Source organism: Schistocerca gregaria, chromosome 5 (assembly GCF_023897955.1).
Source record: "Schistocerca gregaria isolate iqSchGreg1 chromosome 5, iqSchGreg1.2, whole genome shotgun sequence".
NCBI lineage: Eukaryota > Metazoa > Arthropoda > Insecta > Orthoptera > Acrididae > Schistocerca > Schistocerca gregaria.
The window spans coordinates 24,341,282-24,413,044 of record NC_064924.1 but is presented as its reverse complement, the minus strand read 5'-3'; the positions used below and the strand labels follow the sequence as shown (position 1 = coordinate 24,413,044).

The following is a 71,763-nucleotide window of genomic DNA, read 5'->3' as shown; positions in this document are numbered from 1 at the left end:
CCCCTCATCTCCGGACAATCCAAGCCAAGGCACGCTCCCGACTCCGCCTCCTCAACCTCCTCTCTGGCCGCACATGGGGTCTGGACCCATCCACCGTCCTCCACACCTATAAATCCCTCATCCGTCCTATCCTTTGTTATGCCCATCCTGGATGATGCCCTCCTCCCCTCCAACTACCCCTTCTACCAACTTTGAGCCTTGCCTTCCCTCTCCTCTCCTTATCCTGTGGGCACCCTCTCTGCCTTCTCTCCCTCCCTCCTTCCCTCCCCTCCCCCTCTCCCTCGGCTTCCACACACCACCCCTACCTCTCCCATCCTCTCCCCATTGGCATCAATCCCTCCCCCATTCCCTCCTACCCTCGCCCCTTCCCTCTGGCAGGTCCCTGGCCTTACTCGTGTGACCAGTGCATCACCAACCGCCGGAAATTGCCGCCGCAGTGCTTATGTGTTTTGTCGTCCCGTTAATGCATCCGTGTCTCTTGTTCCATGCTCCATCGTTCACGTGCGCTACTTTGTATCTCTCCGTTATGTACTGTGTGAATCACTTTCAACTTGACCGCTCCACAGTGAACGGCTTCTGTTCTTGTACTCTGTTTGACTACTGTTTTTTAACCTCCATGTCTCTTTGTATCTCTCACTGCTTGTACTATGTTCATGTCTGTGGCCGAAGAGCGGCTCAGTTACGCGGCTGCTGGCCTACCTATATATGGGTATAAAATAACATTAAAGAAAAAAAAAAGGTACAGCATATTGTGGGACGGGGCCGTCTGAAATATATTTTATAGCTGTATTTCTCACGTATCTCAGAGCCTTTCGCAGTCGTCACCGTCGTCGTCGTCGTCGTCGTCGTCGACGCTTCTGCAGAAGTAGTAAATGGCCATCGTAGCAAATGGGGCGAGGGACGCCCTGCCTTCGATTCCGAATGCAGAAAGTGTGTGGTCTTGTTTCCCAGTCTATATTTGGTCGGTCTCGTAAGAGGTTGAATGTAACGAATGGATGGGAAAGAGCAAGGGTCAGCGGCTGTGTAGAACGAAAACACAATTCTTCAGGGGTGTGAGCGTTTCCAGGTGAGTCGTATATTAGTTATACTTCGTCGTCAGTGACCGTCTGGCGTAATGGATAAGGCATCGGACTTCGGATCCAAAGACTGCAGTTTCGAATCTGGTCAGTGTGGTGTTTTTCTAGTTCTGAAAAAGAAACATACCGTTTTAGTGTAGCACTTGAGCAGTACGAAACCGTGTGAATGTTGCTGTTGACCATTTTCTACTTGGAAATGCTCTTGAGCTTGAAACACGCACAACAAGACCGGTGTTAACTAGCGAAATGGTCGTTAGAGTGCCGTCGCCGCGAGTTTTGACAGGCACTTGCACTTCTAAAACAACGTCGGAAAGTAACTCGTTCGGCTTATGAGTCACATCAAGTATGTGTGTTAATTTTGACGAAACTAGCTCTGCAGGTTGTCATGCAATTATTTACCTCTCAGAAATGATTATGAAATAAAAGTGAACTACGTGACGAGTGTGACGTTAGAAAAACGTTAGGCAACATGAAGAGATTCTGTATGGGACCAATCAACCCAAACAAGTACTGTGTGACGTGCTAACCGGCACGTACTCACCAAGGCGGCACGGCTAGCTCAGTAGGTAGAGCATGAAGCTGTTAAATCTCATGGTCGAGGGTTCGGGCAACACGCTGGGCGGAATTGTGTTTTGTTCCGCTGCAGATGTAAATTACCGTTTTTCTGATTAACGTGTTGTAATGGAAATAGCAACTTTAAACTTTGCCTACGTCTCCGTCAGTCGCAAGGAAACTGTATTTGAAGGTGAAGGTGATTTTGTAGACATGTGTGAAAGACATGTTCTGATATGCAAGTGGTGTTGTTTGGAGAGCACATATGTTACGTGTCAGATGTGTAGCCAAGCAGTAATGGGGCGCCATAGCTGCAAATACTAGTCGGTAATATCTAGTGTCGTCAGATGAAGTCTGCTGATCCAGACGACCGTAAGTACTATCGCTAGGCCGCGCCTCTTTGGCTCAATGGCAGAGCACTTTTCTAGTAAACCAGGGGTCGTGACTTCGAATCTCACTGGATGCAGACGAATTTTGGAAATCAGTTTCGCGTCGTGGATGTATACCAAACAGTATCTGGAATGACGAACAATTAGCGACAGGCGTTTTATTAAGAATTACTCACAGACGTGATTGAGGCGAATGGCGCAGGTAAAGCATTTGCCAAAGCGGTACAGCATAAGGTGAGGCGAGGAAGTCTGAATTACATTTTATAGATGTATTTCTCACATATCTCAGAGCCTTCCGCGGTCGTCGTCGTCGTCGTCGCTTCTGCAGAAGTAGCAAATGGCCATCGTAGCAATTGCGGCGAGGGACGCCCTGCCTTCGATTCCGAATGCACAAAGTGTGTGGTCTTGTTTCCCAGTCTATTTTTGGTCGGTCTCGTAAGGGGTTGAATGTAACGCATGGGTGGGAAAGAGCAAGGGGCAGCGGCTGTGTAGAACGAAAACACTATTCCTCAGGGGTGTGAGCGTTTCGAGATGGGTGGTATATTAGTTATAATTCCTCGTCAGTGACCGTGTGGTCTAATGGATAAGGCGTCGGACTTCGGATCTGAAGATTGCAGGTTCGAATTCTGTCCTGGTCGTGTTTTTCCAGTTCTGAAAAAGAAACATACCGTTTTATTGTAGCACTTGAGCAGTACGAAACCGCGTGCATGTTGCTGTTGACTATTTTCTGCTAGGAAATGCACTTGAGCTTGAAACACACACAACAAGACCGGTGTTAACTAGCGAAATGGTCGGCAGAGTGCTGTCGCCCCGGTTTTTGACTGGCACTTGCACATCTAAAACAACTTCGGAAAGTAACTCGTTCGGCTTATGAGTCACATCAAGTATGTGTGTTAATTTTGACGAAACTAGCTCTGCAGGTTGTCATACAATTCTTTTACCTCTCAGAAATGATTATAAAATAAAAGTGAACTACGTGACGAGTGTGACGTTAGGAAAACATTAGGCAACATGGAGAGTTTCTGTATGGGACTAATCAACCCAAACGAGTACTGTGTGTGTGCTAACCGGCATGTATTCACCGAGGCAGCGCGGCTAGCTCAGTTGGTAGAGCATGAGGCTCTTAATGTCAGTGTCATGGGTTCGAGCCCCATGTTAGGCGGAACGGAATTTTGTTCCACTGCAGGTGTAAAATACCGTTTTTCTGATTAACGTGATGTAATGGAAATAGCAACTTTAAACTTTGCCTACGTCTCCGTCAGTCGCAAGGAAACTGTATTTGAAGGTGAAGCTGATTTTGTAGACATGTGTGAAAGACATGTTCTGAAATGCAAGTGGTGTTGTTTGGAGAGCACATCGGTTACATGTCAGATGTGTAGCCATGCAGTAATGGTTCGCCATAGCTGCAAATATTAGTCGGCAATATGAAGTGTTGTCAGCTGAAGTCTGGTGATCCAGACGACCGTAAGGACAAAGTACGCAAACCTACCGCTAGGCCGCGCCTCTTTGGCTCAGTGGCAGAGCATTGGTCTAGTAAACCAGGGGTCGTGACTTCGATCCTCACAGGATGCAGACGAATTTTGGAAATCAGTTGCGCCAGACTGGCATGAGGTCGGTCGCCTGACGGCGCGTTCGGCGCGGTCCACCTGTTGTCGGCGCGCCATAAGGCACAGAGGCTCGCACTGGGGCATATCGCTTCCAGATGGGCGTGTCGCGGCAGTCCTCACAGGGGAAATGATGCGTCTCTGATAGCCTCTCCTTCCCAAGTGGCTCTTTCCGCCTTCCCGTGGTGCCAGATGTCAAGCTCAGCATTCTGCCTTGCGACAAAAGGGAGAGCTGCGGCCCAACCCGATGCGAAAGCGAAGGTTGCGTGGCACAGGGGGAGCTGTGCCGAGGGACCGAACAACAGTCCCTCTCTGTTCGCAGGTCACAGACCAGCTGGTGCTCTGCATGCCGGTGACCTCGTTTGTCGGCGTGGGATCACGGCGCGTATCGGCAAGGGTGCTTCGCCGCGCCCCTGGGTAACCGGGGCGTGTTCTGCCAAACCCACGAGCTGGTGACATCGCCTGGGCTAGGTTAGATGGGCCCAGACCGCTGAACCACTGGGGGACCGACCCACCACTTGAGTAGGAGTGGGTCCTCGGCATTCAGGTGGAAACTCGGGCAAGTAGGTGGCGAAGGGCGAGGGGTGCATCACCCTCTCCGGAGTGTGGGGTGCAATTGCCGAGATGCGTCGTGTGAAATCGTCGACGACGAGACCTACGACGGGGACCAGTGCGCTGGCGACGGCGTGCTGAATCCAGCAGCTCTGCAGTGCTCTTGACCTAGGGGCGAGGTCGGTGGGTGAGCTGCAGAAGTCCCCCCCCCCCCCCCCCCCCCATGCCAGAGGAGCCGGTTGGGGGCAAGAGACGGGCTCCCATCTTTTTCTTCACTCGTCTATCAATATGGCTGATTCTAGTGCGTTCTCGAGGGCGTCGACAGCGACTGTTCCCACCTCACAGGAGGAAGGGGAACAAAAAGAGCTTAACACTTTAGAAAGACACACGAAAATTAACCAGATGTGGGACTCTAGTGTCAAGAATGGTAAAATAAGCCTGGCTGCAGTCCTGGCTATCAAAAATGAGCTCGCCGCCTGGGCCATTGCAAGTGCAAAGCTCGAGGGGCGACTCGAGGAATTAGAAAAAGAGAATAACAGACTTAGACAACAACCAACTAAAACCTGTGCTGCAGTGGCTGCACAAACAGTCACAAAACCTCAAACAACCAAAGAAGCAATTGCCAAAGTATCCAAAAGGCCGGACACGGCGGTCTTCTTAAGACCCCTTCCCGGTCAGACAATCAAGAAAGTGCAAGAATTATTTACCACAACCATAGACCCTGCTAAAGACAAAATCAAAATCAATAAAGTAAAGGCAACCAAAAATGTAGTAGTAGTGGACGTAGCAACGGAGGAAGACAGAGACAAAATTCTGAATAATACCAAGCTAAACACAATAATGAAATGTGAACCACCAAAAAAGCGGAACCTGCTGGTGATCCTTTATGACGTGCCGCTTGCATTGACAGAAACAGACATATACGAAACACTATACAATCAGAACTTTGATGATATGGAGTGGGAAAGTTTTAAAAACGAGTTTAAATTACGCTTCAGAACAGGGCCCCAGGAACGTGACGTTGTACATCACGTTGCCGAGGTCTCCGGAAAGATGTGGCGCAAAATCACTACAATGGGGAGAGTCTACATAGGTTTCCACGCAATAAACGTGCGAGATTACCTAGTAGTTCCCAGATGCCACAACTGTGGAGACTTAGATCACGTACACAAGCATTGTGAGAGGAAGCCGGCCTGCTCCAGGTGTGGGGCAGAAGACCATACGAGGAAGAACTGCAGCAAAGCTGCAACTTGCATACCATGCACAAAGAGAGGGAAAAAGACTTGCAACACAACTGGCAGAAAGTGCCCTACCTACAGGATGCTTGAGCAGAGACTCATAGCAAGAATTGATTATGGCTGAGTCCCTGAATGGGAACAGGAAGCCCAAAAGAAAGTCTCCTAGCAAGAGGCTGAGGGAATGCAATAACGGCCAATAAATTCAAAGAATTTATTCAGAAGATCACCAGGCCACAACAACACATGATTACAATGAAAGATGTTTGCACTCAAACACATCCTTGTGATCTGAGTGAAGCACCCTCCCCTCTGACTCAGGGACAAAGGACGATCAAAGAACAAGTACGACCACTCGGGCATCCTGTGGTAGGGACAGAAGAAACAAAAAAGCAAGTTCAAGTAAACATAATAATCAGCACAAGTGTACCCACTGAACGAGGGCTAGGAACAGATCCTGCTAGGATCTACCCCAACCTGGAGCACGCCTTACAGCTGTCTAGGCTTGAAGAGCCGGCCAACCTCACAACAGCCCTAAGGCATGTGGTGCGTGTTGGCCATCAATATGGCAGAGACATCACCTTCCCAGTGATGGAGGCTGTAGACAGAATACAGCTTAAGACAATGAATCTCCCTGCAGACCTCGGGGCCCTGCGAGACCTGGTTAAGAAAGTGTTTGAAAGGCGAAACGAAAAGTTCGACCTTAATGAATTATATAACCAATCTGTCATCACTAGCGGCAGAATAGCACACGACTGGCGCAAGAACTGGCCGGAATCTCACGTACATACATACTTTCCACGTGAGCCAATTAAGAGTGGGACAGATAAACACTCATAACAGTAAACTGGTCTTGCAGGAACTCCGGAAAGTGGTGGAGGAGATGAGTTTGGATGTATTCTGTATTCAGGAGCCATACTCCCGGGCTGGACGGATCCCATTCACCGCAGTTAATTGGCAACGAATTTCCAGTGGAGCAGAACCTAGAGCTGCAGTCATTATCATAAACAAGGCACTGAGAGTCACAATTCTATCACAATTCTCAGACGACCACTGCAACGTCGTGGAGCTTCATTCACCCACGGGTTTACTATACGTGGTGAACATGTACTTCCAGTACAGGAGACAAATTGATGAATTCCTGGAAAAGCTTGTCCAGATAGCCACTGCGTTGAGGGGTCAAAAAATTCTTGTGACCGCAGACATCAATGCTAAATCCCCCCTATGGTTCAGTGGTACTCAAGACGAAAGGGGAGAAAAAGCTGTCGACACAATCATGTCGTTACAACTAGTGGCTAACAAACAGGGAAATCCGCCCACCTACACGGGTGGGGGAGGACATGGTACGAACATTGAGGTTACCCTGGTAACGCCAAACTTGGCTACAAAAATATCGGATGGGACTGTTTGGAATCAAATTACTACCAGCGACCACAACATGATAACATTCACCATTGGCGACAGCGAGTGCCACTGCGACATGGGGTGGGAGAAGCAGCTCAACTGCAATAAAACCGATTGGGACCGCCTGGCGAGGGAGTGTAACATACCTATGTTACCGGAGGGTGATGTCAATGCAGAAGAGTATGCCAGAGAGATCACAAACGCGATAACCAGGGCAGTGAAGGCAGCTGTACCAACCAGGAGGAGGGCAGTCGCGGCCACCCCCTCACCATGGTCAGCCGAACTGGGGCAACTGCGCCAAGCAGTCAGGAGGGCGAGGAGGTATTACCAGCGGAGCGTCGTCTGGCATAAAAGCAGCGCTGGCTGCAGGCATACAGAGAAGCCAAAGAACAGTTCCAACAGGAACTTAAGGCTGTCAGGATAAGGAGCTGGGAGAACTATGTGCAGAGCCAATTGGCTACAGACCCATAGGGTTTGCCTTACAAAATAGTCAGAGAAAAATTAAAATCACCTATGGTGCTATCTACCGTCAGGGATGGGGACCGGATGACGGAAACCTGGCAGGAAACTGCGGAGGTCCTACTCCGTGCCCTGCTACCTGACGATATAGTGGAAGAGGACTCTGATGAACAGAAGAGAACAAGAAGAGAAAACCAACAGGTCTACGGAAACAACAGAGTGGTCTACCCCTTCTCTGAAGAAGAGGTAAGCTCTCAAATAAAAGCCTTTAAAAAAGGTAAAGCTCCTGGCCCAGACGGCATCACTGCGGAAATGATACAGTACCTCGCCCCTCATCTGGTGGCACCTCTCACTCAGCTGTACAATGAATGCCTACGGCAACAGACATTCCCCTCAATATGGAAGAAGGCGAATGTAGTAATCATCAAAAAAGGCCCAGATAAAGACCCCAAAGGAACCAAGTCATACAGACAAATATGTCTACAGGACTTGTTGGGCAAGCTTTTTCAGAGGTTGCTAGCTGACAGGCTGGCTGCACAACGCGTCGTGTGTGGGATGAGTGACAGACAATTCGGTTTTCGGACAGGGCAGTCGTCATCCGACGCAATCGCCCTGGCTGCGGATGTCTGTGACTCTGCCCCGCACAAGTATATAATCGGCATCATTGTGGACATCAGTGGCGCCTTTGATAACCTGTGGTGGCCTTCGCTCTTTTCCTGCTTGCGGGAAAAGGAATGCCCAGGGCCGTTATATGGTTGTCTCAGGAGCTATTGTGAAGGAAGGGAGGTCTGGCTATCGGCCCCTAGCGGCAAAGTTAGCAAGAATATCACCAAGGGGTGTCCTCAAGGATCCGTCCCAGGGCCACTCTTTCGGGATATAAACATGGAACCACTCCTAGAAGAACTGAAGAGCAGTGAAGACGTGCTATAGGTCATAGCCTACGCAGACGACCTCCTCCTGCTGGTCGGCGGCCGCAGCCGCGAAGAGTTGGAACCTAAAGTAGATAGAGCAATTGCAATACTAACCACTTGGTGCCACAAAACAAAAATGACTGTCGCGACAAATAAGTCAACTCACCTATTGCTCAAAGGCCAACTCACAAGAAACCCAACCATGAAAATAAATGGCCTACCAGTGCTCAGGCGCAAGGAGGCCTGGTATCTTGGTGTCATTGTCGATGAGAGATGGAACTATGCACCACACATTGAAATGGTTACACATAGATCTCTCACAGTATTAAACAACTTAATAGGCATAGGACATAAGAGATTTCACCTCCCACCTGAATTAATTAAATTATATCACAACAGCATCCTTACATCAATAGTAGGCTATGGGTCTGCGGTCTGGGCACACAGGCTCACGAGGGTCATGCACGCCGTGGCTGTAAGAAGAGTGCTGCGAAATGTGCTCCTGCGGTCAGTGGGCGCATACAGAACAACTCCTGGGGGGGCACTCTTATTACTCATGGGGATATGTCCACTGGACATAAAAATTAGGGAACAGGCCACCTGGTACTGGATAAAAAAGGACAGAAGAGAAAAAATTGTAGAAATCATGGGGGTACACGTTGGGGACAAAAGGGGTATTAGAACCAGAGGAATCGAACTGTGGCAGGAGCTCTGGGACAATGACGAGACTGGCCGCAGAACACACGAGCTGCATCCAAATATACAGGAACGCCTGAAACTCACATACTTCAATCCCACAAAAGGCATGCTGCACTTCCTTACAGGTCAAGGACCCTACCCGACGTATCTGTGACGGTTTGGGAAAAGGGCAACACCAGCGTGTGACTGTGGAGCAGTGCAGGGCACTCCAGACCATGTGGTGTATGAGTTTCCCCTCTTCGACGACGTTGCACACCACTTACGAGAACAATTGCCAAACAACAACACGTACCACCTGCTCAGGCACGAAAACACTTTTAACATAGTAAATAATCTAGCGGACTTAATCTCAGGTAAAGTCCTCAAAGAATATTTACAAATCAATCACTAATAATACCGAACTAGTCAAGTACACCCCCCTCAGTTCCGCCGGGACTTGGATTTGGCCAGCCGCCTCACCGCTGGAACCCGCCAAGTCTTCGGATTAGGTGGGGGGGTAGTACATCAATACCCGAACTAGACTACGCACCGACTATGACAATAGAGATAAGGTTAGTTATAGGTCAAAATAGGACACTGACGTAGTATAGAACTGCAGCGATATGTCTTCGGCCAGCCCAGTGCTAGGGGCACTAGCACTAGGACTAGATTAGTGGAAAAGGCCAACAATTAGGTTTATATCAACCTGGCACACTTGTAACGCTGCAGGTAGTGTAGTTTAAGTAATAACAATAACAAACATGCAAAAGTACTATTGTAACTAAAAGCAGAAAGACTAGGGTAACACCAAAATAACAATGTAGTGAGCATAGTAGACTAACCCCATAGTAGTAAAGAATTATTGTAGATACCTGTAGTGTTTTAAAAGTAGCTGTAGTTAGAAATTGTAAAAGTTAAAATTAGGAACTACTAATGTATTAGGTAGTAGGTTAAATAGTATCATTGTAATATTTGGTCATTAAATTTAAAAAAAAAGAATCAGTTGCGCGTCCTGGCCGTATATCAAACAGTATCTGGGATGACGAACAATTAGCGACAGGCGTTTTATTAAGAATTACTCTCAGATGTGATTAAGGCGAATGGCGCAGATAAAGCATTTGCCAAAGTGGTACAGCATAAGGTGAGGCGAGGAAGTCAGAATTACATTTTGTAGATGTATTTCTCACATATCTCAGAGCCTTTCGCGGTGGTCGGCGTCGTCGCCGCCGCTTCTGCAGTAGTAGTAAATGACCATCGTAGCAAATGCGGCGAGGGACGCCCTGCCTTCGATTCCGAATGCACAAAGTGTGTGGTCTTGTTTCCCAGTCTATATTTGGTCGGTCTCGTAAGAGGTTGAATGTAACGAATGGGTGGGAAAGAGAAAGGGGCAGCGGCTGTGTAGAACGAAAACACAATTCCTCAGGGGTAAGAGAGTTTCGAGATGAGTCGTATATTAGTTCCACTTGGTCGTCAGTGACCGTGTGGCGTAATGGATAAGGCGTCGGACTTCGGATCCGAAGATTGCGGGATCGAATCCTGTTACGACGATGTTTTTCCAGTTCTGAAAAAGAAACATACCGTTTTAGTGTAGGACTTGAGCAGTACGAAATCGTGTTAATGTTGCTGTTGACCAACCGGCACGTACTCACCGAGGCATCGCGGCTAGCTCAGTAGGTAGAGAATGAGGTGAGACGTCCTCTTAGAAAAATTATACAAGACTGTGCTTAAACTGACACACAATATTTTTAGCGCAACGCAATCTGATTTTCAAAAATCCCTACAGAAAAATAGCCCTGACTAACATTAACCTATAGGTTGGAAATGCTCACAAATTTGTGTTTTTACGTCGTTACAGACTTTTTGACATTTCGATTCGATTTTATGTGATTCAGTAGTTAAATCTTCACGTGTTTGTTCAAGGGTATGTTCCACAGAGTCTAACTTTTGAAGCTTTTGCTCCATTTCGCCTATCTTTTGCTGTGCTTGTCTCTGATTTTGTTCCATTGTGTCTAACTTTTGAAGCTTTTGCTGTGTTTGTCTCTGATTTTCTTCCATTGTGTCTAACTTTTGAACAATTTTGTCCCATTTATTTCTGATTTTGTTCAAGCGTTGTGTCTAACTTTCGTAGCCTTTGTCCCATTGTTCCATTAACTGTAATTACAGTGCACTGGTGTCTGAAACATGTTCCTCAGTTCTTTTCGGCAGTGCATTTGAACCGACAATATTCGCATTTTGAAAAGCAGAAAATGTGTCTTGATTTATTTGAGAAAACGGTGAGGACGCAAAATCTTAATCTACAGTATTTGCAAGATTGTGTCCTGTCATTTCGGAATCCTGAGGCGAGCTGTTGCCGACCGATCGATCGATAATGCTACCCTGTTCACTAATTGTTTCAGTGCCTACACCATTATTCGCGGCCCGCTCCATTTCCCTATGCACAATTACCAAATTACTAATTTGAACATTAGTTAATTCATTACATGGTGGCGTTAACACACTGCTTTCGTCTTCATTGTCATTTCTCAGTTTACTTTGGAGCCTAGTATTACGTTTTTCACACGCCATTATTGTCACAATATTTCACACGATAACACAGCAAAGCACCATTTGAAGAGCAAAAATAAGAAAACACATTAACATAGCAAACAATATCTAGTTAATTGCAAGCGCAGCTGCGAAATGTTTGGTGCAAATCTACATGCATGCCACAACCGTTTTACAGTACAACAATGAAAGACTACAACTACAAAGGAGATTCTCTCTACAATTACGCGCTAGCAATAAGCAAAATCTACATTAATTACGCAAACTACAAGAAAAAATCAGAAGATTCCAGTGAGGTATCCTTGGCGAAGGGTCGACATATGAAACGTCCCCTTAGAAAAATTATACAATACTGTGCTTAAACTGACACACAATATTTTTAGCGCAAAGCAAACTGACTTCCAAAAATCCCTACGAAAGAATGGCCCTGACTAACATTAACCTATACGTTTCACAAATCACTTACCTCACAAAAATCTTCGTTACTCAAGCTACTGCAATACAGCGAGCGCCACTGCTGCCAGATAAATAAAAGATTCAAACTATGGAAGTCACTAACTACTGAGGCACAGTTACCAAATGAAAGGTTTTAATAGAGAACAAACAATGTCTTTACCTTAATAGTCATAATATATATATATATATATATATATATATATATATATATATATATATATATATATATATATATATATATATATATATCAGTTCATGACACCAATTCTTACAAATTTCAAAACTCCGCCCTCTCTCTCCCCATGTCCATCACTGCTGGCGGCTCACCTCCAACTGCGCAACGCTACGCGCTGTTAGCATCCAGCTGCCGCTGCCCGACACTACAATGGCGAGTATTACAACAATGCCAACCAGCCACAGACTGCACACAGCACAGCCAGTGATTTTCATACAGAGCGCTATGTGGCGGCGGCGTTACCAATAAAAAAACCTAAACAGCCTACTTACATAGCCCCCATGCTCCCCACAAAAAAATTTTTACAAATTGTTTTGGGCAGTTGCCAATAATGATGTGATAAAATTTTTTATAATTACAATAACAAAGAAATGAAATGCACACACTTATCGATACAATTTTGGTCAAGAGCTAAAATTTTTTCACAGTCCATACAGACAGTCCTGATCATTTATCACAGTAAAATAGCAGTGTTTTACTCAAATACTGAGCAATAAAAGAAAATGCACACGGGAGTAGTGGATTTCCAAGCAGTCTTGAAGAATTAGTGTTGTCCTTCCAACGGAAAGACAGTGCTGACTCTTGACATGCAGACAGATAATGGGCCACTACAGAGAAAACCCACAGCAGAGTCAGTCGAAGTTTTGAAGAAAATTGGTAGGTAGGTCAACACAGAGTAGACCCATTGTAGTCCTGGTAGAGATGGCCAGCAGCCATTTGTTTGACTGTGCAGGCACACAATCATCACTGAAGGGTCTTGCGGATAATATAGCAAGTTCATAACCCACAACTTGTCGACTCACGATGTTTTTGGAATTGTCCTTAGAACCAGCAATGCTGTTATCCAGTCCCTTACTGAATTATTAACACACGTGCAAACACTATCAGTTCCTACTTCTCACATATTGTCCATATACTATGACCAACAGAAACGTGTGCAGTGAAATGTAATTTAAAAGTTACTTAATTTGATGAACTGGTGTCAATTACAATTTTATAACATAAGAATACAATAACAAAGGTACAAAATACATCATTAAAGAACATAACAATACAGATAACATTATCAGTAGTACAGGCGTTACAAAAGAATCGAAATAGCAAATACATCAGTGTTACAAAATTACGACATAAGTACATTCATAAAAGATCAGAATAACTTTTGAAACATTAATTTCACACATGAGCATTAGAACAAAACAGAATAAACAATGTGTAAACGTCTTTATAAAGTAAATAACATGTTATTGATGCAAATTTTATTTGAGGATAACAGTATTCCTTATCATAGTGAATGTACCTTAGTATTAGAACAGAAAAAAATCTATGAAACAGTACACAGAGACAGGAAGAAAATAAATACACAAGGGTACACAAACACATAGTGGGATAACACAAAAGGAAAGGACAGGGTTTGTTTTCAGGATAACATTTGGTACTGGAGTCCAACCCAAGACTTCATTCCATAGATCGCCCCTCTTATTTCAACATTTACTCCAGCCAAAAAAAATCCTATCCAAGCATGCTTTCTGTATTCTGTTCTCATCCTCTTTCAAAAATAGTTTTCCTCCACTGTACACTACTTTTTGGGCCAAACCATTTTCTTAAAGCTTCTCAATGCTTTTCTTTCAATTCATCATAGTTAGTTTCTTATATAGTCTACCCCTCTTAAGCTAACTTAAATCTACTGAGCTCAGATGCTAAACTAAGGGACGAGGCAATGCAGCAGCACAAAACAATTAACACAAACAGCAATGATAAAAAAATGGAAATTGGCAAAAAAGGCAGCAATATTACAACTAATATAAGGCAATGCGCAGCAAACAGTAAAAATAGTACTACAAAGTGAAATTCAGTAGCACTATGAATGGCAAACAGCTGCAGCAAATGCTATAACTTATACCTAAACATGACAAATCTCAAGCAGAAAAAATGTTACACTAAAGACAACAATGCAGATAAGGACAATGTCCATTCACATCTTAATGTCTATGCAGTTAAAGTCGTGCACCACAAAAACAAATGCTACAACAAATTACCAAGTACTTGAAAAGAAAATTATATATACAGTTACTGTTATTAGTCGCTTCTTATTGCTCATTCCATTCCAAGAGCTCCTTTTTTGAAGAATGTGGATCATGAAATAATTATTTAATAGATCTGTTGACAGAAAGTGTTCACATTAGCAAATGCATTCAATTTTATTTTATAAAACCAATGCTGCAACACAGCTGGAAACCAGATATCAAATGAAATAAGCAACTATGAAAGGCAAAGCAGAAAAATATCATTCAATAGTCATGTGACATTTCATAAGTTAGTACAAATTCTCTCAACTCTTGTAGAAAGACGCTTGTCATTATCAGGTGTGTAGAAGTAAATAATTATCTTTTCCAAGTAATGAGCGTGTCGTTTTTGCGATGCTTTCTGCAAAGGAATGTCAATAGCGAGGATAATGGCCTCCCCTTTTTTTCTTGTGCCTCTGAAAATCACACACTAATGGCTTTCTTTTTGTCAGGTGGTTGTCGCGCAGCTGGGCGCCCACGACGCATTACGTGCAGGTGGACACTTAACTGTCTTATCGAAATATTTACACCAGTTTCCGCTACAGTGGCAGTGTCATATAAAAAAAATTTACAGGTCAAGAATTTGCGATACACATTTGTAGAAACAAAATCCTATTGATATAACAGTGTCCAAAATATTTTCGTCGGCATTGTAATACATTCACGCATTTACATACATTTCATAACTCTTAAAGTACGATTCTTGGTTTACAACAACCTTTTTCACGAACTAGAGTCCCTAACCTCTTCTCATTATTTCTTACCGTATTCGTCGACACTTCTTCAATATTCCATCATAACAGATAAGTAGCATAATCAAATAACTCATATAGCATCAGCTTATTGATCAGAAACATACCGCAACAACATAATACACATAGTCATCGTAATAATATCATCATAACACCTCAGTCAAATTCTAAAAATCGTCGTAGCTTCATCCAATAATTTCAAAACCTACAAAAAAATCACTTCTCATGTCAAAAGTGTCATCTACCTCAAACGTACTTTAAAAATCATGATCTCATACCAAATATGTCAATCAAAGCTCTCATAGTATCACAATGCTACCGAAAAAATATGAACAGTTCACAAAGTACAGACAAAATACAATTTCGTAAGTTTGAAGTTGTCCAACTGTGTAATTACGTAAACATCTGTCACTGATGTAGTATAATAAATGTTTGTTTCTCTCAGTTAAATGATCAGATAGCTGTGTAATTTACGTGTTAGAGAAATATGGTACCGATGTTTAAAGTTGTATAAACAAATACCATATTAGCTAGGGCTCCTTGTGCTTGCCAAACACATGGTACACAAAGTAAGCGTGTACCCCCCTGAGGAATAATGTAATTATATCCTCAGGTGTTACAGATTACAGCAATGGAATGAAATGTATCATGGAAAACCTTTGTATCATTGTATTTCAAATATGTTTAAAAATAAATGTTTTAGTACAAAATTAATCACTCAAATACGTGTACTGTAGCGCTAAACTGTGCGCTAGTTATCGTCCTCCGAAAGCTAAGTTCTGCAGAAGTCAATGTACTTACCTCATGATAAACAAAAGTGAAATGCTTTGCGTATAGATATCATAGTTACTACGCTTATTGCCATGATGAAGTAAGTACTGTACTGTAACGTATTGTTGTGCTACAGAAAAGGCTGTCTCGTTGTAGCTATACCTCAGAAGTTACTACTAAAACATGTTTTACTTTCCTGAAGAATTCATAAAAACTATGCAGATATAAAACACATAAACTGCAAAAGCAACATTGCAAATTGTCACTCATTAGTAGCGGCGTGATAAAATCGTGTAGCTGTCATATAAACTAACCACTGTGTCATCTGGTATCTCACAGAAAGTACTTTAAATCCAGAATGTATTTTCAAGTAGACCAAAATGTTGCATTAAAATCTCATTAGCAATACTGGTAAATGTTCTAAGTATGTGAGCCTTATAGTCGTTATGTAATCGTGCAACTAACAAGCAAGAATGTACACACGCAATAACACAGTGATGTCTGTACACTATAACAATGCACTCGTAAATACTGTCTAAATATATTCCGTAGTTTCTAGACTGGATAGTTAACTTGAAAACATTGTTGCATGTTAACAGTTTCTCAGTGTGACAAAGCATACTAGAAATGTGAAGTGAAATGTTTTATGGCAAAGACAAGGTTAAAAAGCAGATTATATTTCAATAAACGGTTTTACATGTGAAATGTAGTACAACCCTTTACTCTTCCTAGTACGCACACTGTCAACTGAAAAGCAATTATCATGTTTTATACGTCGGTAAGGAATCCTAAATCATTTCTCAAGGTTAGTGTCTCTTTTTATTTTTCTCTGAGCCAGCCGGCGCAGGTGGCTGCCTGCGGTGCGAGTCATTGACTGTTTCTTTGTGGGCGCGCGCCGTTATTGGGATTAGGAGAACTAACTTCTACGAATTCACCTTGCCGAGAGGGCCCAGCTCTGTTTGAAGCTCGCCAGTTCTGATGGAATTCAGCTCTGTCGTTTTGTCGGTAGTTTACATAGTTTCTTGTTTGTCGGTCATGTGGTGGAGAATTTCTCCCGGAATCGTAACTGCGCGCTGAACTGTTGCGTCTGAAATTATTCTGTCTCCCTTGATATTAATAGTTCTGTTTACATATTGTCTGCTTCTATGGTTGTCTCTGTCATAGTCATTACTATGGAAATGCGGTCTTTCTCTGTAACTATTACTCTGCCAGTGGTTGTCATACGGGTGGTGTCTGTTTTGGTCACGATTTGCGTTGTAAGAATAGACTTGTCGTGTCCAGTTATTGCTTCTGTCGTCACGGAATTGTGACGGATGTGAACTGTAGTGATTGTTTTGCTGTTTTCGCATCCCGCGACTGTGTGTGTCAATTTCTAATTCTTGTAAGAGTCCCTGAAAAGCTTCAATGTCGTCTTTGCAACGCCGTGCCAAAATAATATTCCTTAAATGTTCAGGCAATTTGATTAAGCAAATGCGGATGAGTTCTGACGGGCTGTATGGGTTTGAAAGAAACTGGTTCTTATGCAACATGTCTTCAAAATATTTCACAGGACTGGAAAATTCAGATTGTTCGAAATGTTTCATCATCATGATGCCATGTTTTACTTGGTCTTGTGTGGCTTGGGACCAATATGCTGAGAGGAAGGCATGGTAAAATTCTCCTTCACTGTGGCAATCGTGAATGACCGATCGCATTCTTACAGCTGGTTCATTCTCTAAGTAGCCACACATAAATTCTAATCTGTGCTCAAGTGACCAGTTGGGAGGAAAACAATGAGAGAATTTATGGAGCCACGCTTGTGGATGAATGTCGTTTCCAGAATTCTTAAATGTTTTGAATTTACGTGTAGTAATGAACAGCTTATAGTCAAAATCATCGTGTCGGCGGGTCGCCTATCGGTCATTGTTACGTCGTTTCGGCAGTTCCATCTCAAAATTCGGTGTACTTTGCAAATTTCTTTCATAATCTCCAAAGTGCCCTGTGTTGTTATTTTGTGGCAGTTCCGTATTTTTATGTCCCTCTTCCCGTATTGGAGTGCGAGTGTCCTCCGAAATACGTAATTCTTGTATTACCTGTGTCAACTGATCTTGTACTTCCCGGATTTCTCTTTGGTGTTGCGTATTAATTTGATTCTGATTTTGTTTGAATTTCCTAATTTGTTCGAACTCTTCTGTGTCATTAAAGACTACCGGTTTTATGTCATTCAGATTATCATCTACCTTCGTAGATAAATTATTTAGCTGATCCGAAAGTTCAACTACTTTCTCTGATAGTGAACTAATGTCCTCCATGTGTCTTTCTGAACCAATTTTCAGAGTATCTACTTTGTCCTTTAAGTTTTCTTGAGTTTTTGCAAGTTGCGTAACCGAATCGGTAGATGCAACTGAGTCAACTTTAGCTTGCAAGGTCTCATGATTTTCATGAACAATTGTTTGCAGTTCTTTTATGGCTGCTTCGTGATTCTGTACTGGATTTTCATGACTCGAAAAAATAGGTTGCAAAAGCTCACAAATTTGTGTTAATAAGTCGTTACAGACTTTTTGACATTTCGATTCGATTTTATGTGATTCAGTAGTTAAATCTTCACGTGTTTGTTCAAGGGTATGTTCCACAGAGTCTAACTTTTGAAGCTTTTGCTCCATTGCGTCTATCTTTTGCTGTGTTAGTCTCTGATTTTGTTCCATTGTGTCTAACTTTTGAAGATTTTGTCCCATTTGTTTCTGATTTTGTTCAAGCGTTGTGTCTAACTTTTGTAGCCTTTGTCCCATTTGTTGCATTAACTGTAATAACAGTGCACTGGTGTCTGAAACATGTTCCTCAGTGCTTTTCGGCAGTGCATTTGAACCGACAATATTCGCATTTTGAAAAGCAGAAAATATGTCTTGATTTATTTGAGAAAACGGTGAGGACGCAAAATCTTAATCTACAGTATTTGCAAGATTGTGTCCTGTCATTTCGGAAGCCTGAGGCGAGCTGTTGCCGACCGATCGATCGATAATGCTACCTTGTTCGATAATTGTTTCATTGCCTACATCATTATTCGCGGCTTGCTCCATTTCCCTATGCACAATTACCAAATTACTACTTTGAACATTAGTAAATTCATTAGATGGTGGCGTTAACACACTGCTTTCGTCTTCACTGTCATTTCTCAGTTTACTTTGGAGCCTAGTATTACGTTTTTCACACGCCATCATTGACACAATATTTCACACGATAACACAGCAAAACACAATTTGAAGAGCAAAAATAAGAAAACACATTAACATAGCAAATAATATATAGTTAATTGCAAGCGAGGCTGCGAAATACTTGGTGCAAATCTACATGAATGCCACAACTGATTTACAGTACAACAATGAAAGACTACAACTACAAAGGAGATTCTCTCTACAATTACGCGCTAGCAATAAACAAAATCTACATTAATTACACAAACTACAAGAAAAAATCAGAAGATTCCAGTGAGGTATCCTTGGCTAAGGGTCGACAAATGAAACGTCCCCTTAGAAAAATTATACAAGACTGTGCTTAAACTGACACACAATATTTTTAGCGGAACGCAATCTGACTTCCAAAAATCCCTACGAAAGAATGGCCCTGACTAACATTAACCTATACGTTTCACAAATCACTTACCTCACAAAATTCTTCGTTAATCAAGCTACTGGAATACAGCGAGCGCCACTTCTGCCAGATAAATAAAAGATTCAAACTATGGAAGTCACTAACTACTGAGGCACAGTTAGCAAATGAAAGGTTTTAATAGAGAACAAACAATGTCTTTACCTTAATAGTCTTAATATATATATATCAGTTCATGACAACAATTTCAAAACTCCGCCCTCTCTCTCCCCACGTCCACCACTGTTGGCGGCTCACCTCCAACTGCGCAACGCTAAGCGCTGTTAGCATCCAGCTGCCACTGCCCGACACTACAATGGCGAGTATTACAACAATGCCAACCAGCCACATACTGCACACGGCACAGCAAGTGATTTTCATACAGAGCGCTACGTGGCGGCGGCGTTACCAATAAAAAAACCTAAACAGCCAACTTACAGAGTCTCTTGAACTCAGGGTCGTGGGTTCGAGCACCACGCTGGGCGGAACGGAATTTCCTTCCGCTGCAGATGTAAATTACCGTTTTCCTGATTAACGTGATGTATTGGAAGTAGCAACTTTAAACTTTTTTCGGCCATCCTTCTCTGCCGATGACCTTCTCCTTCACCTCAATCACCTCCTCTCAGAACAACTCAACTCCTGTCGCTCTGCCATCTTCATCTCCCTCGAACTTGAACGCGCATATGACCCTGTATGGCATTCTGGTCTCCGCTTCAAGCTCCAAACCTTTGCCCTTCCCATCAACTACGTCCGTCTTGTCGCTCCCTTCATTTCCCACCGTCCTTCCTATGTCACCATCCACAACACGGATACCTACACCTTCTACCCCTCCGCCGGTGTGCCCCAAGGCTCCGTCCTTTCCCCTCTTCTTTACCTTCTTTATAAGGCGGACATGCCTCCGCCTGCACCCCCGCTACACCTTCTCCAGTACGCCGATGACACCGCCTTCCTTTCGCTCGCCCCCACCCTGCAATACTCCCAGCACCTTCTCCAATCCCATCTTGACCGGTTCACCTCTTGGTGTAACCTGTGGTTGCTCAAGGTCAATCCTTCCAAGACCCAGGAAATCATCGTAGGCAAAACCACCCCATCCTTCCGACTCCTTGATTTCTATCTTACCATTTATTGCCGTCCTATTAATTTCACCCCCACCCTCAAGTACCTTGTCGTCACCCTTGATCGTCGCCTCTCCTGGACTCCTCATATCCGGACAATCCAAGCCAAGGCACGCTCCCGACTCCGCCTCCTCAAGCTCCTCTTTGCCCGCAGATGGGGTCTGGACCTGTCCACCGTCCTCCACACCTATAAATCCCTCATCCATCCTATCATTTGTTATGCCCATCCCGCCTGGATCTCCGCCCCTCCTACCTTTTACCAATCCCTTCATATCCTTGAACGCCATGCACGCTGCCTCGCCTATTGCATCCGCCTCCCTTCCCCCACGCGGATCCTCTATGACCTCATCCCCTTCCCACACCTCCTCCGTTTCCACGAACGGATACAGATCCTCTACACCTCCCGCAAGCTTGATCCTCCCCACCCACTTGTCTCATCCATCCTCTCCCACCCCAACCCGCTGCCGCGCCTGTACTCCTGTATCACACCTGCTCTCCATCATCACACTCTCCACACCCACTCCCAAGGTGGCTTCCGCCAACTCCCCCTCCTGGATGATGCCCTCCTCCCATCCATCTACCCCTCCTACCAACTTTGAGCCTTGCCTTCCCTCTCCTCTCCTTATCCTGTAGGCACCCTCTCTCCCTTCTCTCCCTCCCTCCTTCCCTCCCCTCCCCCTCTCCATGGGCTTCCAGACACCACCCCTCCCTCTCCCATCCTTTCCCCATTGGCATCAACGCCTCCCCCATTCCCTCCTACCCTCGCCCATTCCCTCTGGCAGGTCCCTGGCCTTACTCGTGTGACAAGTGCATCACAAACCGCCGGAGATTGCCGCCGCAGTGCTTATGTGTTTTGTCGTCCTGTTAGTGCAACCGTGTCTCTTGTTAAGTGCTCCATCGTTCACGTGTGCTACTTTGTATCTCTCAGTTATGTGCTGTGTGAATCACTTTTAACTTGACTGCTCCACACTGAACGGCTTCTGTTATTTTACTCTGTTTGTCTACTGTTTTTTTTCAGATTAATGTGATGTTATCGAAATAGCAACTTTAAACTTTGCCTACGTCACCGTCAGTTGCAAGGAAACTGTATTTGAAGGTGAAGGTGATTTTGTAGACATGTGTGAAACACATGTCCTGAAATGCAAGTGGTGTTGTTTGGAGAGCACATCGGTTATGTGTCAGATGTGTAGCCAAGCAGTAATGCGTCGCAATAGCTGCAAATATTAGTCGGTAATATGAAGTGTTGTCAGCTGAAATCTGATGATCCAAACGACCGTAAGAACGAAGTGCGAAAACTTACCGCAAGGCCGCAGCTTTTTACCTCAGTGGCAGAGCACTGGTCTAGTAACCAGTGGTCGTGAGTTCCATCCTCACAGCAGGCAGACGAATTTTGGAAATCAGTTGCACATCTGAAATATATTTTATAGCTTTATTTCTAACGTATCTCAGAGCCTTTCGTCGTCGTCGTCGTCGTTGCTGCCGGCACTTCTGCAGAAGTAGCAAATGGCCACCGTAGCAAATGCGGCGAGGGACGCCCTGCCATTGAATCCGAATGCACAAAGTGTGTGGTTTAGTTTCCCAGTCTATATTTGGTAGGTCTCGTAGCAGGTTGAATGTATCAAATTGGTGGGAAAGAGCAAGGGGCAGCGTCTGTGTAGAACGAAAACACAACTCCTCAGTGGTGTGAGCGTTTTGAGATGAGTCGTATATAAGTTCCACTTGTTTGTCAGTGACCGTGTGGCCTAATGGATAAGGCGTCGGACTTCGTATCCGAAGAATGCGTGTTTGATTCCTCTCACGGTCGTGTTTTTCCAGATCTGAAAAAGAAACATACCGTTTTAGTGTAGCACTTGAGCAGTACGAAACCGTGTGAATGTTGCTGTTGACCATTTTCTGCTTGGAGATGCTCTTGAGCTTGAAACACGCACAACAAGACCGGTGTTAACTAGCGAATTGGTTTGCATATTGCCGTCGCCGCGTTTTTTTGACTGGCACTTGCGCATCTAAAATAACGTCGGAAAGTAACTCGTTCGGCTTATGAGTCACATCAGGTATGTGTGTTAATTTTGACGAAACTAGCTCTGCAGGTTGTCATGCAATTCTGTTACCTCTCAGAAATGATTATGAAATAAAAGTGAACTACGTGACGAGTGTGACGTTAGAAAAACATTAGGCAACATGGAGAGGTTCTGTATGGGACCAATCAACCCAAACGAGTACTGTGTGACGTGCTAACCGGCATATATTCACCGAGGCAGCGCGGCTAGCTCAGTCGGTAGAGCATAAGGCTCTTAATCCCAGGGTCGTGCGTTCGAGCCCTACGCAGGGAGGAACGGAATTTTGTTCCTCTGCAGATGTAACTTACCGTTTTTCTGATTAACGTGATGTAATGGAAATAGCAACTTTAAACTTTGCCTACGTCTCCGTCAGTCGCAAGAAAACTGTATTTGAAGGTGAAGGTGATTTTGTAGACATGTGTGAAAGACATGTTCTGAAATGCAAGTGGTGTTATTTGGAGAGCACTTCGTTTACGTGTCAGATGTGTAGCCAAGCAGTAATGGGTCGCCATAGCTGCAAATATTAGACGGTAATATGAAGTGTTGTCAGCTGAAGTCTGATGATCCAGACGACCGTAAGGATGAAGTACGCAAAAGTACCGCTAGGCCGCGCCACTTTAGCTCAGTGGCAGAGCACTGTTCTAGTAAACCAGGGGTAGTGAGTTCGATCCTCACAGGAGGTAGACCAATTTTGGATATCAGTTGCACGTCGTGGCCTTATAGCAAACAGTATCTGGGATGACGAAAAATTAGCGGGAGGTGTTTTATTAAGAATTACTCTCAGATGTGATTAAGGCGAATGGCGCAGATAATACATTTGCAAAGCGGTACAGCATGTCCCAGCCGCCGCCGCCGCCGCCGCCGCCGCCGCCGCCGCCGCCGCCGCCGCCGCCGATTGCTGCCATCGTATCCGGTTCCTGCTGCTGCTGCTGTTGCCGACCGCCGCCGACGCCGCCGCCGCCGCCGCCGGCGCCGCATCTGGTTCCTGCCGCCGCTGCCGCTGCTCGCCGCCGACGCCGCCGCCGGTTTCCGCCGCCGCCGCCGGTTCCCGCCGCCGCCGCCGCCGGTTGCCGCCACCGTATCCGGTTCCTGCCGCTGCTGCTGTTGCCGACCGCCGCCGCCGCCGCTGCCGCCCCCTGCCCGTCTTTCGTTCTGTCGTCTCTGCTTACGTCTTACCCTTCCTCTTCGTCAGTCTCTTGTCCTTGTCCTTTGACTGTCCCCTGTTATTTTTCCTCTTTTCCCCTCTCCCCCTTATCCTCTCACCATGACAACCCCCACAACTACCGCCACTACCACTGCAATCATGTACACGTCCCCCTCACTTGCTGCCACCAGCATCACGTGGTGTGCTCAATCACCGCCTCCCCCATATATTCCCCCCCTCCTCACTCTTCCCACCCCAGCTCCTTTTGTTGCTCCCTCCCCTGTTCCTACCCCCCATGCCTCACGTGACCCATTCCCTCCCCTCCCACATGTAACTCATGCCACCCCCGCCAGGGTTGTTGCCCGTCGGGCCACCACCCACGCCACACCATCATCATCGTCATCACCATCACCATCACCATCGCCCTCGCCATAGCCAGTGCCAACCACTGCCAGTGCATCTTCTGTGGCGCCAGCTCCAGCTCCAGCGCCAGCACCAGCACCACCACCAGTGCCCGCACCGCCGGTGGGACCTGCCATCTCCCGCCATCTCCCGGTCGTCCCCATCCCCCACACCTCTTTCCATCCCTCTCCCGCTGTGAAACGTCCCAGCGGCACCCCAGCTACTTCTGCTCCCAAGAAGTCGCAGACTCTCCCCCCTCCAACCCCCCAGGATGCCATGGATACCACCCCACCTGCCCTATCTACTCCCTCCTCTACCTCCCCCTCCTACAGGTACCTCCTTTCTCACCCTGATCCCTCTCTCCTGGAGGCCCGCAATCTTACCCTTCTCCTCCGCCGGCACTTCCCCGTAGCCCCGATCTCCTTCTCACCCCCCGTCGGGACTCCGTCCTGATCACATCCCCCAGCCCCACCCTCCACTCCGACAACCTCTCCCGCATTCCCCTCACCCGGTTTGGTCCCCATGCCTCCCTTGCCCCTGCTCCCTCCCCCTCCTCATCCCGACAACCCCAGCCGCCCCGTCGCCCACCGACCCTCACTGCCGTGATCACTCGGCTTAGCCCGATGATCACGGAGGAGGAGGTGTTGGCGGAGCTGAAGGCCCATCCCTATCTAGAGGTTCGAGCTGTCCGCCGGATTCACAATCCAGCCGGCCCCACCCGCCTCGTGCGGGTGTTCTCCGAGCATGCTCCCTCCATAGACCTCCTCCTCAAGGAGGGTGCCCTCCTTTTCAACCGCCGTTATAAGGTCGACCCCTCCCGCTCCCCTCCACAGTCCATCCGCTGCCAGAGGTGCTTGCGCTATAATGCACATCCTACATCTGAGTGCCGCGAGGCCCCCGTCTGCCCGCACTGCAAAGAAGCACACTTCCTCCGGCAGTGCCCCAACCTTCAGTCCCCCCCCTCCTGTAACACCTGTAACCTCCAACACCCAACCTACTCCCAAAAGTGCAAGGCCCGACCCCCTCCCTCCACTCCTGAACTCACTGTCCCTGTCCGCCCCTTGGATGCCAACACCCCTCCCGGCAATTCCCTCCGTCCCCCCCCACAGCTGATGACATCATCCGATTTGTAACCGTTGTCCTTCAGAACATCCACCCCTTTCAGCGCCCCCACACCCTCCAGCAGATATCCCTTGCCGCCCGTTCCGTCTTCCAGCTCAACACTTACGCCACCTACTCCCATAACCAGGCCCATTTTACCTTCTCCCGTCTCGACACCCTCGTCTAAATTCCCACTATGGCGCGACAGCAACGTATCCTATTTAACAACATCCGTTCCCTTCCTGTCAACAAGAATCTCCTTATGCATACCCTCACCACCCATCGCGTGGATGCCTTCCTCCTAAACGAAACATTTCTCCAGCCCCACCATACTGTCCATACCTCACCCTACCTCCTTCACCGCTCTGGCAACCCCCTCCCGATAGCGCGTGGCGGAGTTGCCATTGGCCACCATCGCGAGATCCCTGTTCGGCTCCAACCCCTCCTTCCCAACCCCACGGAACACCTGATCCTTAGTCTATTCTTCCCCGGCCTCACCGTTACCTGCGCCACCATCTATGTCCGCCCCTCTGCCCCTATTCCTTTTGACTTCCTTTCCCACATCGACCGTACCGTCTCCTCCTACGTGATTGCCGCAGATCTCAACATCCATAGTCGCTCCGCCACCCAGTTACGGCGGTGGCATCGGTTCCTCGCCACCATCCAAGGAGATGTCCTTCCTCTTCCCCAACACACCCGCCCTGAATCCAATACCACACCCGATGTCGTCCTAGCCTCCCCCAACCTCCTTGGCCGCATAGCGGTGGACGTCCTCGACCCTATTGGCAGTGACCATCTCCCTGTCCTTCTTACCATATCAGACGGTCGTCGCCCCCGTCCTGATCTTCGCCGTGACCCTCCCCCCAAGTATGTCCATGATTACTCCCGTGCCGACTGGAATGCATACCGGGATACCCTTACTACCCGAGTCGATAGCCACCCCCTCACCTACCACCGCCCACATGACATAACCCATGCCGCATCCTTTCTCCAGCAGACCTTGTCTGAGGCCGTGGAGGCCCACATCCCTACCGTCGCTATCCACCCGCACCGTCCCACTTTACCCCCACAGGCCATCCTCCTCCTTCGAGAATCCCGTCGTCTCTACCGTGCCTTCCTCCACACGCGTGACCGGGACACACTACAACGCCACTGGCAACTCCAGGGACACGTCCGGAACTTGCTCGCGGCTAAGAAACGCCGGGACTGGCGACAGACATGCACCCGTCTTAATGCTACCCTACCTATTAACTCGTCCAAATACTGGTCAGCCTTCCGCCGCCTTACTGGATCAAAACCCCCCCCCTTACTATCCTCTCCTTCATAATGACAATCCCTTTCCTGACAACCTTAGTAAGGCCAGCCATTTTGCCTCCTACCTCACCGATGTCTTTACCATCCCTGACGATCCCCAGTTCGATTATTCCCTCTTCCCCGATGTCCGCGATCGAACTGACACCTCTATCCCTCCACTAGCTCCTGGCTTCCAGTACTTGGACAACATTACACACACTGAACTCAATAACCCTATAACTACTCAAGACATCATCGATGTACTCCGCACCAAACGCAACACTGCTCCTGGTCACGACCGTGTTACTTACCGTCACCTCCGTGAAGCTCCCGCCCCCTTCCTCTCCACCCTGGCCAGGCTGTACAATGTGGTCTTGTCCACCGGCTTCTACCCCGACCTGTGGAAAACCTCCCGGATCCTGATGTTCCTCAAACCCGATAAACCACCTTCCGCTGTCTCCTCCTACCGTCCTATAAGCCTTACCTCGGTCTTCAGCAAGGTCCTGGAATCCATTCTAACCCGCCGCATCCACCAGCATCTCCACCGGCACCGCTTCCTTCCCTCCACCCAATGTGGCTTTCGACCATCCTTCTCTGCCGATGACCTTCTCCTTCACCTCACTCACCTCCTCTCCGAACAACTCAACTCCCGTCGCTCCGCCATATTCCTCTCCCTTGACCTTGAACGCGCCTATGACCGTGCATGGCATTCTGGTCTCCTCTTCAAGCTCCAAACCTTTGCTCTTCCTATTAACTACGTCCGTCTGATCGCCTCCTTCATTTCCCACAGCCCTTCCTATGTCACTATCCACAACACTGATTCCTACACCTTCTACCCCTCTGCCGGTGTGCTCCAAGGTTCCGTCCTTTCCCCTCTTCTTTACCTTCTTTATACGGCGGACATGCCTCCACCTGCACCCCCCCTTCACCTTCTCCAGTACGCCGATGACACCGCCTTCCTTGCCCTTGCCCCCACCCTGCAACGCTCCCAACACCATCTCCAATCCCATCTTGACCGGTTCACCTCTTGGTGTAACCAGTGGTTGCTCAAGGTCAATCCTTCCAAGACCCAGGCAATCATCGTAGGCAAAACCACCCCTTCCTTCCGTCTCCTTGATTTCTATCTTACCATTTATGGCCGTCCTATTAACCTCACACCCACCCTCAAGTACCTTGGCGTCACCCTTGACCGTCGCCTCTCCTGGACCCCTCATCTCCGGACAATCCAAGCCAAGGCACGCTCCCTACTCCACCTCCTGAAGCTCCTTTCTGGCCGCACATGGGGTCTGGACCCCTCCACCGTCCTCCACACCTATAAATCTCTCATCCGCCCTATCCTCTGTTATGCCCATCCCGCCTGGATCTCTGCCCCGCCTACCTTTTACAAATCCCTTCAAATCCTTGAACGGCATGCACTCCGCCTCGCCTATCGCATCCGCCTCCTTTCCCCCACGCGGCTCCTCTATGACCTCATCCCCTTCCCACACCTCCTCCTCTTCCTCCAACGGATACGGATCCTCTACACCTCCCGCAAGCTTGATCCTCCCCACCCGCTTGTCTCTTCCATCCTCTCCCACCCCAACCCACTGCCGCGCCTGTACTCCTGTATCCCACCTGCTCTCCATCTTCACACTCTCCACACCCTCTCCCAAGGTGGCTTCCGCCGACTCCCCCTCCCGGATGATGCCCTCCTCCCCTCCATCTACCCCTCCTACCAAATTTGAGCCTTGCCTTCCCCTCTCCTCTCATTTTCCTGTGGGCACCCTCTCTCCCTTCTCTCCCTCCCTCTCTCCCTCCTTCCATCCTTACCTCCGCTCCCCCTCTCCCTGGGCTTCCATCCCCCTCTTTTCGTTTTCTCCCCTCCTCCTCCCTGGCATCCTATCTCCCCCTCCCTCCTTCCCTCCCTCTGTTTTTTCCCTTGGCAGGCCCCCAGCTTTTCGGTGTGGACAGTGCCCCTGCAAGCGCCGAAGCCCATCTCCGCAGTGTCCGTGTCTTTCGTCCCGTCTGTGCCTCGAGTGTTTCTTCGTTTTCTGCTCCACCGTTCACCTGTGCTAGTGTTCTCTGTTCCGTGCTGTGCTGCCCTTTTTTTTTAATACTGAAACAGTGCTGCGTCGGTGAACGACTTCAATTCTTTTTATTCTCTGTTGTCTTCTGATTTTTGTCCTCCATGTCTGTGTTTTGAGATTATGTCTTCCCGTTTTTATCTCTTGTATGTTTCTTGTGGCCGAAGAGCGGCATATTAGGCCGCTGCCGGCCTACCTTTGTAGGTATAAAATGACAATAAAGGAAAAAAAAAAACGGTACAGCATAAGGTAGGACGGGGCAGTCTGAAATATATTTTATATATGTATTTCTCACATATCTCAGAGCCTTCCGCGGTCGTCGTCGTCGTCGTCGCCGCCACTTCTGCAGAAGTAGAAAATGGCCATCGTAGCAAATGCGGCGAGGGACGCCCTGCCTTTTATTTCCGAATGCACAAAGTGTGTGGTTTAGTTTCCCAGTCTATATTTGGTAGGTCTCGTAGCAGGTTGAATGTATCAAATGGGTGGGAAAGAGGAAGGGGCAGCGTCTGTGTAGAACGAAAACACAACTCCTCAGTGGTGTGAGCGTTTTGAGATGAGTCGTATATAAGTTCCACTTGTTTGTCAGTGACCGTGTGGCCTAATGGATAAGGCGTCGGACTTCGTATCCGAAGATTGCGTGTTTGATTCCTCTCACGGTCGTGTTTTTCCAGATCTGAAAAAGAAACATACCGTTTTAGTGTAGCACTTGAGCAGTACGAAACCGTGTGAATGTTGCTGTTGACCATTTTCTGCTTGGAGATGCTCTTGAGCTTGAAACACGCACAACAAGACCGCTGTTAACTAGCGAATTGGTTTGCTTATTGCCGTCGCCGCGTGTTTTTGACTGGCACTTGCACATCTAAAATAACGTCGGAAAGCAACTCGTTCGGCTTATGAGTCGCATCAAGTATGTGTGTTAATTTTGACGAAACCAGCTCTGCAGGTTGTCATGCAATTCTGTTACCTCTCAGAAATGATTATGAAATAAAAGTGAACTACGTGACGAGTGTGACGTTAGGAAAACATTAGGCAACATGGAGAGGTTCTGTATGGGACCAATCAACCCAAACGAGTACTGTGTGACGTGCTAACCGGCATATATTCACCGAGGCAGCGCGGCTAGCTCAGTCGGTAGAGCATAAGGCTCAAAATCCCAGGGTCGTGGGTTCGAGCCCCAAGTGGGGAGGAACGGAACTTTGTTCCTCTGCAGATCTAACTTACCGTTTTTCTGATTAACGTGATGTAATGGAAATAGCAACTTTAAACTTTGCCTTCATCTCCGTCAGTCGCAACGAAACTGTATTTGAAGGTGAAGGTGATTTTGTAGATATGTGTGAAAGACATGTTCTGAAATGCAAGTGGTGTTATTTGGAGAGCACTCCGATTACGTGTCAGATGTGTAGCCAAGCAGTAATGGGTCGCCATAGCTGCAAATATTAGACGGTAATATGAAGTGTTTTCAGCTGAAGTCTGATGACCCAGACGACCGTAAGGATGAAGTACGCAAAAGTACCGCTAGGCCGCGCCTCTTTAGCTCAGTGGCAGAGCACTGGTCTAGTAAACCAGGGGTCGTGAGTTCGACCCTCACAGGAGGCAGACGAATTTTGGATATCAGTTGCGCGTCGTGGCCTTATACCAAACAGTATCTGGGATGACGAACAATTAGCGAGAGGCGTTTTATTAAGAATTACTCTCAGATGTGATTAAGGCGAATGGCGCAGATAAAGCATTTGCCAAAGCGTTGCAGCATAAGGTGGGACGGGGCAGTCTGAAATATATTTTATAGATGTATTTCTCACATATCTCAGAGCCTTCCGCGGTCGTCGCCGTGGTCGTCGTCGTCGTCGTCGTCGTCGTCGTCGTCGTCGTCGTCGCCGCCACTTCTGCAGAAGTAGCAAATGGCCATCGTAGCAATTGCGGCGAGGGACGCCCCGCCTTACATTTCCGAATGCACAAATTGTGTGGTTTAGTTTCGCAGTCTATATTTGGTAGGTCTCGTAGCAGGTTGAATGTATCAAATGGGTGGGAAAGAGCAAGGGGCAGCGTCTGTGTAGAACGAAAACACAACTCCTCAGTGGTGTGACCGTTTTGAGATGAGTCGTATATAAGTTCCACTTGTTTGTCAGTGACCGTGTGGCCTAATGGATAAGGCGCCGGACTTCGTATCCGAAGATTGCGTGTTTGATTCCTCTCACGGTCGTGTTTTTCCAGATCTGAAAAAGAAACATACCATTTCAGTGTAGCACTTGAGCAGTACGAAACCGTGTGAATGTTGCTGTTGACCATTTTCTGCTTGGAGATGCTCGTGAGCTTGAAACACGCACAACAAGACCGGTGTTAACTAGTGAATTGGTTTGCATATTGCCGTCGCCGCGTGTTTTTGACTGGCACTTGCACATCTAAAATAACGTCGGAAAGTAACTCGTTCGGCTTATGAGTCACATCAAGTATGTGTGTTAATTTTGACGAAACTAGCTCTGCAGGTTGTCATGCAATTCTGTTAAATCTCAGAAATGATTATGATATAAAAGTGAACTACGTGACGAGTGTGACGTTAGGAAAACATTAGGCAACATGGAGAGGTTCTGTATGGGACCAATCAACCCAAACGAGTACTGTGTGACGTGGTAACCGGCATATATTCACCGAGGCAGCGCGGCTAGCTGAGTCGGTAGAGCATAAGGCTCTAAATCCTAGGGTCGTGGGTTCGAGCCCCACGCGGGGAGGAATGGAATTTTGTTCCTCTGCAGATGTAACTTATCGTTTTTCTGATTAACGTGATGTAATGGAAATAGCAACTTTAAACTTTGCCTACGTCTCCGTCAGTCGCAAGGAAACTGTATTTGAAGGTGAAGGTGATTTTGTAGACATGTGTGAAAGACATGTTCTGAAATACAAGTGGTGTTATTTGGAGAGCACTTTCGTTTACGTGTCAGATGTGTAGCCAAGCAGTAATGGGTCGCCATAGCTGCAAATATTAGACGGTAATATGAAGTGTTGTCAGCTGAAGTCTGATGATCCAGACGACTGTAAGGATGAAGTACGCAAAAGTACCGCTAGGCCGCGCCTCTTTAGCTCAGTGGCAGAGCACTGGTCTAGTAAACCAGGGGTCGTGAGTTCGATCCTCACAGGAGGCAGACGAATTTTGGATATCAGTTGCGCGTCGTGGCCTTATAGCAAACAGTATCTGGGATGACGAACAATTAGCGACAGGCGTTTTATTAAGAATTACTCTCAGATGTGATTAAGGCGAATGGCGCAGATAAAGCATTTGCCAAAGCGGTACAGCATAAGGTGGGACGGGGCAGTCTGAAATATATTTCATAGATGTATTTCTCACATATCTCAGAGCCTTCCGCGGTCGTCGTCATCGTCGCCGCCGCCACTTCTGCAGAAGTAGCAAATGGCCATCGTAGCAAATGCGGCGAGGGACGCCATGCCTTACATTTCCGAATGCACAAAGTGTGTGGTTTAGTTTCCCAGTCTATATTTGGTAGGTCTCGTAGTAGGTTGAATGTATCAAGTGGGTGGGAAAGAGCAAGGGGCAGCGTCTGTGTAGAACGAAAACACAACTCCTCAGTGGTGTGAGCGTTTAGAGATGAGCCGTATATAAGTTCCACTTGTTTGTCAGTGACCCTGTGGCCTAATGGATAAGCCCTCGGACTTTGTATCCGAAGATTGCGTGTTTGATTCCTCTCACGGTCGTGTTTTTCCAGATCTGAAAAAGAAACATACCATTTCAGTGTAGCACTTGAGCAGTACGAAACCGTGTGAATGTTGCTGTTGACCATTTTCTGCTTGGAGATGCTCGTGAGCTTGAAACACGCACAACAAGACCGCTGTTAACTAGCGAATTGGTTTGCATATTGCCGTCACCGCGTGTTTTTGACTGGCACTTGCACATCTAAAATAACGTCGGAAAGTAACTCGTTCGGCTTATGAGTCACATCAAGTATGTGTGTTAATTTTGACGAAACTAGCTCTGCAGGTTGTCATGCAATTCTGTTACCTCTCAGAAATGATTATGAAATAAAAGTGAACTACGTGACGAGTGTGACGTTAGGAAAATATTAGGCAACATGGAGAGGTTCTGTATGGGACCAATCAGCCCAAACGAGTACTGTGTGACGTGCTAACCGGCATATATTCACCGAGGCAGCGCGGCTAGCTGAGTCGGTAGAGCATAAGGCTCTAAATTCCAGTGTCGTGGGTTCGAGCCCCACGCGGGGAGGAACGGAATTTTGTTCCTCTGCAGATCTAACTTACCGTTTTTCTGATTAACGTGATGTAATGGAAATAGCAACTTTAAACTTTGCCTACGTCTCCGTCAGTCGCAAGGAAACTGTATTTGAAGGTGAAGGTGATTTTGTAGACATGAGTGAAAGACATGTTCTGAAATGCAAGTGGTGTTGTTTGGATAGCACTCCGTTTACGTGTCAGATGTGTAGCCAAGCAGTAATGGGTCGCCATAGCTGCAAATATTAGACGGTAATATGAAGTGTTGTCAGCTGAAGTCTGATGATCCAGACGACCGTAAGGATGAAGTACGCAAATGTACCGCTAGGCCGCGCCTCTTTAGCTCAGTGGCAGAGCACTGGTCTAGTAAACCAGGGGTGGTGAGTTCGACCCTCACAGGAGGCAGACGAATTTTGGATATCAGTTGCGCGTCGTGGCCTTATACCAAACAGTATCTGGGATGACGAACAATTAGCGAGAGGCGTTTTATTAAGAATTACTCTCAGATGTGATTAAGGCGAATGGCGCAGATAAAGCATTTGCCAAAGCGGTACAGCATAAGGTGGGACGGGGCAGTCTGAAATATATTTTAGAGATGTATTTCTCACATATCTCAGAGCCTTCCGCGGTCGTCGTCGCCGCCGCGACTTCTGCAGAAGTAGCAAATGGCCTTCGTAGCAAATGCGGCGAGGGACGCCCTGCCTTACATTTACGAATGCACAAAGTATGTGGTTTAGTTTCCCAGTCTATATTTGGTAGGTCTTGTAGCAGGTTGAATGTATCAAATGGGTGGGAAAGAGCAAGGGGCAGCGTCTATGTAGAACGAAAACACAACTCCTCAGTGGTGTGACCGTTTTGAGATGAGTCGTATATAAGTTCCACTTGTTTGTCAGTGACCGTGTGGCGCAGTCTGCCTGCAGCGGCGGTGGCGAGCGGTTCGTCGTGCTGTGCTTCGCTCTGCGGCTGGCTTTGTTTACATCCGCTGTGTAAGTCTGTGCTTTTTCGCCGGCGCTTCGCAGTAGTTAGATATTCTGTCAACGTTCGAAAATGCAGTAATGGCTCAACTTAGTAGAAAGGACACTCTGAAATTTACCTTTGATCGACGTTTTGCTCGACCTAAATCTTTCGAAATTGAGGATTGGTTAGAGGAAGTTGTTCAAGTTCCGTTTGAAGATACTGTTGGTTTTCACTTGTCAATTGTGAGTAGTGTGATGTACTTGAAGCTGAAAAACCCTGAGTTATGCGAACGAGTTGTCAATAATACCGGTGGTAAGCTTAAGTTTAAACACAGTGATGGAAATATTGGCGAAGTTACTGTCGATCATGTGGGACTTGGTATTCGAACAATTCGAATTTTTGAGCTACCCTTTGAAGTTCCTACAGATGCGATCAATCTTGTTATTGCACCCTTTGGGAAGGTCCTCAGTAATTTTGCAGAAAAATGGTCCGGTGCTCACAAATATCCGGTTTTGAACGGTGTCAGGCAGTTGAAGGTGGACTTATTACGACATATTCCGTCTTACATTAACGTTTGCGGTTATCGAGGTATCGTCATTTATGATGGTCAACCACGAACGTGTGCAGCTTGCAATTCTCCAGGTCATATTCGTTCTGAATGTATTCAAAGACGTGTTGTGCAGCTGCCGACAGGTGAACCGGTGAAGTCCGCGGAGATGACTATTTTGTCCACCACTTACGCTTCGGTGGCTCGCGACCAACCGACCGACCAACTGCCCATGGATACCGAAGTAGACATTCGCCCCCAACCAACCCTTCCTCCAACGGCCGAGCAACTTGTTGACATTTCTGAGCGACAAGAGCAACACCTGAGTGTGAGTGACGTGGTTGATTCCGTAGCGCAGTCCCCGACTCTGTCAACAGAACAAAATTCCACCTCCTCAGAGACGCAGGTCAGGACTGTGACTGCTGAATGTCGTTCCCCACAACCCCACCATGAAATCTCGGATTCCGATGAGCGTTGTCCACCTGCTAAATCCCCGCGGAAGAACAAGAAACGCAGAATCGCCCGCCAGGGTGCGGAAGAGGCGGCGGCGTCGTTGCGGGGAAAGGTGCAGCAAATCATGGACAAAGTCAGTGCAAAATCACCAGAATCCTCCCGACAACAGGCGCTAACTTCTGCACACCTGCGGGATGAAGATCGTGCAATCACGCTAACTGAGCCCTCTCGCGATGCTACCGGCCAGGTGTCTCCAATGTGCAGTGACGATGTTGATCATTGTTTAAAAGAACAACGACAACATCCTCCTCTTGCGTCCAAGAACCCCAGCACTATAGACTGGGCGGCGGAACCAGAGGTCGAACACATGGACGCTGATGCAACTGATATTCCAGTCACTTCCCGATTTCCCGAACAGCCTTTTACGGCAATAGAACCGGCACATGATGATAAGTTACTGGATCCACGGCAGGCAAACAAAGAAGAGGACTCTGACTTCTTTTAAAACGGCGCCGATTCCTTCTTACTCTCGTAAGAGCGTGAATGACTGATCAGCAGGCGTATAAAATTGGTACATTAAATATAAATAAAATCCGCAGTTCCCTCAAACTCGACAACATCGTAGACCTTTTATACGCCGCCGACATTGATATCCTCTTGCTTCAGGAGGTCGCCGACATTGCTTTGGACCACATTCCCGGTTATAATGTGACGGCCAATCCGGGACACGGTTCCGATTTAGGCACCGCTATTCTCACGAAAGAAGGAATTATCGTCCAGAATGTAGAACGACTCATAAGTTGTAGGGGAATTGGCGTGACTATCAATAATGTTAGACTCCTAAATCTGTATGCACCATCCGGCTCAACTAATAGGCGACGCCGAGCGGACTTTTTCAAGGAAGAAATACTTCCGCTTTTTGCAACACAATATGACCACCTAATATTGGCGGGAGATTTTAACTGTGTACTTAACGCCAAAGATCAGACGCCGCATTTCAATAAATCGATTGAATTAGAACAGATCGTCAAGGATTTACGTTTAGTCGATACGTGGGAGCACAAGTTTGGTACAACACCTGGTTTTACTCACGTCACGAATCATTCAGCGAGTAGATTGGACCGCATTTACGTATCGGACACTCTCAGACAGCGAATTTTACAAACTGAGGTCTGGCCAACCAGTTTCTCCGACCATGCGGCTTATATTTGCACGCTGAATTTGGGGAAACAGGAAACCTACCGAGGCAAAGGACTATGGAAACTAAATGTTGCACATTTAGACGATCCTGAATGCAGAGAAGCCTTCACTCGAGCGTGGAATGAAAGTGAAGCCAAATTCAGTACGTACGGCTCGGCATTGCAATGGTGGCTCGAATGCGCTAAACCGAAAATTCGTAAATCCATGATACAATTTTCCCGGAATAAGAACTGGTGGTTTAAGAGAACGATGGAGTTTTATTATCAATGTCTTCGAGACTTATATACTCTTGATGCCACTGTGATTGACAACTGCCCCCGCATTAAAAGACTGCAAGCAAAAATATTACTTTTGAAACGAAAACAGATGGAAGGTTACAAAATTAGAGGTCGGGTTTCGACTATGGCAAAAGGCGAACAGCCATCCATTTATCACCTGATACGTGAAACTAAACGAGCACGGACAAAGATCTTAACTGAACTACAATCCGAAGACGGCACGATTCTAACTCGGCAACACGATATCAGAGACGCCGTTCAAACTTATTACACTGACTTGATGTCCAATAAACCTACCGACGACGAAGCCCTTGCAGAGTTCCGGAGCAGCTTAACGCACAGGCTTAGCCCTGCGGATGTAGCCGAACTCGTCACCGATGTAACGGAAGATGAACTGGAAGATGTGGTGTTCCACAGTCCAAAAAACAAATCTCCCGGATGTGACGGTCTCCCGGTGGAACTTTATCAAGTCTTCTGGCCACAACTGAAGACAAAGCTGACGGTGCTCTGCAACGAACTTCTCCAACCGGACATGCCAATTCCTCCGCCATTCAGTGAAGGACTTGTGGTCCTACTCCCGAAACGGACGAGCAATAACACCGTCGCAACTTTGCGACCCATTACGTTGCTCAACAGCGACTACAAAATTTTTGCTCGCATTCTCGCAACGAGAATGAAAACTGTGATGCATACCGTCATTGGATCACATCAAACGAGTGTTGGAAAGGACAGAGCTATATATCAGACATTATCAGACTATCGAGATGTGATTTCTGTTGCGGACGCTTGCAAAATCCGATGTGCTATCGTAACTTTAGATTTCGCACAGGCTTTCGACAGAGTGAACCATCCTTACCTTTTCCAGATAATGCAGACTCTGGGTTTTCCTCCGCAGTTCATCAGCATCATACAGAAATTGTTACGGAATAGTACATCCAAACTTGTCGTTAACGGTCAGCCAAGTCGCGCCGTCCCGATAAACAGTTCTGTTAGGCAGGGCTGCCCTATGTCGATGGCGCTGTTTGCCATTGCGATCGAACCGCTGCTAGTCACCTTGACGGAACGTTTACAAGGACTCCACATACACGGGCAGAAGATAGTGTGCCGAGCTTACGCTGATGATGTTACCTTCCTAGCTATGAATGTCAATGAGGTCGAGAGGGGTCTCCTGATCATCTCACAATATGAAAAGGCATCTGGTGCGAAACTGCATTGGACGAAATCAGGGATCATGAACGTTGGGCAAGGCATAGGCGCGATCGGTCATGGCCAGCTTAAAGAGATCACTAGGATGACGTGTCTCGGTGTCGATTTTCGGAACACCATCCGCCACACCATTGCCGCCAATTATAAGCAATTGCTCAACAAAATTCGTGCTTGTGCGAAGTTACACAGCGTCAGGAAATTGGACGAGCTTCAAAAGGTTGAATTGGCCAATATTTATATCACTGCCAAAATCAATTATGTGGCTCAAGTTTTGCCCATCCCCACCGATATAGCCAAATGCATGCTGTCCGCGCTTGGACACTTTGTATGTCGTGGCCAGATCTTTAAAGTTCGATATGACACCTTGACACTCCCAACGCGAGATGGCGGACTCAGTCTCATCGATGTACACAAGAAAGCGAAAGCTCTTTATTTCTGCAAAACTTACAAGCTATGGAAACAGTCACCGACCAGTCTGACCGCTCTTGTCCTGAATGAAATCGCACCGACTGATCTTCAACCGCCAATTGATGTGCACCATATACCGACTGCGCTCTACCACTTCAAGAGTTTTCTCTTAGAGTATAGTTATGTCCATACAACAGTCTCTGAAAAGAATTTGACGACAGTTAAGGCAATCTACAACTCCTTTGTGGCAACTAAATCACGGAATGTTATCGAACAAAAATTTCCAAACTACAACTGGGACGCGACGTGGCAAAACATCCACAGCCCCTACTTACCTTCGCAAGTAAAGGCGACGTGGTACGCTGCCGTCAATAGAAAAATCCCGACGCAGTCCAGGCTTCATGCAATTCATTTGCAGGACTCGCCAATGTGTGTCACGTGTAATCTCATAGACAGCGAAGAACACCGTTTCGTCTGTGGTACCACGAAAGATATATGGGGTTACGCCCGACAGAAACTGTCGAGCATCAAGAGGACCTCACCATCTGCGATAACGCCAGCTGACTTTCTCAACCCTGATGCAATCCCATTTCCCAGGACAAAGCGGAATGCTGTCAACTGGATAATAGGTCACACAGTGCACTATATTTTTAGTACTGGCGATAAGAACAAAGACGATTTCGTTCTATACCTGACCCTGCAGCACAGCATGATCGCACGCGAACGTAACTACAAGGCGACCTTTGCCAACTTTTTAAGCAAGACCATTGTGTGATCTGCGATTCGACACTCGACCCGTCAGCCTTGCCATGACGGGGAACGTAATATTTAAAGAACGCCCGAAACTATACCACGAGACATGAATGCATGTTTAACCTTCTTTCGAAGTAAGGCGAAACCGACTATTCGCTACATCATTGAGGAGCAGCAGAGGACAATAACAGACAAAAGATGTGAAGACAACACTAGAGAAAAAAAACAAACACTTTTCGTTTTCTTATATTTTGCACCAACAAAGGAGAAGATTCCTATTTAATCACTTATTAAAAAAAAAAAAAAAAAAAAAAAAAAAATGGATAAGGTGTCGGACTTCAATAAAAAAAAAAAAAAAAAAAAAAAAGGGGTATGATTCCTGCTTAGGGTGCAGGAGGTCCCGGGTTCAAATCCCGGACGAGCCCTAGCGTTTTGTGCAAACTGATCGCACGTGAGTGGCTGAGTCGACGCAAAATGCTCGGCGGTACAACTGAAAAAAAGAAATAAAAAAAAAAGAGAAAAAAAAAAGAAAATAACAAAAAAAAAAAAAAAAAAAAAAAAAAAAAAAAAAATGGATAAGGAAAAAAAAATAAAAAAATGTGGCCTAATGGACAAGGCGCCGGACTTCGTATCCGAAGATTGTGTGTTTGATTCCTCTCACGGTCGTGTTTTTCCAGATCTGAAAAAGAAACATACCATTTCAGTGTAGCACTTGAGCAGTACGAAACCGTGTGAATGTTGCTGTTGACCATTTTCTGCTTGGAGATGCTCGTGAGCTTGAAACACGCACAACAAGACCGCTGTTAACTAGCGAATTGGTTTGCATATTGCCGTCGCCGCGTGTTTTTGACTGGCACTTGCACATCTAAAATAACGTCGGAAAGTAACTCGTTCGGCTTATGAGTCACATCAAGTATGTGTGTTAATTTTGACGAAACTAGCTCTGCAGGTTGTCATGCAATTCTGTTAAATCTCAGAAATGATTATGAAATAAAAGTGAACTACGTGACGAGTGTGACGTTAGGAAAACATTAGGCAACATGGAGAGGTTCTGTAGGGGACCAATCAACCCAAACGAGTACTGTGTGACGTGGTAACCGGCATATATTCACCGAGGCAGCGCGGCTAGCTGAGTCGGTAGAGCATAAGGCTCTAAATCCTAGGGTCGTGTGTTCGAGCCCCACGCGGGGAGGAACGGAATTTTGTTCCTCTGCAGATGTAACTTACCGTTTTTCTGATTAACGTGATGTAATGGAAATAGCAACTTTAAACTTTGCCTACGTCTCCGTCAGTCGCAAGGAAACTGTGTTTGAAGGTGAAGGTGATTTTGTAGACATGTGTGAAAGACATGTTCTGAAATACAAGTGGTGTTATTTGGAGAGCACTTCGTTTACGTGTCAGATGTGTAGCCAAGCAGTAATGGGTCGCCATAGCTGCAAATATTAGACGGTAATATGAAGTGTTGTCAGCTGAAGTCTGATGATCCAGACGACCGGAAGGATGAAGTACGCTAAAGTACCGCCAGGCCGCGCCTCTTTAGCTCAGTGGCAGAGCACTGGTCTAGTAAACCAGGGGTCGTGAGTTCGATCCTCACAGGAGGCAGACGAATTTTGGATATCAGTTGCGCGTCGTGGCCTTATAGCAAACAGTATCTGGGATGACGAACAATTAGCGAGAGGCGTTTTATTAAGAATTACTCTCAGATGTGATTAAGGCGAATGGCGCAGATAAAGCATTTGCCAAAGCGGTACAGCATAAGGTGGGACGGGGCAGTCTGAAATATATTTTAGAGATGTATTTCTCACATATCTCAGAGCCTTCCGCGGTCGTCGTCGCCGCCGCGACTTCTGCAGAAGTAGCAAATGGCCATCGTAGCAAATGCGGCGAGGGACGCCCTGCCTTACATTTCCGAATGCACAAAGTATGTGGTTTAGTTTCCCAGTCTATATTTGGTAGGTCTCGTAGCAGGTTGAATGTATCAAATGGGTGGGAAAGAGCAAGGGGCAACGTCTATGTAGAACGAAAACACAACTCCTCAGTGGTGTTACCGTTTTGAGATGAGTCGTATATAAGTTCCACTTGTTTGTCTGTGACCGTGTGGCCTAATGGATAAGGCGCCGGACTTCGTATCCGAAGATTGCGTGTTTGATTCCTCTCACGGTCGTGTTTTTCCAGATCTGAAAAAGAAACATACCATTTCAGTGTAGCACTTGAGCAGTACGAAACCGTGTGAATGTTGCTGTTGACCATTTTCTGCTTGGAGATGCTCGTGAGCTTGAAACACGCACAACAAGACCGCTGTTAACTAGCGAATTGGTTTGCATATTGCCGTCGCCGCGTGTTTTTGACTGGCACTTGCACATCTAAAATAACGTCGGAAAGTAACTCGTTCGGCTTATGAGTCACATCAAGTATGTGTGTTAATTTTGACGAAACTAGCTCTGCAGGTTGTCATGCAATTCTGTTAAATCTCAGAAATGATTATGATATAAAAGTGAACTACGTGACGAGTGTGACGTTAGGAAAACATTAGGCAACATGGAGAGGTTCTGTATGGGACCAATCAACCCAAACGAGTACTGTGTGACGTGGTAACCGGCATATATTCACCGAGGCAGCGCGGCTAGCTGAGTCGGTAGAGCATAAGGCTCTAAATCCTAGGGTCGTGGGTTCGAGCCCCACGCGGGGAGGAACGGAATTTTGTTCCTCTGCAGATGTAACTTATCGTTTTTCTGATTAACGTGATGTAATGGAAATAGCAACTTTAAACTTTGCCTACGTCTCCGTCAGTCGCAAGGAAACTGTATTTGAAGGTGAAGGTGATTTTGTAGACATGTGTGAAAGACATGTTCTGAAATACAAGTGGTGTTATTTGGAGAGCACTTCGTTTACGTGTCAGATGTGTAGCCAAGCAGTAATGGGTCGCCATAGCTGCAAATATTAGACGGTAATATGAAGTGTTGTCAGCTGAAGTCTGATGATCCAGACGACTGTAAGGATGAAGTACGCAAAAGTACCGCTAGGCCGCGCCTCTTTAGCTCAGTGGCAGAGCACTGGTCTAGTAAACCAGGGGTCGTGAGTTCGATCCTCACAGGAGGCAGACGAATTTTGGATATCAGTTGCGCGTCGTGGCCTTATAGCAAACAGTATCTGGGATGACGAACAATTAGCGACAGGCGTTTTATTAAGAATTACTCTCAGATGTGATTAAGGCGAATGGCGCAGATAAAACATTTGCCAAAGCGGTACAGCATAAGGTGGGACGGGGCAGTCTGAAATATATTTCATAGATGTATTTCTCACATATCTCAGAGCCTTCCGCGGTCGTCGTCATCGTCGCCGCCGCCACTTCTGCAGAAGTAGCAAATGGCCATCGTAGCAAATGCGGCGAGGGACGCCATGCCTTACATTTCCGAATGCACAAAGTGTGTGGTTTAGTTTCCCAGTCTATATTTGGTAGGTCTCGTAGTAGGTTGAATGTATCAAGTGGGTGGGAAAGAGCAAGGGGCAGCGTCTGTGTAGAACGAAAACACAACTCCTCAGTGGTGTGAGCGTTTTGAGATGAGCCGTATATAAGTTCCACTTGTTTGTCAGTGACCCTGTGGCCTAATGGATAAGCCCTCGGACTTTGTATCCGAAGATTGCGGGTTTGATTCCTCTCACGGTCGTGTTTTTCCAGATCTGAAAAAGAAACATACCGTTATAGTGTAGCACTTGAGCAGTATGAAACCGTGTGAATGTTGCTGTTGACCATTTTCTGCTTGGAGATGCTCGTGAGCTTGAAACACGCACAACAAGACCGCTGTTAACTAGCGAATTGGTTTGCATATTGCCGTCGCCGCGTGTTTTTGACTGGCACTTGCACATCTAAAATAACGTCGGAAAGTAACTCGTTCGGCTTATGAGTCACATCAAGTATGTGTGTTAATTTTGACGAAACTAGCTCTGCAGGTTGTCATGCAATTCTGTTACCTCTCAGAAATGATTATGAAATAAAAGTGAACTACGTGACGAGTGTGACGTTAGGAAAATATTAGGCAACATGGAGAGGTTCTGTATGGGACCAATCAGCCCAAACGAGTACTGTGTGACGTGCTAACCGGCATATATTCACCGAGGCAGCGCGGCTAGCTGAGTCGGTAGAGCATAAGGCTCTAAATTCCAGTGTCGTGGGTTCGAGCCCCACGCGGGGAGGAACGGAATTTTGTTCCTCTGCAGATCTAACTTACCGTTTTTCTGATTAACGTGATGTAATGGAAATAGCAACTTTAAACTTTGCCTACGTCTCCGTCAGTCGCAAGGAAACTGTATTTGAAGGTGAAGGTGATTTTGTAGACATGAGTGAAAGACATGTTCTGAAATGCAAGTGGTGTTGTTTGGAGAGCACTCCGTTTACGTGTCAGATGTGTAGCCAAGCAGTAATGGGTCGCCATAGCTGCAAATATTAGACGGTAATATGAAGTGTTGTCAGCTGAAGTCTGATGATCCAGACGACCGTAAGGATGAAGTACGCAAATGTACCGCTAGGCCGCGCCTCTTTAGCTCAGTGGCAGAGCACTGGTCTAGTAAACCAGGGGTCGTGAGTTCGACCCTCACAGGAGGCAGACGAATTTTAGATATCAGTTGCGCGTCGTGGCCTTATACCAAACAGTATCTGGGATGACGAACAATTAGCGAGAGGCGTTTTATTAAGAATTACTCTCAGATGTGATTAAGGCGAATGGCGCAGATAAAGCATTTGCCAAAGTGGTACAGCATAAGGTGGGACGGGGCAGTCTGAAATATATTTTAGAGATGTATTTCTCACATATCTCAGAGCCTTCCGCGGTCGTCGTCGCCGCCGCGACTTCTGCAGAAGTAGCAAATGGCCATCGTAGCAAATGCGGCGAGGGACGCCCTGCCTTACATTTCCGAATGCACAAAGTATGTGGTTTAGTTTCCCAGTCTATATTTGGTAGGTCTTGTAGCAGGTTGAATGTATCAAATGGGTGGGAAAGAGCAAGGGGCAGCGTCTATGTAGAACGAAAACACAACTCCTCAGTGGTGTGACCGTTTTGAGATGAGTCGTATATAAGTTCCACTTGTTTGTCAGTGACCGTGTGGCCTAATGGATAAGGCGCCGGACTTCGTATCCGAAGATTGTGTGTTTGATTCCTCTCACGGTCGTGTTTTTCCAGATCTGAAAAAGAAACATACCATTTCAGTGTAGCACTTGAGCAGTACGAAACCGTGTGAATGTTGCTGTTGACCATTTTCTGCTTGGAGATGCTCGTGAGCTTGAAACACGCACAACAAGACCGGTGTTAACTAGCGAATTGGTTTGCATATTGCCGTCGCCGCGTATTTTTGACTGGCACTTGCACATCTAAAATAACGTCGGAAAGTAACTCGTTCGGCTTATGAGTCACATCAAGTATGTGTGTTAATTTTGACGAAACTAGCTCTGCAGGTTGTCATGCAATTCTGTTAAATCTCAGAAATGATTATGAAATAAAAGTGAACTACGTGACGAGTGTGACGTTAGGAAAACATTAGGCAACATGGAGAGGTTCTGTAGGGGACCAATCAACCCAAACGAGTACTGTGTGACGTGGTAACCGGCATATATTCACCGAGGCAGCGCGGCTAGCTGAGTCGGTAGAGCATAAGGCTCTAAATCCTAGGGTCGTGTGTTCGAGCCCCACGCGGGGAGGAACGGAATTTTGTTCCTCTGCAGATGTAACTTACCGTTTTTCTGATTAACGTGATGTAATGGAAATAGCAACTTTAAACTTTGCCTACGTCTCCGTCAGTCGCAAGGAAACTGTGTTTGAAGGTGAAGGTGATTTTGTAGACATGTGTGAAAGACATGTTCTGAAATACAAGTGGTGTTATTTGGAGAGCACTTCGTTTACGTGTCAGATGTGTAGCCAAGCAGTAATGGGTCGCCATAGCTGCAAATATTAGACGGTAATATGAAGTGTTGTCAGCTGAAGTCTGATGATCCAGACGACCGGAAGGATGAAGTACGCTAAAGTACCGCCAGGCCGCGCCTCTTTAGCTCAGTGGCAGAGCACTGGTCTAGTAAACCAGGGGTCGTGAGTTCGATCCTCACAGGAGGCAGACGAATTTTGGATATCAGTTGCGCGTCGTGGCCTTATAGCAAACAGTATCTGGGATGACGAACAATTAGCGAGAGGCGTTTTATTAAGAATTACTCTCAGATGTGATTAAGGCGAATGGCGCAGATAAAGCATTTGCCAAAGCGGTACAGCATAAGGTGGGACGGGGCAGTCTGAAATATATTTTAGAGATGTATTTCTCACATATCTCAGAGCCTTCCGCGGTCGTCGTCGCCGCCGCGACTTCTGCAGAAGTAGCAAATGGCCATCGTAGTAAATGCGGCGAGGGACACCCTGCCTTACATTTCCGAATGCACAAAGTATGTGGTTTAGTTTCCCAGTCTATATTTGGTAGGTCTCGTAGCAGGTTGAATGTATCAAATGGGTGGGAAAGAGCAAGGGGCAACGTCTATGTAGAACGAAAACACAACTCCTCAGTGGTGTGACCGTTTTGAGATGAGTCGTATATAAGTTCCACTTGTTTGTCAGTGACCGTGTGGCCTAATGGATAAGGCGCCGGACTTCGTATCCGAAGATTGCGTGTTTGATTCCTCTCACGGTCGTGTTTTTCCAGATCTGAAAAAGAAACATACCATTTCAGTGTAGCACTTGAGCAGTACGAAACCGTGTGAATGTTGCTGTTGACCATTTTCTGCTTGGAGATGCTCGTGAGCTTGAAACACGCACAACAAGACCGCTGTTAACTAGCGAATTGGTTTGCATATTGCCGTCGCCGCGTGTTTTTGACTGGCACTTGCACATCTAAAATAACGTCGGAAAGTAACTCGTTCGGCTTATGAGTCACATCAAGTATGTGTGTTAATTTTGACGAAACTAGCTCTGCAGGTTGTCATGCAATTCTGTTACCTCTCAGAAATGATTATGAAATAAAAGTGAACTACGTGACGAGTGTGACGTTAGGAAAATATTAGGCAACATGGAGAGGTTCTGTATGGGACCAATCAGCCCAAACGAGTACTGTGTGACGTGCTAACCGGCATATATTCACCGAGGCAGCGCGGCTAGCTGAGTCGGTAGAGCATAAGGCTCTAAATTCCAGTGTCGTGGGTTCGAGCCCCAGGCGGGGAGGAACGGAATTTTGTTCCTCTGCAGATGTAACTTACCGTTTTTCTGATTAACGTGATGTAATGGAAATAGCAACTTTAAACTTTGCCTACGTCTCCGTCAGTCGCAAGGAAACTGTATTTGAAGGTGAAGGTGATTTTGTAGACATGAGTGAAAGACATGTTCTGAAATGCAAGTGGTGTTGTTTGGAGAGCACTCCGTTTACGTGTCAGATGTGTAGCCAAGCAGTAATGGGTCGCCATAGCTGCAAATATTAGACGGTAATATGAAGTGTTGTCAGCTGAAGTCTGATGATCCAGACGACCGTAAGGATGAAGTACGCAAATGTACCGCTAGGCCGCGCCTCTTTAGCTCAGTGGCAGAGCACTGGTCTAGTAAACCAGGGGTCGTGAGTTCGACCCTCACAGGAGGCAGACGAATTTTAGATATCAGTTGCGCGTCGTGGCCTTATACCAAACAGTATCTGGGATGACGAACAATTAGCGAGAGGCGTTTTATTAAGAATTACTCTCAGATGTGATTAAGGCGAATGGCGCAGATAAAGCATTTGCCAAAGTGGTACAGCATAAGGTGGGACGGGGCAGTCTGAAATATATTTTAGAGATGTATTTCTCACATATCTCAGAGCCTTCCGCGGTCGTCGTCGCCGCCGCGACTTCTGCAGAAGTAGCAAATGGCCATCGTAGCAAATGCGGCGAGGGACGCCCTGCCTTACATTTCCGAATGCACAAAGTATGTGGTTTAGTTTCCCAGTCTATATTTGGTAGGTCTTGTAGCAGGTTGAATGTATCAAATGGGTGGGAAAGAGCAAGGGGCAGCGTCTATGTAGAACGAAAACACAACTCCTCAGTGGTGTGACCGTTTTGAGATGAGTCGTATATAAGTTCCACTTGTTTGTCAGTGACCGTGTGGCCTAATGGATAAGGCGCCGGACTTCGTATCCGAAGATTGTGTGTTTGATTCCTCTCACGGTCGTGTTTTTCCAGATCTGAAAAAGAAACATACCATTTCAGTGTAGCACTTGAGCAGTACGAAACCGTGTGAATGTTGCTGTTGACCATTTTCTGCTTGGAGATGCTCGTGAGCTTGAAACACGCACAACAAGACCGGTGTTAACTAGCGAATTGGTTTGCATATTGCCGTCGCCGCGTATTTTTGACTGGCACTTGCACATCTAAAATAACGTCGGAAAGTAACTCGTTCGGCTTATGAGTCACATCAAGTATGTGTGTTAATTTTGACGAAACTAGCTCTGCAGGTTGTCATGCAATTCTGTTAAATCTCAGAAATGATTATGAAATAAAAGTGAACTACGTGACGAGTGTGACGTTAGGAAAACATTAGGCAACATGGAGAGGTTCTGTAGGGGACCAATCAACCCAAACGAGTACTGTGTGACGTGGTAACCGGCATATATTCACCGAGGCAGCGCGGCTAGCTCAGTCGGTAGAGCATAAGGCTCTAAATCCTAGGGTCGTGGGTTCGAGCCCCACGCGGGGAGGAACGGAATTTTGTTCCTCTGCAGATGTAACTTACCGTTTTTCTGATTAACGTGATGTAATGGAAATAGCAACTTTAAACTTTGCCTACGTCTCCGTCAGTCGCAAGGAAACTGTGTTTGAAGGTGAAGGTGATTTTGTAGACATGTGTGAAAGACATGTTCTGAAATACAAGTGGTGTTATTTGGAGAGCACTTCGTTTACGTGTCAGATGTGTAGCCAAGCAGTAATGGGTCGCCATAGCTGCAAATATTAGACGGTAATATGAAGTGTTGTCAGCTGAAGTCTGATGATCCAGACGACCGGAAGGATGAAGTACGCTAAAGTACCGCCAGGCCGCGCCTCTTTAGCTCAGTGGCAGAGCACTGGTCTAGTAAACCAGGGGTCGTGAGTTCGATCCTCACAGGAGGCAGACGAATTTTGGATATCAGTTGCGCGTCGTGGCCTTATAGCAAACAGTATCTGGGATGACGAACAATTAGCGAGAGGCGTTTTATTAAGAATTACTCTCAGATGTGATTAAGGCGAATGGCGCAGATAAAGCATTTGCCAAAGCGGTACAGCATAAGGTGGGACGGGGCAGTCTGAAATATATTTTAGAGATGTATTTCTCACATATCTCAGAGCCTTCCGCGGTGGTCGTCGTCGTCGTCGTCGTCGTCGCCGCTGTCGTCGTCGCCGCCGCCACTTCTGCAGAAGTAGAAAATGGCCATCGTAGCAAATGCGGCGAGGGACGCCCTGCCTTACATTTCCGAATGCACAAAGTGTGTGGTTTAGTTTCCCAGTCTATATTTGGTAGGTCTCGTAGCAGGTTGAATGTATCAAATGGGTGGGAAAGAGCAAGGGGCAGCGTCTGTGTAGAACGAAAACACAACTCCTCAGTGGTGTGAGCGTTTTGAGATGAGTCGTATATAAGTTCCACTTTTTTTTCAGTGACCGTGTGGCCTAATGGATGAGGCGTCGGACTTCGTATCCGAAGATTGCGTGTTTGATTCCTCTCACGGTCGTGTTTTTCCAGATCTGAAAAAGAAACATACCGTTTTAGTGTAGCACTTGAGCAGTACGAAACCGTGTGAATGTTGCTGTTTACCATTATCTGCTTGGAGATGCTCTTGAGCTTGAAACACGCACAACAAGACCGGTGTTAACTAGCGAATTGGTTTGCATATTGCCGTCGGCACTTGTTTTTGACTGGAACTTGCACATCTAAAATAACGTCGGAAAGTAACTCGTTCGGCTTATGAGTCACATCAAGTATGTGTGTTAATTTTGACGAAACTAGCTCTGCTTGTTGTCATGCAATTTTGTTACCTCTCAGAAATGATTATGAAATAAAAGTGAACTACGTGACGAGTGTGACGTTAGGAAAACATTAGGCAACATGGAGAGGTTCTGAATGGGACCAATCAACCCAAACGAGTACTGTGTGACGTGCTAACCGGTATATATTCACCAAGGCAGCACGGCTAGCTCACTCGGTAGAGCATAAGGCTCTTAATCCCAGGGTCGTGGGTTTGAGCCCCACGCGGGGAGGAACGGAATTTTGTTCCTCTGCAGATGTACGAGGGTCAGTCAAAAAGTAATGCCTCCTATTTTTTTTTCTACGTTTAATTGTCAGGAAATTTAAATGCAATTACATAGGTTCAAAACGACAACATTGAGGATCATTTTGTCATTTTTCAATGTAATCTCCGCCCATCTCTACAGTTTTGGTCCATCTTTGAACAAGGGCATGTATCCCAGCACGGTAAAAATCTCAGCTCTGCTTCCTAAGCCATTGACGCACGGATGTTTTGACGGCCTCCTCATCTTCAAAATGAATCCCACGATGAGCTTCTTTTAGTGGCCCGAACAGATGGAAGTCTGATGGTGCCAGGTCAGGGCTGTATGGGTGATGAGGCAAAACTTCCCATCCAATTTTGACAATCTCGTCAGAGGTGTGACGACTGGTGTGTGGTCTTGCATTATCATGCAAAAGAAGAACATCTGCCATTGATTTTGTTGGGCGAACTCGCTGAAGACGTGCTTTAAGTTTTTTGAGGGTTGTGACGTATTGAACAGAATTTATTGTGCATCCCTGCTCCAAAAAATCAACCAGAATCACACCCTCTGTATCCCAGAAAACTGTTGCCATAACTTTCCCTGCCGATCGCACAGTTTTGAATTTTTTCTTCCTCGGCGAGCTTGTGTGACGCCACTCCATTGACTGCCTCTTTGATTCGGGTTCAAAAAAATGCACCCATGTTTCGTCCCCGGTCACAATTTTTTTCAGGAACTCATCTCTCTCCAAACGGAAGCCCTGCAAGTGTTGGGAGGCTATTGTTTTCCTTGCCTCTTTATTCTGATCGGTTAACATTCTTGGAACCCACTGTGCATAAAGTTTTGAGTACCCCAATTGTTTAAGAATCGTGATCACACTGCCTTTACTAAGAGAAATAATGGACACACTTCATCTGCAGTCACCCGACGGTCACCACGAATGATGTCATCAACTTGCTGAATGTTGTGTGGAGTCACTACACTCACCGGCCTGCCGCTCCGCTTTTCGTCAGTCAACGGTGTTTGCCCTTCAGCTTCCTTACAACGACGAACCCATCATCTAACAGTGCTGACATCCACTGTCACAACACCATACACCTTCTTCAGTCTTTCATGAATGCGTATGGGCGTTTCACCTTCTGCATTCAAGAATTCAATCACACAACGCTGTCTCAAACGAACATCGATGTCGGCCATCTTACAAACTTCTGCAGTGCTGCCACCTGTTGACACAGAAAGTTACTACAGAAGTGGATTGCAGAAGAAGGTTTGAGGAATGGCGCCAAATTCAAATTTTTCACTTAACTTAATTTTTTTAAGTAGAAAAAAATGGGAGGCATTACTTTTTGACCGACCCTCGTAACTTACCGTTTTTCTGAATAATGTGATGTAATGGAAATAGCAACTTTAAACTTTGTCTACGTCTCCGTCAGTCCCAAGGAAACTGTATTTGAAGGTGAAGGTGATTTTGCAGACATGTGTGAAAGACATGGTCTGAAATGCAAGTGGTGTTATTTGGAGAGCAGTTCGTTTACGTGTCAGATGTGTAGCCAAGCAGTAATGGGTCGCCATAGCTGCAAATATTAGACGGTAATATGAAGTGTTGTCAGCTGAAGTCTGATGATCCAGACGACCTTAAGGATGAAGTACGCAAAAGTACTGCTAGGCCGCAGCTCTTTAGCTCAGTGGCAGAGCACTGGGCTAGTAAACCAGGGGGCGTGAGTTCGATCCTCACAGGAGGCAGACGAATTTTGGATATCAGTTGCGCGTCGTGGCCTTATAGCAAACAGTATCTGGGATGACGAACAATTAGCGAGAGGCGTTTTATTAAGAATTACTCTCAGATGTGATTAAGGCGAATGGCGCAGATAAAGCATTTGCCAAAGCGGTACAGCATAAGGTGGGACGGGGCAGTCTGAAATATATTTTATAGATGTATTTCTCACATATCTCAGAGCCTTTCGTCGTCATCGTCGTCGTCGTCGAAGCCGCCACTTCTGCAGAAGTAGCAAATGGCCATCGTAGCAAATGCGGCGAGGGACGCCCTGCCTTACATTTCCGAATGCACAAAGTGTGTGGTTTAGTTTCCCAGTCTATATTTGGTAGGTCTCGTAGTAGGTTGAATGTATCAAGTGGGTGGGAAAGAGCAAGGGGCAGCGTCTGTGTAGAACGAAAACACAACTCCTCAGTGGTGTGAGCGTTTTGAGATGAGTCGTATATAAGTTCCACTTGTTTGTCAGTGACCGTGTGGCCTAATGGATAAGGCGTCGGACTTCGTATCCGAAGATTGCGTGTTTGATTCCTCTCACGGTCGTGTTTTTGCAGAAGTGAAAAAGAAACATACCGTTTTAGTGTAGCACTTGAGCAGTACGAAACCGTGTGAATGTTGCTGTTGACCATTTTCTGCTTGGAGATGCTCTTGAGCTTGAAACACGCACAACAAGACCGGTGTTAACTAGCGAATTGGTTTGCATATTGCCGTCGCCGCGTGTTTTTGACTGGCACTTGAACATCTAAAATAACGTCGGAAAGTAACTCGTTCGGCTTATGAGTCACATCAAGTATGTGTGTTAATTTTGACGAAAGTAGCTCTGCAGGTTGTCATGCAATTCTGTTACCTCTCAGAAATGATTATGAAATAAAAGTGAACTACGTGACGAGTGTGACGTTAGGAAAACATTAGGCAACATGGAGAGGTTCTGTATGGGACCAATCAACCCAAACGAGTTCTGTGTGACATGCTAACCGGCATATATTCCCCGAGGCAGCGCCGCTAGCTCAGTCGCTAGAGCATAAGGCTCTTAATCCCAAGGTCGTGGGTTCGAGCCCCTCGTGGGGAGAAACGGAATTTTGTTCCTCTGCAGATGTAACTTACCGTTTTTCTGATTAACGTGATGTAATGGAAATAGCAACTTTAAACTATGCCTACGTCTCCGTCAGTCGCAAGGAAACTGTATTTGAAAGTGAAGGTGATTTTGTAGACATGTGTGAAAGACATGTTCTGAAATGCAAGTGGTGTTATTTGGAGAGCACTTCGTTTACGTGTCAGATGTGTAGCCAAGCAGTAATGGGTCGCCATAGCTGCAAATATTAGACGGTAATATGAAGTGTTGTCAGCTGAAGTCTGATGATCCAGACGACTGTAAGGATGAAGTACGCAAAAGTACCGCTAGGCCGCGCCTCTTTAGCTCAGTAGCAGAGCACTGGTCTAGTAAACCAGGGGGCGTGAGTTCGATCCTCACAGGAGGCAGACGAATTTTGGATATCAGTTGCGCGTCGTGGCCTTATAGCAAACAGTATCTGGGATGACGAACAATTAGCGAGAGGCGTCTTATTAAGAATTACTCTCAGAAGTGATTAAGGCGAATGGCGCAGATAAAGCATTTGCCAAAGCGGTACAGCATAAGGTGGGACGGGGCAGTCTGAAATATATATTTTATAGATGTATTTTTCACATATCTCAGAGTCTTCCGCGGTCGTCGTCGTCGTCGTCGTTGTCGTCGCCGCCGCCGACACTTTTGCAGAAGTATCAAATGGCCATCGTAGGAAATGCGGCGAGGGACGCCCTGCCTTACATTTTCGAATGCACAAAGTGTGTGGTTTAGTTTCCCAGTCTATATTTGGTAGGTCTCGTAGCAGGTTGAATGTATCAAATGGGTGGGAAAGAGCAAGGGGCAGCGTCTGTGTAGAACGAAAACACAACTCCTCAGTGGTGTGAGCGTTTTGAGATGAGTCGTATATAAGTTCCACCTCTTTTTCAGTGACCGTGCGGCCTAATGGATAAGGCGTCGGACTTCGTATCCAAAGATTGCGTGTTTGATTCCTCTCACGGTCGTGTTTTTGCAGAAGTGAAAAAGAAACATACCGGTTTAGTGTACCACTTGAGCAGTACGAAACCGTGTGAATGTTGCTGTTGACCATTTTCTGCTTGGTGATGCTCTTGAGCTTGAAACACGCACAACGAGACCGGTGTTAACTAGCGAATTGGTTTGCATATTGCCGTCGCCGCGTGTTTTTGACTGGCACTTGCACATCTAAAATAACGTCGGAAAGTAACTCGTTCGGCTTATGAGTCACATCAAGTATGTGTGTTAATTTTGACGAAACTAGCTCTGCAGGTTGTCATGCAATTTCATTACCTCTCAGAAATGATTATGACATAAAAGTGAAGTACGTGACGAGTGTGACGTTAGGAAAACATTAGGCATCATGGAGAGATTCGGTATGGGACCACCCAACCCAAACGAGTACTGTGTGACGTGCTACCCGGCAAGTATTCACCGAGGTAGCCGGCTATCTCAGTCGTTAGAGCGTCAGACTCTTAATCCCACGGTCGTTGGTTCGAGCCAGACGCTGGGCGGAACGGAATTTTGTTCCGCTGCAGGTGTAAATTACCGTTTTTCTGATTAACGAGATTTAATGGAAATAGCAACTTTAAACTTTGCCTACGTCTCTGTCAGTCGCAAGGAAGCTGTATTTGAAGGTGAAGGTGATTTTGTAGACATGTGTGAAAGACATGTTCTGAAATGCAAGTGTTGTTGTTTGGAGAGCACATCGGTTACGTGTCAGATGTGTAGCCAAGCAGTAATTTGTCGAAATAGCTGCAAATATTAGCCGGTAATATGAAGTGCTGTCAGCTAAAGTCTGATGATGCAGACGACCGTAAGGACGAAGTACCCAAGAGTACCGCTAGGCCGCGCGTCTTTAGCTCAGTGGTAGAGCACTGGTCTAATAAACCAGGGGCCGTAAGTTCCATCCTTACAGGAGAAAGATGAATTTTGGAAATCAGTTGCGCGTCGTGGCCGTATAGCAAACAGTACCTGTGATGACGAACAATTAGCAACAGGCGTTTTTTTTTTTTTTTTTAAGAATTACTCTCAGATGCGATTAAGGCGAATGGCGCAGATAAAGCATTTGCCAAAGCGGTACAGCATAAGGTGGGACGAGGCAGTCTGAATTACATTTTATAGATGTATTTCTCACATATCTCAGAGCCTCTCGCGATATTTCGTCGTCGTCGTCGTCGTCGTCGCCGCCGCCGCCGCCGCCGCCGCCGCCGCCGCCGCCGCCGCCGCTTCTGCAGAAGTAGCAAATGGCAATCGTAGCAAATGCGGCGAGGGACGCCCTGCCTTCGATTCCGAATGCACAAAGTGTGTGGTCTTGTTTCTCAGTCTATATTTGGTCGGTCTCGTCAGAGGTTGAATGTAACGAATGGGTGGGAAAGAGCAAGGGGCAGCGGCTGTGTAGAACGAAAACACAAATCCTCAGGGGTGTGAGCGTTTCGAGATGAGTCGTATACATGTACATGTTGGTCGTCAGTGACCGTGTGGCCTAATGGATGGACACATTCTGGCTTTAGCCGTCGCCGCGGTCGGACGTGCTTGTTGTTTACTCCGCGTACGTTAGCGCTATCGCCGGTTTTTGGTGTTTACGTGAAGTTAGCTGTACATTTTCGCTGTTATTTTTTGAGTGGTGTCTCTGATAAGTGTTTTTATAGTGCTTTCGTCCGTTCCACGTTTCGTGCTTCGCCGCAATTTCGGTTGTTGCCGGAATTTCGTCGGAACCGACGACCATGTCTGACACCGTCAGGAAGAATACTTTAGTCTTCTCGTTCGAGAAAGAAACACGGCCGGTCCAACCCACTGCGCTGGAAATCCACGATTGGCTGACTGAGGTAATCGGTATAAATTCTGACTCTGTTCATACCACGCAATTAGATGCTGAAAAATACTGTGTTTTTGTTAAATTTCTGAACTCAGTGACAGTCGATAAGTTGCTTGCAAAATGGGGTAATTCCGTCGAATTTGTTCATCGAGACGGTTCAAAAAGTAATGTCTCTGTACGAAAAGCTGATATCATGTACACCAATGTCAGGATTTTGAATGTTCCAATTGAAATTGATAATCAGTTGATCAAGGACGCTCTATCTAAATATGGCGAAGTTAAATCTATCTATAACGAAAGATGGTCGAAGCTATACAAGATACAGTGTTTTAATGGCATTAGATCCGTTGAAATGGAGGTGAAAGCCAACATTCCGTCCCATATATCCGTTGCAGGTCATAAAGCACATGTTGTGTATTCTGGTCAGGAGCGCACGTGCAATATTTGCAATGAGACAGGTCATTTCCGACAAGATTGTCCGCGCCGTGTTTTTGTTCTTCGGAACAATCTAACACAGCGTCAAAAACTGACCCTCAGCGATGTCTTACCAAATAGCACTTCTCTTCTTTCGGTTAACGACAGTGGTGCATGTACTTCTGCAGTGCCCGCCATAACTACTACGGAGTTCCCTCCCCTGAGCGTCATTACATCACACCCTTCTGTTCCCGATTGCGATCTTCAGAATAAGAAGCGACCGTTGGAAACGACCGATGACGGCTCGGACGGCGAGTCCGCCCGTAATTCGCCTTCCACCCGCAAGCAGAAGCAGTGTAATGCGGATGTGCTCGAGGAAACAAACAGTACATGTATTGACGTGACGACAGCCGCTGAGGCAACCCGGCCGCTGTCGGCGGCTGAACAGGTACAAACGGTCCACGGAGGGGACGCAGTAACGATTGTCGCGGAGACGGAAGAGGCGCACTCCGAAGCACAAGAGGTGACGGAGCGGAACCCAACTCAAGAACTTACAGATCCACAAACCGCCGACTCAGTCAGTGCTCTGGAGCTAGTGACGGAAGAACAAGGAAATGGCACTCGTAAAAAGGACGCTGTTGAGGCAGCTTCGGTCACAACGGTGGTAAAGATAGACAATCCGAATGACGGCGCGTTGAACCAAGATGTCCGAAGACGCCGACTCAAACCGCAACCTACTCTCAAAGCTTTCCGTAACCAAAGCAAACAACAACCAGCACAAGAGGAAGCGACGGCCAAGAACGTCTTGTATGAAATCATCACGGAAAGACCTAAGGAGGTACCTTCAAGTGACATTAGTGATGCAAAGCCCCTCGGTAAAACTAAAACCCGAGATGTTCGGAATCCTGCACCAAAATGAGGCTGTAAGATGAAAAAAAAAAGGATTTTGTTGAACCAGTTTCATTTCTAATTGTACCACTGTCTTAGTCATATTTCAGAGGAACCAGATGAAGTGTTTACCGAGCTTCAAATACTGACTATTCTTTTAGATGTTTGTTTAAGCGGAGTCGTTTCTCCCTTCTAGAAGCTGCACATCTCTTTTCTTTTTTTTATTAATATTTTGTTATCTTTTTAATCACTTATTTACTTTTTATGCAAACTAAATGTCCCAGGCATATACAATTACGACTATCAATATTAACAGGATTACATCCGTGACTAAAGTTACAGCGCTCAAGGATTATTTATATGAGTCAGGGACGGACATTGCTTTCCTACAGGAAGTAGTGCTGACTAATCTTACAGTGCCTGGATATTTGGCGATTTTAAATGTCTCACTTGACACCAACGTCGGTACAGCAATTTTAGTCAGGGAGGGGATTCCTGTCTCGGATATCGAGAGGTTGGACTCCGGCAGAGCGATAGGTATAAAAGTCTTTGGTTCTACCCTTATCAATCTGTATGCCCCTTCTGGCACATCCAATAGAATGGAAAGAGCACAGTTCTATAAAGAAGAAATCATTTATTTATTACGGAAAAACCCAAAAGATCTTATAATAGGCGGTGATTTTAATTGTGTGATAAATAAGAAGGACCAGGTTCCGAATTTTAATAACTGCATTGAACTGAAGCGTTTCGTCACTGTTTTACAGCTTAAAGATGCTTGGGAAATAATGTATCCCACATTTGTGGCATTTACATTCCTAGGTCCTCACTCACGTAGCAGGATCGACAGACTCTACATATCGCAAAGTCTAGTTAGCTCCTTCATTAAAGCAGAGACGATTCCAGTTTACTTTTCTGATCATAGCTCCGTGCTAGCTTCCATCAACCTTACTGCGCAACCCACTCGCCGTTTTAGAAGTTCATGGCACCTCAATACGTCACTGATGCAGGACGACGGATTAGAAGAAAGTTTGACAGAAGCGTGGGCATTGTGCCTCCGCTCTGCAGATAGACACGTCTCAGTACTAGACTGGTGGTGCAACAGGGCAAAGCCTAAACTGAGAAAAGTTCTCATCCAGTATAGTGTACAACGATCGAAAGACTTAAAAAATTCCATAGAATTTTATTATACCATGCTGCGAAATTTATATGAGCAGGCAAACACTTCCAACGTCCGTCTGGCAGATATCAAGCAAACTAAGGCCAAATTGCTCAGTCTTAAAAGACAGCAGATGGAGGGTCTGAAATTAAAATCCAAGGCTAAGACAGTCGTGGAGGATGAACATGCTTCCTTGTACCATCTACTGAAGCACGAAAGAAACAGGAGACGCACCTTCATTGATGGACTTCAGTCTGAAACTGGCGAGACACTCAACACTCAGAGAGACATCGTCAATGCAGTGCACAAATATTACGAAGACCTATACACTGCCAACCCGGTATGTGAAGAGTCCTTCGATGAGTTCCTTAGTCCCATAGCTCCACAGGTCTCGGACGAGGAAAACGAAGACCTTCTCGTTGAGTGTACTAACGAAGATATCCACAGAATCATCTGCAAATCTCCTCTGAGGAAATCGCCGGGACCGGATGGTTTGCCTGTTGAATTTTATAAACGATACTGGCCACTGATTGGTGACATGTTTACCCGAATGACGAACGAGGTGCTTCAGGGAAAGCATTTACCTGCTGTTTTTAAAGAGAGCACAATAGTACTAATCCCAAAAAATGCTGCAAAAAGAAACCTCAACAACTTTCGTCCTATCTCCCTGTTAAACTCCGATTATAAAATCATCGGCAGAATTTTAAACAACAGACTCTCACAGTTGGCCAAAAAGATAGTAAGTCCATACCAGTCCTGTGTGCCTACCAAGAGCATTTTCAAAAGCATAGCTGAATATAGAGATATAATTGCAATCACTGCTGTGACCACCATAAAATGTGCTATCATGTTTATTGACTTCCAGAAAGCATTTGATCGTGTGGATCATAGATTCCTTAGTGCCACACTGAACAAAATAGGTTTTAATGAGCGAGTCGTAAGTGTGATCAGAAATGTTGCAACAGGCATCAGCGCTTGTATATCAGTTAACTGCCAGAGGACAAAGCAGATTCAGATCAGGCGCGGCGTTCCTCAAGGAAGCCCCCTCTCCATGTTCCTATTCGTGCTTTCATTAGAACCTTTCCTCCGCAGTGTTCATGCCACTCTAACTGGCATCACATTATCTGGTCACCGAACAGTCATAAACGCCTATGCCGATGATGTCGGAGTCGTCCTGCGAAATCCCGACGACATTTTGAAATTGGAAACGCTAATTAAAAAGTACTGTAGAGTCTCCGGAGCAGGTGTCAACGCAAACAAAAGCAAACTCCTAAACCTGCGGGGTTTTCAACATACCACCTTAGCCTGGGCCACAATGGTCACCCAATGCAAAGCACTAGGAATAACACTGACACCTTGTCCGTTAAAAATGGCAGCTATCAATTGGAGAAATACGTCGGGACAACTTCTTGGAACAACAAGAGAAAACCTCCACCGTAACATGAACCAAGTTCAGAGGGTGATTTTCATTAACCACTGCATTCTCTCCAGGAGTTACTTTATAGCACAGATCTTCCCACTACCGAAAATGATTGGAAAAAAGATAATGTCTACCATTGCCAGCTATCTTTGGAGAGGGGATATATTCAGAGTCGACGCAAGAACTGCGACCTTAGATCCCAGGAATGGAGGTTTGGGGTTAGTTGACATCAGAAATAAGGCGTCTGCGCTTTTTATAAAAAGGACCGCCACTATCCTTAGCGACCACGCTGATAGCATTACAACTAAATTATTTGAAGTTGTCAGGCCTGCCAGTTTACAGGCGCCGGTGAATGTGCAAAAAATAAATAACCGGCTCCAGTACGTTCGTGTATATTTTGTGGAATTCAGCTATCTCGGCGGTGTCATCATCAACTCACGACGGATCACGGCCCGCGATATTCTGTGCCATCGAAAGAAAATGGAGGGGAGAAACAAATTGGAAAGTAAATACCCACACACTGATTGGGACGCCATATGGAAAAATATTAATATGCGTGGTCTACCATCGGACGTCAAGTCAGCGTGGTATAAAACAGTGAATGAGACCGTAAGCACCAATGAAAGGTTACATGCAATCGGCGTTAGCGACACGAACCTATGTCTCAAATGTAAATTGATCGACACGTTAGTGCACAGATTCACGTGCGGTGGCAATCTACAACTCTGTAATTGGATTAGGGAACAACTGGCTTTTCTTACGAGATCTTCGGTGGAAAATTTTCCCCCTGTTACATTCCTCAGGCCTCAGACTTGCTATTTTCCAGCAGCAAAAAACAACTCGGTCCATTGGTTAATGGGACACTATGTGAATTACGTCATTAATCACCTGGGAAATGACAATTCCACTGATTTTTACATGTACTTGAAGTGTGCTTTTTATAACGCCCTGAAATATAAAGACCACAAGAAAAACTACGGCAATATGCTTAAAATTGTATTCGAGCGACTGGGCATTGGTTGACAAGCCAACGAGATAAACAAAAATCGTTTATTTAAGCGAAACGACGCTTAAACAAAAACAATTGGGGAGAAGTACAATTTTACAGTTTCATATTACAATCACTTATCCTCTGCTGGCAAAGAAGGCTATTTTGTTTATTGCACAGAAGAAGCCGAAGCCGAAAGCCAGTATCGCAGGGTTAAAGATAAATTGTTTTCTTATACATTCATTTTATGACTGAGAAGGAAGTCTCATTTGTTTCCATGGAAGGGAACATACTTTATTATTATTATTATTAATCTCAAGAAGGAAAGGAGGCTATGGAATTAGTGCCTTAACATAAAATTCCTTCTTCACATTCCATGAAGATTTTTCTTTTACAATAAAAAAATAACAAACAAACAAAAATAATAATAATAAGTATAAAACAACTAAACAGAAATTAAAAAAAATAATATACAGGTTCAGGGTCCACTACTTCCTACAATTTTATTATATATTACAAAGAAGTATGCCAGGTTGCCGAGAAGCAGTGGATGAGGGAAAAAAAAAAAAAAAAAAAAAAAAAGCACTAAAGCTATAACCTTCAATCTCTATTGCCTCGGCATGACATAAAAATTTTTGTCTCAAATGAAGCATCTTTTGGTTCAGGATTTCGAAGGCAAAACAGCATATATCTACGTATACACAAGATGTAAAATTTCTTATTGAAAACTATGATAAAGACAGGCCTCAGCAACAGGACTGGGTGGAGACATCGCGGCCAGGCCTCGAGATTTTGACCCCTGCCCGCTTTGCCTCCGCCTGCCTCATGCTGCCAAGTTCCTTACAAAAAAAAAAAAAAAAAAAAAAAAAAAAAAAAAAAAAAAAAAAAAAAAAAAAAAAAAAAGTTGGGAGAAAAAAAAATGGTGTAAAAAAAAAAAGGGGTATGATTCCTGCTTCGGGTGCAGGAGGTCCCGGGTTCAAATCCCGGACGAGCCCTTGCGTTTTGTGCAAACGTGTGGCGACTGCCGGCATGCCGGCGGCTGTTCCGCGCATTTCCTGCCCTCCAGGTAAGCACAAAAACCTTAATTAAAATAAAAAAAAAAAAAAATGGATAAGGCGTCGGACTTCGGATCTGAAGATTACAGGTTCGAATGCTGTCACGCTTGTGATTTTCCAGTTCTGAAAAAGAAACATAACGTTTTAATGTAGCAATTGAGCAGTACGAAACCGTCTGAATGTTGCTGTTGACCATTTTTTGCTAGGAGATGCTCTTGAGCTTGAAACACACACAACAAGACCGGTGTTAACTAGCGAAATGGTCGGCAGAGTGCCGACACAGCGAGTTTTGACTATCACTTGCACATCTAAAACAACGTCGGAAAGTAACTCGTTCGGCTTTTGAGTCACATAAAGTATGTGTGTTAATTTTGACGCCACTAGATCTGCATGTTGTCATGCAATTTCTTTACCTCTCAGAAATGAATATGACATAAAAGTGAAGTACGTGACGAGTGTGACGTTAGGAAAACATTAGGCATCATGGAGAGATTCTGTATGGGACCACCCAACCCAAACGAGTACTGTGTGACGGGCTACTCAGCAGGTATTCACCGAGGTAGCCGGCTAGCTCAGTCGGTAGAGCGTCAGACTCTTAATCCCAGGGTTGTGGGTTCGAGCCAGACGCTGGGCGGAACTGAATTTTGTTCCGCTGCAGGTGTAAATTACCGTTTTTCTGATTAACGAGATTTAATGGAAATAGCAACTTTAAACTTTGCCTACGTCTCTGTCAGTCGCAAGGAAACTGTATTTGAAGGTGAAGGTGATTTTGTAGAAATGTGTGAAAGACATGTTCTGAAATGCAAGTGTTGTTGTTTGGAGAGCACATCGGTTACGTGTCAGATGTGTAGCCAAGCAGTAATTTCTCTCCATAGCTGCAAATATTAGCCGGTAATATGAAGTGTTGTCAGCTAAAGTCTGATGATGCAGACGACCGTAAGGACGAAGTACCCAAGAGTACCGCTAGGCCGCGCGTCTTTAGCTCAGTGGTAGAGCACTCGTCTAATAAACCAGGGGTCGTAAGTTCCATCCTCACAGGAGAAAGATGAATTTTGGAAATCAGTTGCGCGTCGTGGCCGTATAGCGAACAGTACCTGTGATGACGAACAATTAGCGACAGGCGTTTTTTTAAGAATTACTCTCAGATGCGATTAAGGCAAATGGCGCAGATAAAGCATTTGCCAAAGCGGTACAGCATAAGGTGGGACGAGGCAGTCTGAATTACATTTTATAGATGTATTTCTCACATATCTCAGAGCCTCTCGCGATATTCGTCGTCGTCGTCGTCGTCGTCGTCGTCGCCGCCGCTGCTGCAGAAGTAGCAAATGGCAATCGTAGCAAATGCGGCGAGGGACGCCCTGCCTTCGATTCCGAATGCACAAAGTGTGTGGTCTTGTTTCTCAGTCTATATTTGGTCGGTCTCGTCAGAGGTTGAATGTAACGAATGGGTGGGAAAGAGCAAGGGGCAGCGGCTGTGTAGAACGAAAACACAAATCCTCAGGGGTGTGAGCGTTTCGAGATGAGTCGTATACATGTAAATGTTGGTCGTCAGTGACCGTGTGGCCTAATGGATAAGGCGTCGGACTTCGGATCTGAAGATTGCAGGTTCGAATGCTCTCACGCTTGTGATTTTCCAGTTCTGAAAAAGAAACATAACGTTTTAATGTAGCAATTGAGCAGTACGAAACCGTCTGAATGTTGCTGTTGACCATTTTTTGCTTGGAGATGCTCTTGAGCTTGAAACACACACAACAAGACCGGTGTTAACTAGCGAAATGGTCGGCAGAGTGCCGACACAGCGAGTTTTGACTATCACTTGCACATCTAAAACAACGTCGGAAAGTAACTCGTTCGGCTTTTGAGTCACATAAAGTATGTGTGTTAATTTTGACGCCACTAGCTCTGCATGTTGTCATGCAATTTCTTTACCTCTCAGAAATGATTATGACATAAAAGTGAAGTACGTGACGAGTGTGACGTTAGGAAAACATTAGGCATCATGGAGAGATTCTGTATGGGACCACCCAACCCAAACGAGTACTGTGTGACGTGCTACCCGGCAGGTATTCACCGAGGTAGCCGGCTAGCTCAGTCGGTAGAGCGTCAGACTCTTAATCCCCGGGTCGTGGGTTCGAGCCAGACGCTGGGCGGAACGGAATTTTGGTCCGCTGCAGGTGTAAATTACCGTTTTTCTGATTAACGAGATTTAATGGAAATAGCAACTTTAAACTTTGCCTACGTCTCTGTCAGTCGCAAGGAAACTGTATTTGAAGGTGAAGGTGATTTTGTAGAAATGTGTGAAAGACATGTTCTGAAATGCAAGTGTTGTTGTTTGGAGAGCACATCGGTTACGTGTCAGATGTGTAGCCAAGCAGTAATTTGTCGCCATAGCTGCAAATATTAGCCGGTAATATGAAGTGTTGTCAGCTAAAGTCTGATGATGCAGACGACCGTAAGGACGAAGAACCCAAGAGTACCGCTAGGCCGCGCGTCTTTAGCTCAGTGGTAGAGCACTGGTCTAATAAACCAGGGGTCGTAAGTTCCATCCTCACAGGAGAAAGGTGAATTTTGGAAATCAGTTGCGCGTCGTGGCCGTATAGCAAACAGTACCTGTGATGACGAACAATTAGCGACAGGCGTTTTTTTAAGAATTACTTTCAGATGCGATTAAGGCGAATGGCGCAGATAAAGCATTTGCCAAAGCGGTACAGCATAAGGTGGGACGAGGCAGTCTGAATTACATTTTATAGATGTATTTCTCACATATCTCAGAGCCTCTCGCGATATTCGTCGTCGCCGCCGCCGCTGCCGCTTCTGCAGAAGTAGCAAATGGCAATCGTAGCAAATGCGGCGAGGCACGCCCTGCCTTCGATTCCGAATGCACAAAGTGTGTGGTCTTGTTTCTCAGTCTATATTTGGTCGGTCTCGTCAGAGGTTGAATGTAACGAATGGGTGGGAAAGAGCAAGGGGCAGCGGCTGTGTAGAACGAAAACACAAATCCTCAGGGGTGTGAGCGTTTCGAGATGAGTCGTATACATGTAAATGTTGGTCGTCAGTGACCGTGTGGCCTAATGGATAAGGCGTCGGACTTCGGATCTGAAGATTACAGGTTCGAATGCTCTCACGCTTGTGATTTTCCAGTTCTGAAAAAGAAACATAACGTTTTAATGTAGCAATTGAGCAGTACGAAACCGTCTGAATGTTGCTGTTGACCATTTTGTGCTTGGAGATGCTCTTGAGCTTGAAACACACACAACAAGACCGGTGTTAACTAGCGAAATTGTCGGCAGAGTGCCGACACAGCGAGTTTTGACTATCACTTGCACATCTAAAACAACGTCGGAAAGTAACTCGTTCGGCTTTTGAGTCACATAAAGTATGTGTGTTAATTTTGACGCCACTAGCTCTGCATGTTGTCATGCAATTTCTTTACCTCTCAGAAATGATTATGACATAAAAGTGAAGTACGTGACGAGTGTGACGTTAGGAAAACATTGGGCATCATGGAGAGATTCTGTATGGGACCACCCAACCCAAACGAGTACTGTGTGACGTGCTACCCGGCAGGTATTCACCGAGGTAGCCGGCTAGCTCAGTCGGTAGAGCGTCAGACTCTTAATCCCAGGGTCGTGGGTTCCAGCCAGACGCTGGGCGGAACGGAATTTTGGTCCGCTGCAGGTGTAAATTACCGTTTTTCTGATTAACGAGATGAATTGGAAATAGCAACTTTAAACTTTGCCTACGTCTCTGTCAGTCGCAAGGAAACTGTATTTGAAGGTGAAGGTGATTTTGTAGAAATGTGTGAAAGACATGTTCTGAAATGCAAGTGTTGTTGTTTGGAGAGCACATCGGTTACGTGTCAGATGTGTAGCCAAGCAGTAATTTGTCGCCATAGCTACAAATATTAGCCGGTAATATGAAGTGTTGTCAGCTAAAGTCTGATGATGCAGACGACCGTAAGGACGAAGTACCCAAGAGTACCGCTAGGCCGCGCGTCTTTAGCTCAGTGGTAGAACACTGGTCTTATAAACCAGGGGTCGTAAGTTCCATCCTCACAGGAGAAAGATGAATTTTGGAAATCAGTTGCGCGTCGTGGCCGTATAGCAACCAGTACCTGTGATGACGAACAATTAGCGACAGGCGTTTTTTTAAGAATTACTCTCAGATGCGATGAAGGCGAATGGCGCAGATAAAGCATTTGCCAAAGCGGTACAGCATAAGGTGGGACGATGCAGTCTGAATTACATTTTATAGATGTATTTCTCACATATCTCAGAGCCTCTCGCGATATTCGTCGTCGTCGTCGTCGTCGTCGTCGTCGTCGTCGTCGCCGCCGCCGCTGCTGCAGAAGTAGCAAATGGCAATCGTAGCAAATGCGGCGAGGGACGCCCTGCCTTCGATTCCGAATGCACAAAGTGTGTGGTCTTGTTTCTCAGTCTATATTTGGTCGGTCTCGTCAGAGGTTGAATGTAACGAATGGGTGGGAAAGAGCAAGGGGCAGCGGCTGTGTAGAACGAAAACACAAATCCTCAGGGGTGTGAGCGTTTCGAGATGAGTCGTATACATGTAAATGTTGGTCGTCAGTGACCGTGTGGCCTAATGGATAAGGCGTCGGACTTCGGATCTGAAGATTGCAGGTTCGAATGCTCTCACGCTTGTGATTTTCCAGTTCTGAAAAAGAAACATAACGTTTTAATGTAGCAATTGAGCAGTACGAAACCGTCTGAATGTTGCTGTTGACCATTTTTTGCTTGGAGATGCTCTTGAGCTTGAAACACACACAACAAGACCGGTGTTAACTAGCGAAATGGTCGGCAGAGTGCCGACACAGCGAGTTTTGACTATCACTTGCACATCTAAAACAACGTCGGAAAGTAACTCGTTCGGCTTTTGAGTCACATAAAGTATGTGTGTTAATTTTGACGCCACTAGCTCTGCATGTTGTCATGCAATTTCTTTACCTCTCAGAAATGATTATGACATAAAAGTGAAGTACGTGACGAGTGTGACGTTAGGAAAACATTAGGCATCATGGAGAGATTCTGTATGGGACCACCCAACCCAAACGAGTACTGTGTGACGTGCTACCCGGCAGGTATTCACCGAGGTAGCCGGCTAGCTCAGTCGGTAGAGCGTCAGACTCTTAATCCCCGGGTCGTGGGTTCGAGCCAGACGCTGGGCGGAACGGAATTTTGGTCCGCTGCAGGTGTAAATTACCGTTTTTCTGATTAACGAGATTTAATGGAAATAGCAACTTTAAACTTTGCCTACGTCTCTGTCAGTCGCAAGGAAACTGTATTTGAAGGTGAAGGTGATTTTGTAGAAATGTGTGAAAGACATGTTCTGAAATGCAAGTGTTGTTGTTTGGAGAGCACATCGGTTACGTGTCAGATGTGTAGCCAAGCAGTAATTTGTCGCCATAGCTGCAAATATTAGCCGGTAATATGAAGTGTTGTCAGCTAAAGTCTGATGATGCAGACGACCGTAAGGACGAAGAACCCAAGAGTACCGCTAGGCCGCGCGTCTTTAGCTCAGTGGTAGAGCACTGGTCTAATAAACCAGGGGTCGTAAGTTCCATCCTCACAGGAGAAAGATGAATTTTGGAAATCAGTTGCGCGTCGTGGCCGTATAGCAAACAGTACCTGTGATGACGAACAATTAGCGACAGGCGTTTTTTTAAGAATTACTTTCAGATGCGATTAAGGCGAATGGCGCAGATAAAGCATTTGCCAAAGCGATACAGCATAAGGTGGGACGAGGCAGTCTGAATTACATTTTATAGATGTATTTCTCACATATCTCAGAGCCTCTCGCGATATTCGTCGTCGCCGCCGCCGCTGCCGCTTCTGCAGAAGTAGCAAATGGCAATCGTAGCAAATGCGGCGAGGCACGCCCTGCCTTCGATTCCGAATGCACAAAGTGTGTGGTCTTGTTTCTCAGTCTATATTTGGTCGGTCTCGTCAGAGGTTGAATGTAACGAATGGGTGGGAAAGAGCAAGGGGCAGCGGCTGTGTAGAACGAAAACACAAATCCTCAGGGGTGTGAGCGTTTCGAGATGAGTCGTATACATGTAAATGTTGGTCGTCAGTGACCGTGTGGCCTAATGGATAAGGCGTCGGACTTCGGATCTGAAGATTACAGGTTCGAATGCTCTCACGCTTGTGATTTTCCAGTTCTGAAAAAGAAACATAACGTTTTAATGTAGCAATTGAGCAGTACGAAACCGTCTGAATGTTGCTGTTGACCATTTTGTGCTTGGAGATGCTCTTGAGCTTGAAACACACACAACAAGACCGGTGTTAACTAGCGAAATGGTCGGCAGAGTGCCGACACAGCGAGTTTTGACTATCACTTGCACATCTAAAACAACGTCGGAAAGTAACTCGTTCGGCTTTTGAGTCACATAAAGTATGTGTGTTAATTTTGACGCCACTAGCTCTGCATGTTGTCATGCAATTTCTTTACCTCTCAGAAATGATTATGACATAAAAGTGAAGTACGTGACGAGTGTGACGTTAGGAAAACATTGGGCATCATGGAGAGATTCTGTATGGGACCACCCAACCCAAACGAGTACTGTGTGACGTGCTACCCGGCAGGTATTCACCGAGGTAGCCGGCTAGCTCAGTCGGTAGAGCGTCAGACTCTTAATCCCAGGGTCGTGGGTTCCAGCCAGACGCTGGGCGGAACGGAATTTTGGTCCGCTGCAGGTGTAAATTACCGTTTTTCTGATTAACGAGATGAATTGGAAATAGCAACTTTAAACTTTGCCTACGTCTCTGTCAGTCGCAAGGAAACTGTATTTGAAGGTGAAGGTGATTTTGTAGAAATGTGTGAAAGACATGTTCTGAAATGCAAGTGTTGTTGTTTGGAGAGCACATCGGTTACGTGTCAGATGTGTAGCCAAGCAGTAATTTGTCGCCATAGCTACAAATATTAGCCGGTAATATGAAGTGTTGTCAGCTAAAGTCTGATGATGCAGACGACCGTAAGGACGAAGTACCCAAGAGTACCGCTAGGCCGCGCGTCTTTAGCTCAGTGGTAGAACACTGGTCTTATAAACCAGGGGTCGTAAGTTCCATCCTCACAGGAGAAAGATGAATTTTGGAAATCAGTTGCGCGTCGTGGCCGTATAGCAACCAGTACCTGTGATGACGAACAATTAGCGACAGGCGTTTTTTTAAGAATTACTCTCAGATGCGATGAAGGCGAATGGCGCAGATAAAGCATTTGCCAAAGCGGTACAGCATAAGGTGGGACGATGCAGTCTGAATTACATTTTATAGATGTATTTCTCACATATCTCAGAGCCTCTCGCGATATTCGTCGTCGTCGTCGTCGTCGTCGTCGTCGTCGTCGTCGTCGCCGCCGCCGCTGCTGCAGAAGTAGCAAATGGCAATCGTAGCAAATGCGGCGAGGCACGCCCTGCCTTCGATTCCGAATGCACAAAGTGTGTGGTCTTGTTTCTCAGTCTATATTTGGTCGGTCTCGTCAGAGGTTGAATGTAACGAATGGGTGGGAAAGAGCAAGGGGCAGCGGCTGTGTAGAACGAAAACACAAATCCTCAGGGGTGTGAGCGTTTCGAGATGAGTCGTATACATGTAAATGTTGGTCGTCAGTGACCGTGTGGCCTAATGGATAAGGCGTCGGACTTCGGATCTGAAGATTGCAGGTTCGAATGCTCTCACGCTTGTGATTTTCCAGTTCTGAAAAAGAAACATAACGTTTTAATGTAGCAATTGAGCAGTACGAAACCGTCTGAATGTTGCTGTTGACCATTTTTTGCTTGGAGATGCTCTTGAGCTTGAAACACACACAACAAGACCGGTGTTAACTAGCGAAATGGTCGGCAGAGTGCCGACACAGCGAGTTTTGACTATCACTTGCACATCTAAAACAACGTCGGAAAGTAACTCGTTCGGCTTTTGAGTCACATAAAGTATGTGTGTTAATTTTGACGCCACTAGCTCTGCATGTTGTCATGCAATTTCTTTACCTCTCAGAAATGATTATGACATAAAAGTGAAGTACGTGACGAGTGTGACGTTAGGAAAACATTAGGCATCATGGAGAGATTCTGTATGGGACCACCCAACCCAAACGAGTACTGTGTGACGTGCTACCCGGCAGGTATTCACCGAGGTAGCCGGCTAGCTCAGACGATAGAGCGTCAGACTCTTAATCCCAGGGTCGTGGGTTCGAGCCAGACGCTGGGCGGAACGGAATTTTGGTCCGCTGCAGGTGTAAATTACCGTTTTTCTGATTAACGAGATTTAATGGAAATAGCAACTTTAAACTTTGCCTACGTCTCTGTCAGTCGCAAGGAAACTGTATTTGAAGGTGAAGGTGATTTTGTAGAAATGTGTGAAAGACATGTTCTGAAATGCAAGTGTTGTTGTTTGGAGAGCACATCGGTTACGTGTCAGATGTGTAGCCAAGCAGTAATTTCTCTCCATAGCTGCAAATATTAGCCGGTAATATGAAGTGTTGTCAGCTAAAGTCTGATGATGCAGACGACCGTAAGGACGAAGTACCCAAGAGTACCGCTAGGCCGCGCGTCTTTAGCTCAGTGGTAGAGCACTGGTCTAATAAACCAGGGGTCGTAAGTTCCATCCTCACAGGAGAAAGATGAATTTTGGAAATCAGTTGCGCGTCGTGGCCGTATAGCAAACAGTACCTGTGATGACGAACAATTAGCGACAGGCGTTTTTTTAAGAATTACTTTCAGATGCGATTAAGGCGAATGGCGCAGATAAAGCATTTGCCAAAGCGGTACAGCATAAGGTGGGACGAGGCAGTCTGAATTACATTTTATAGATGTATTTCTCACATATCTCAGAGCCTCTCGCGATATTCGTCGTCGCCGCCGCCGCTGCCGCTTCTGCAGAAGTAGCAAATGGCAATCGTAGCAAATGCGGCGAGGCACGCCCTGCCTTCGATTCCGAATGCACAAAGTGTGTGGTCTTGTTTCTCAGTCTATATTTGGTCGGTCTCGTCAGAGGTTGAATGTAACGAATGGGTGGGAAAGAGCAAGGGGCAGCGGCTGTGTAGAACGAAAACACAAATCCTCAGGGGTGTGAGCGTTTCGAGATGAGTCGTATACATGTAAATGTATGTCGTCAGTGACCGTGTGGCCTAATGGATAAGGCGTCGGACTTCGGATCTGAAGATTACAGGTTCGAATGCTGTCACGCTTGTGTTTTTCCAGTTCTGAAAAAGAAACATAACGTTTTAATGTAGCAATTGAGCAGTACGAAACCGTCTGAATGTTGCTGTTGACCATTTTTTGCTTGGAGATGCTCTTGAGCTTGAAACACACACAACAAGACCGGTGTTAACTAGCGAAATTGTCGGCAGAGTGCCGACACAGCGAGTTTTGACTATCACTTGCACATCTAAAACAACGTCGGAAAGTAACTCGTTCGGCTTTTGAGTCACATAAAGTATGTGTGTTAATTTTGACGCCACTAGCTCTGCATGTTGTCATGCAATTTCCTTACCTCTCAGAAACGATTATGACATAAAAGTGAAGTACGTGACGAGTGTGACGTTAGGAAAACATTAGGCATCATGGAGAGATTCTGTATGGGACCACCCAACCCAAACGAGTACTGTGTGACGTGCTACCCGGCAGGTATTCACCGAGGTAGCCGGCTAGCTCAGTCGGTAGAGCGTCGGACTCTTAATCCCAGGGTCGTGGGTTCGAGCCAGACGCTGGGCGGAACGGAATTCTGTTCCGCTGCAAGTGTAAATTACCGTTTTTCTGATTAACGAGATTTAATGGAAATAGCAACTTTAAACTTTGCCTACGTCTCTGTCAGTCGCAAGGAAGCTGTATTTGAAGGTGAAGGTGATTTTGTAGACATGTGTGAAAGACATGTTCTGAAATGCAAGTGTTGTTGTTTGGAGAGCACATCGGTTACGTGTCAGATGTGTAGCCAAGCAGTAATTTGTCGCCATAGCTGCAAATATTAGCCGGTAATATGAAGTGTTGTCAGCTAAAGTCTGATGATGCAGACGACCGTAAGGACGAAGTACCCAAGAGTACCGCTAGGCCGCGCCTCTTTAGCTCAGTGGCAGTCTGCCTGCAGCGGCGGTGGCGAGCGGTTCGTCGTGCTGTGCTTCGCTCTGCGGCTGGCTTTGTTTACATCCGCTGTGTAAGTCTGTGCGTTTTCGCCGGCGCTTCGCAGTAATTAGATATTCTGTCAACGTTCGAAAATGCAGTAATGGCTCAACTTAGTAGAAAGGACACTCTGAAATTTACCTTTGATAGACGTTTTGCTCGACCTAAATCTTTCGAAATTGAGGATTGGTTAGAGGAAGTTGTTCAAGTTCCGTTTGAAGATACTGTTGGTTTTCACTTGTCAATTGTGAGTAGTGTGATGTACTTGAAGCTGAAAAACCCTGAGTTATGCGAACGAGTTGTCAATAGTACCGGTGGTAAGCTTAAGTTTAAACACAGTGATGGCAATATTGGCGAAGTTACTGTCGATCATGTGGGACTTGGTATTCGAACAATTCGAATTTTTGAGCTACCCTTTGAAGTTCCTACAGATGCGATCAATCTTGTTATTGCACCCTTTGGGAAGGTCCTCAGTAATTTTGCAGAAAAATGGTCCGGTGCTCACAAATATCCGGTTTTGAACGGTGTCAGGCAGTTGAAGGTGGACTTATTACGACATATTCCGTCTTACATTAACGTTTGCGGTTATCGAGGTATCGTCATTTATGATGGTCAACCACGAACGTGTGCAGCTTGCAATTCTCCAGGTCATATTCGTTCTGAATGTATTCAAAGACGTGTTGTGCAGCTGCCGACAGGTGAACCGGTGAAGTCCGCGGAGATGACTATTTTGTCCACCACTTACGCTTCGGTGGCTCGCGACCAACCGACCGACCAACTGCCCATGGATACCGAAGTAGACATTCGCCCCCAACCAACCCTTCCTCCAACGGCCGAGCAACTTGTTGACATTTCTGAGCGACAAGAGCAACACCTGAGCGTGAGTGACGTGGTTGATTCCGTAGCGCAGTCCCCGACTCTGTCAACAGAACAAAATTCCACCTCCTCAGAGACGCAGGTCAGGACTGTGACTGCTGAATGTCGTTCCCCACAACCCCACCATGAAATCTCGGATTCCGATGAGCGTTGTCCACCTGCTAAATCCCCGCGGAAGAACAAGAAACGCAGAATCGCCCGCCAGGGTGCGGAAGAGGCGGCGGCGTCGTTGCGGGGAAAGGTGCAGCAAATCATGGACAAAGTCAGTGCAAAATCACCAGAATCCTCCCGACAACAGGCGCTAACTTCTGCACACCTGCGGGATGAAGATCGTGCAATCACGCTAACTGAGCCCTCTCGCGATGCTACCGGCCAGGTGTCTCCCATGTGCAGTGACGATGTTGATCATTGTTTAAAAGAACAACGACAACAT

The 71,763-nt window shown here is 46.1% G+C and overlaps 12 non-coding genes across 12 annotated transcripts; all 12 read left to right on the top strand.

The window, feature by feature from the left end:
- The first annotated feature begins 3,517 nt into the window (after positions 1–3,517).
- On the top strand, positions 3,518–3,589 carry Trnat-agu (transfer RNA threonine (anticodon AGU)). Its single transcript has one exon. It is a non-coding gene; the product is annotated as a tRNA-Thr (tRNA).
- A 26,418-nt stretch (positions 3,590–30,007) lies between these two features.
- On the top strand, positions 30,008–30,079 carry Trnat-agu (transfer RNA threonine (anticodon AGU)). Its single transcript has one exon. It is a non-coding gene; the product is annotated as a tRNA-Thr (tRNA).
- A 1,469-nt stretch (positions 30,080–31,548) lies between these two features.
- Trnat-agu (transfer RNA threonine (anticodon AGU)) lies at positions 31,549–31,620 on the top strand. Its single transcript has one exon. It is a non-coding gene; the product is annotated as a tRNA-Thr (tRNA).
- Positions 31,621–33,052: 1,432 nt separating this feature from the next.
- Positions 33,053–33,124, top strand: Trnat-agu (transfer RNA threonine (anticodon AGU)). Its single transcript has one exon. It is a non-coding gene; the product is annotated as a tRNA-Thr (tRNA).
- A 6,927-nt stretch (positions 33,125–40,051) lies between these two features.
- On the top strand, positions 40,052–40,123 carry Trnat-agu (transfer RNA threonine (anticodon AGU)). The gene has a single exon. It is a non-coding gene; the product is annotated as a tRNA-Thr (tRNA).
- A 1,426-nt stretch (positions 40,124–41,549) lies between these two features.
- Positions 41,550–41,621, top strand: Trnat-agu (transfer RNA threonine (anticodon AGU)). The gene has a single exon. It is a non-coding gene; the product is annotated as a tRNA-Thr (tRNA).
- Positions 41,622–43,053: 1,432 nt separating this feature from the next.
- Trnat-agu (transfer RNA threonine (anticodon AGU)) lies at positions 43,054–43,125 on the top strand. Its single transcript has one exon. It is a non-coding gene; the product is annotated as a tRNA-Thr (tRNA).
- A 1,426-nt stretch (positions 43,126–44,551) lies between these two features.
- Positions 44,552–44,623, top strand: Trnat-agu (transfer RNA threonine (anticodon AGU)). The gene has a single exon. It is a non-coding gene; the product is annotated as a tRNA-Thr (tRNA).
- A 1,426-nt stretch (positions 44,624–46,049) lies between these two features.
- Trnat-agu (transfer RNA threonine (anticodon AGU)) lies at positions 46,050–46,121 on the top strand. Its single transcript has one exon. It is a non-coding gene; the product is annotated as a tRNA-Thr (tRNA).
- Positions 46,122–47,547: 1,426 nt separating this feature from the next.
- On the top strand, positions 47,548–47,619 carry Trnat-agu (transfer RNA threonine (anticodon AGU)). Its single transcript has one exon. It is a non-coding gene; the product is annotated as a tRNA-Thr (tRNA).
- A 4,305-nt stretch (positions 47,620–51,924) lies between these two features.
- Positions 51,925–51,996, top strand: Trnat-agu (transfer RNA threonine (anticodon AGU)). Its single transcript has one exon. It is a non-coding gene; the product is annotated as a tRNA-Thr (tRNA).
- Positions 51,997–53,447: 1,451 nt separating this feature from the next.
- On the top strand, positions 53,448–53,516 carry Trnai-aau (transfer RNA isoleucine (anticodon AAU)). The gene has a single exon. It is a non-coding gene; the product is annotated as a tRNA-Ile (tRNA).
- Positions 53,517–71,763: the final 18,247 nt, after the last annotated feature.